Genomic DNA, 69,595 nt, shown 5'->3' with positions numbered 1-69,595 from the left:
GATCTTAGGGTTAAACATCTCAAATGGATCTTAGTACACTGAGAATTCCTGTTCTTGCCAGCCATAGTTGTGGTGAGCGCGTTGGGAACTTTGTTTTACCATATTTCTGTGGATTATTGACTCCAGGCACGTTATGCTCCTCTCCTTACTGCTGTAGCCATGTAATAGATACTTTTGGGACAACGTCCCATCAGAGGAATGTCTGTGGAAATTGTGGTCTCAGAGTGACAAAAGCAAAAATTGCTGTGTTTATTCTGTTCCTATTTTTATGTCTGCACAGGGGAAAAAAAAAAAAAAAGCTATAAAATTATTATCTGTTTACAAACATTTTACTTTATAAAAACAAGTTCATAATTTATACCCAGGATTCAACTGGGGTTGAAAATCACTGCAGCTGTCTTCACACAAGCTGTTCTGTCTCTGAGCTTCCAGTTTAATAAATGCAGTCTGCCACGTTAATTCTTGGAGTGGCTCTTGAGAGGGAAGCTGTAAAAGGGGTGATCTTGGACCAAGAGACTATTGAAAATAGGAGACACTCATCTGGTTCCTCGTGTCCAAATGGGCTCAAGGAAATAAGCCATTCTATGGAGCCTTCAGAACCGTGAAAGGTGTCCATAAAACCTCTGCAGCTTTTTGTGGCACAGGGAAAGCTGCTCATAAAGTGAATTCAGGTCTGGGGAAAAGGGCCTTGGGGAAGCCAGGGAGGGCAGTAATCCGTGACCATAGGGGTTTCATTAATAGGGGAACGAGTGAAGTGTTGGAAAGGCAAAGTGAATTCAAGAAACACCTGGGCTCCTTGTGCAGAGCTGCACTGGCAGAAAAAGGGCCTGAGTGTGAAGGGTGAAGGGTCTGGACCAGCTGAACGGGTTTTCAGTCTAAAGAAATCTGGAATTTCAGTCTAAACGCCTTGTGCTCAGGTGTTTGTGGCATCACTACATCCTGCTAAAGCCCCTTTTTCCAGCGGTGTGTGACTTTGGGAGCAAAGTATTGATCTTCCTTACTTTCCCAGGCAGTGAGAAGGGGGTTGTACTGTAAATCTGATTTTTGAAAAGGATGAATTTAACCCACGCCTGTTTCCCCAAACGGAGCACATCCCATCACTGCTCCCGTGGCCTCGGGGCTGATGTTTTGGGGAAGGGACTTTGCTGTGCAGCAGCGGCAGCTCCGTGTGTGCCCCTGCGTGTCCCCGCCCATCCCTGAGCTCACCTGGGCATCTCTGTGCATCCCTGTGCATCCCTGAGCTCACTGCACACCCCTGAGCTCACCTGTGCATCCCTGTGCATCCCTGAGCTCACCTGTGCATCCCTGTGCATCCCTGAGCTCACTGCACACCCCTGAGCTCACCTGTGCATCCCTGTGCATCCCTGAGCTCACCTGTGCATCCCTGTGCATCCCTGAGCTCACTGCACACCCCTGAGCTCACCTGTGCATCCCTGTGCATCCCTGAGCTCACTGCACACCCCTGAGCTCACCTGTGCATCCCTGTGCATCCCTGAGCTCACCTGTGCATCCCTGTGCATCCCTGAGCTCACCTGCCCATCCCCGCGCTCCGCCCGTCCCCGCCGGTCCCTCGCTGTCCGCTCCGCACGCCCGGGCTCGGGATGGTTTTCCTGGCTCAATTTCCCGACTGTTTTTTCCCGGCTCGTTTTCCCGGCTGGTTTTTCCTGGCTCATTTTCCCGGCTGTTTTTTTTTCCCGGCTGGTTTTCCCGACTGTTTTTTCCCGGCTGGTTTTTGCCGGTTGGTTTTCCTGGCTGGTTTTCCCGGCTCGTTTTCCCGGCTCATTTCCCCGGCTGGTTTCCCCGGCTGGTTTTCCCGGCTGGTTTCCCCGGCTGGTTTTCCCGGCTGTTTTTTTTTTTTTTTTTCCGGGCTGGTTTTCCCGGCTGGTTTTCCCGGCTGGTTTTCCTGGCTGGTATTTCCCGACTGTTTTATCCCGGCTGGTTTTATCCCGGCTGGTTTTCCCGGCTGGTTTTCCCGGCTGGTTTTCCCGGTGTCGCCACCGGCGGCAGCAGCCCGATTTACAGAGCTGAGCGCTCAGAGGGGTGTGCGGCTGTAAGGGAAATCCAAATAAACCCGGAGTTTCTGGCTCGGCGGGCTCGGGTGTCTGCTCTGGCTGTCCTGAGGAGTCTTCACCCGGCAGTCCCGTGTTTTCCTGCGGCACAAACGCAGCCGAGAGGGTGGCGAGTGTGAGCACACGGAGAGCGGCCGTGGCGCTGCCTCCCGCCTTCCACGAGCGCTCACAAGTTCATGGACTTGTTCCACTCCAAATAACCAGTGCTATGCGCTGGGTTCAGCGCTCAAGAGATCCTTCAGGATCCTTCAGGAAAGCGGGAGGTTTGCGGACACTCAGCTCGTGGGGTGTTTTATTCCTGCGGCTGATTTTAGCACGTTTGTCTTTAATATGAAATGGCAAAGAAAGGCAGAAGGAACAGCAGTAGATAACAACAGATAACAACACGCAGCCTTCACCTGAAGGCGCCCACAAAGAAAGATGGAAAAGGACTGTCTAAAAGGGCCCGGAGTGACAGGACAGGGGCAGCGGCCCGAGAGCAGCGTTGGATGGGATACTGGGAAGAAATTCGGTGGTGATGCCCTGGCAGATGCCCTGGCACAGGTGCCCAGAGAAGCTGTGGCTGCCTCATCCCTGGAAGTGTCCAAGGCCGGGCTGGACGGGGCTTGGAGCAGCCCGGGACAGTATTGCTGGGGTTTGTGTAAAACGTTCCTCACTTCAGCAGTTTGTTCAGACAGGACCGAAGGCCAGGGTCCTGTTGGGAAAGGGAAGGGAGCCACACTTGGCTCACCTCTGACCTGAAATGTGAAGTCACACCTGCTGGGAACGACCAAACCACGTCCTCTGGGTGTGCACAAGTGTGTCTTTAACACACTTAAATCAGCACACACTGATTTCCTGCACCCTTTCGGGAGGCTCCTCTCCAAGCAAAGCTCCATCCTGTGCCTGGGGACGGGGCTGTGAGCGCTCAGGGCCTGAGCACACAGCGGGCCCGGGGGAAGGTCGGGCTTCTCCAGCTCTGGGGCGGGTATGGGGCACTGAGAGAGGGCTTACACTGCGGTTACACTGGGGTTACACCATGGCTACAGCGGGGTTACACTAGGGTTACACCATGGCTACAGTGGAGTTACACTGGGGTTACACCATGGCTACAGCGGGGTTACACTAGGGTTACACCATGGCTACAGTGGAGTTACACTGGGGTTACACCATGGCTACGGCAGGGTTACCACTGGGGTTACACCATGGTTACAGCGGGGTTACACTGGGGTTACACCAGGGGTTACAGTGCGGTTACACAGTGCCCTTACACTATGCAGTTACACCGCGGTTAGGCCGTGGTTACCCCGCGGTTACACTGTACTTACGCCATGGTTATGCCACAGTTACCCTGCGGTTACACCATGGTTACTCCGTGGTTATGCCGCAGTTACACAGCGGTTACACCATGCAGTTACCCTGTGGTTACACCATGGTTACACCGCGGTCACCCCGTGGCTGTCCCCGCAGTTACACCGCAGTTACACCATGGTTACACCGTGATTACACCGCAGTTACTCCATGGTTACACCGCGGTCACCTCGTGGCTGTCCCTGCAGTTACACCGCAGTTACACCATGGTTACACCGCGGTCACCCCGTGGCTGTCCCCGCAGTTACACCGCAGTTACTCCATGGTTACACCGCGGTCACCTCGTGGCTGTCCCCGCAGTTACACCGCAGTTACTCCATGGTTACACCGCGGTCACCCCGTGGCTGTCCCCGCAGTTACACAGCAGTTACTCCATGGTTACACCGCGGTCACCCCGTGGCTGTCCCCGCAGTTACACCGTGGTTACTCCATGGTTACACCGCGGTCACCCCGTGGCTGTCCCCGCAGTTACACCGTGATTACACCGCAGTTACTCCATGGTTACACGGCGGTCACCCCGTGGCTGTCCCCGCAGTTACACCGCAGTTACTCCATGGTTACACCGCGGTCAGCCCGTGGCTGTCCCCGCAGTTACACAGCAGTTACTCCATGGTTACACCGCGGTCACCCCGTGGCTGTCCCCGCAGTTACACCGCAGTTACTCCATGGTTACACCGCGGTCAGCCCGTGGCTGTCCCCGCAGTTACACAGCAGTTACTCCATGGTTACACCGCGGTCACCCCGTGGCTGTCCCCGCAGTTACACCGCAGTTACTCCATGGTTACACCGCGGTCACCCCGTGGCTGTCCCCGCGGCGCTGTCGCGCTGGGAGCGGAGGCTCGGCGGCTCCGGGGCAGTGACATCACCGGCAGCCAATCGCAGCGCTCCGGGCACGGTGTAAGGCTCCTCCAGAACAGATTTATAGTGGGCGCAGGTATTCGGGGGCCCAGGAGCCTTCGCTGTGCCGCAGACCCCGTGTCACTGCGGGGATAAAGGACAGGTGCCGGGGTGGGATTGTCCCTGCGGGGACGGGCGGCTCCTACCGCTGTGCCCAGGGCGGTGCCCGGCTCCTGGCGCTGGGCTGAGCCCGCTGGGCACAGCTGTGGGGACCGCCAGGAGTCTGTCAGGACACACGTCAGGGACGTGGCTGTGCGTGTGTGTGTGTGTGTCCGTGTGTATGTGTGCGTGTGTGTGTGTGTGTGTGTGTGTGTGTGTGTGTGCCTGTGTATCCTTGTGTCCCTGTGTATGTGTGCGTGTGTGTGTCCGTGTGTGTGTGTCCATGTGTGTGTGTGTCTGTGTGTCCTTGTGTCCATGTGTATGTGTATGCGTGTGTGTGTGTGTCCGTGTGTGTGTGTGTGTGTGTGTGTGCATGTCCTTGTGTCCGTGTGTATGTGTGAGTGTGTGTGTGTGTGTCCATGTGTCTGTGTGTTTATGTGTGTGTCCGTGTATCCATGTGTGTGTGTGTGTCTATGTGTCTGAGTGTGTGTCCATGTGTGTGTCCATGTTTCCATATGTGTGTCCGTGTGTCTGTCCCTGTGTGTGTCTCTGTGTCTGTCCATGTGTGTCCCTATTTGTCCCTGTGTGTCCCTCTGTGTCCCTGGGTGTCCCTGGGCGTCCCTGTGTGTCCCTCTGTGTCCCTGGGTGTCCATGTGTGTCCCTGTCTGTCCCTGTGTGTCTGTGTGTCCCTCTGTGTCCCTGTGTGTCCCTGTGTGTCCCTCTGTGTCCCTGGGTGTCCCTGTCTGTCCCTGTCTGTCCCTGTGTGTCCCTGTGTGTCTGTGTGTCCCTGTGTGTCCATGTGTGTCTGTGTGTCCCTGTGTGTCCCTGTGTGTCCCTGTGTGTCCCTGTGTGTCCCTGGGTGTCCCTGGGTGTCCCTGGGTGTCCCTGTGTCCCTGTGTGTCCCTGTGTGTCTGTGTGTCCCTGTGTGTCCATGTGTGTCTGTGTGTCCCTGTGTGTCCCTGTGTGTCCCTGTGTGTCCCTGTGTGTCCCTGGGTGTCCATGTGTGACCCTGTCTGTCCCTGTGTGTCTGTGTGTCCCTGTGTGTCCCTCTGTGTCCCTGTGTGTCCCTGTGTGTCTGTGTGTCCCTGTGTGTCCATGTGTGTCTGTGTGTCCCTGTGTGTCTGTGTGTCCCTGTGTGTCCATGTGCAGCAGCCCAACCCCTCAGCCGAGCTCCGAATGAACTACGGGAGGAATTTTGACACGTGGTGTGTCCCTGAAGTTTGGAATTCACCGTGAAAGAAGATTTACAGACGTTAAAAATCATCAAAGTTGTTTAACAAAGTTATCTTTCTGCTTCTAGGAACTCTTACGCTGCCAATTCCTACAGCTCAGGGGAGTGTTTCAGACAGGAATGCTGCATTCCTCCCCTTTGTACACCCGGACCATCAGCTGGCGGTCTCAGCTGGAAACAAGTTCCTCCGCTTTATTGGACAGTGCAGTCACGCTGCTGCTGTGCATTTGTGGGCAAATTTCTGCTGTGCCACCACGGAACAGCGTCCCAGCTGCTCACTGGGGGCTGACACCCCAGCCAGCCCTCGCTGATCTTTAGTTCCTGCTCTATTACTCCTGGAAAATGAGTGAAACTTTCCATCTCCCGTGACTCGTGGGAGGGTCAGTCTCTGGCTGTCTGAATGCCTTCCCAATGAGCATTAGAATACTGAGTATTTTGCCAGGCTGAATCTGCCACTTGCAGTTTTGCCGCACTTGCAGGATCCGCTGGGGTGTCTGAGGTGCTTCCCATCCCCATCCCTTGTCTTCCTCAGGCTGAGGGAACAGCTCATGACAAGTGTGTCCAGCGCTGGTTGTGCCCCGGGCCCCCAGACCCAAAATCAAAGTAAGAAATTGATGGTAACACAGCTCCTGACTCAGTGGTCACCTGTCACCCGTCCCCTCTGTCACCTCTCCCTGCCAGAGGGACGTTCCCTGCCTGCTGGGCCTGGCAGCTGCTGCTCTCTGGGGACACCAGCCCTGCAGGGCTGTCCCCTGCAGCTGGGAACTGGGGTCACTGGCCCTGCTCAGCCCCACAGAGCTCTGCTGACTCCTTCTGATCCCCTCCTTTCCTCTGCAGTGCTGGAAACGGATTCTAAAACGTTTTGTCCATATTTTTGTTGGGACTGAGGTTAGGCTGAACATCCCTTAGTTCTTCCTCCTCAGCCTTCTGGAGGCTGAACGTGACATTTGGCTTTTTTCCAGTCATCAAGAGGCTGCTCTGATTGCCCTGACATTTAGGCTGATTGACAGCAGCCTCGCAGTGTTGTGAACCGGCAGCTTCAGCATCCCCAAACACGTTGTCTGCTCCCAAAGGTCTCGTCAGTGTTTGCTGTTCTTTATTTCTTTCTCTTTGTCCCTCTCTGGATCTGCCAGCCTTGGGCACTTGCTCAGATTGTCCCACTGGACAGGGAGCTGGCACCCGAGAGCAGAGCTGGCAGTAAAAGCCAGGGAGTTCCCTGATGGAAGTTCACTGATAAAATGAGAGTATTTGTGGCAGAGGGGTGCTGTGAAGGTCTCAGCCTGTGCTGCTCCTGGAGCTTGAAATGCTCAGGAGGTTGGTTTTTATTTACCTTGGTTAGTCTCATTCCTTGATTCCCTTCTGGCTTCCCTGAAGCTGAGCACGAGGCTGTTGGGAGCCTGGGCAAACCCCAAACCTGCGACTGTGCACCCCAAACTCATTTTTGGGGAGCACCTGAAAGCTGCCCCGGCTCTGCTGCATCCCACACTCCTGTGAGCATCCCAGTTTTCTGTCTCCTGGCCGAGCAGCCAATGAACTGAGCTCCCAAGGCTTCAGCAAGATTATTGATCTGTGCAGATCGTTACTGCGGCTGTTGAACAGCTCTGAAGAGAGTGAGGGTGGGAAAGTGGGACATGCTGGTCGTTTTTTCTTTCTCCCGTGTTTTTTCTAAATTCTCTTGACTTCGTGTAGCTCATTATTATTTATGAAAAACAAATCACTCCTTAGCAGATTTTTTTGTATTTTCATGGTATTGTACTTCACAAGGGAAGCTTGATTTACCCTTGCCTTGAGGAAATTATATGTTGCAAGTGAAAGGTTGTCATTAATGACCGGTTTCAGTCAACAGGATCCATGTGACGCTTTCTGGAGCTTGCATGGGATTGACTTTGCTCCAAAGTGCTTGCACAGAAATGTTTGGAACAACAGGAAGGAAAGGACTTCTGTGTTTCTCCAGGAAGAAAATTCTGCAGCTGGTGCTCCTCATTCAGCCACGGTGGGCTTACAGAGCTTTGATTCCTTTACCTGTGACAGTAAAGGTGCTCCCGATGGAGAATGAAGCCAGCTCCTGCACGGAATGCTGGATGAGACACGTAGTGTGGGAGGAAAGCAAAAACTGGGCTCCGGGGCTTGTGCTCTGCAGGTTGGAGCGGTTTGACACTGCTGCGTTTGCCTTAGGGCAGAAACTTCTCCTGTCCTGAAGAGAATTTCCACTGGCTGTGAAGTGTTCACCCTCAGACCCAGTTTGCAGCTCTGATGCTGGGCTGCAGTGGTCAGAGGGACCAGTCTGACCTTAAAGAGGTGGTTTTCTCCTGCCCCTTGTGTTCGCTGTGTCACCTGGGGCCTTTCCACTGCCTTTCTCCCGGTGCTTTCAGTGCCTCCCAGTGTCACACGATTTGTCTCCCTGCATAACCTGGCTGCCTGTTAAAATGCAGCCGACTGAAGCCTCTAAAGCTGCCACCAGAAGTTTGATTCTTCCAGGCATGATTCTACATGCCAGTGCTTTTATTTGCCTGCAAGTGCAGAGTTGTGTGTACTTGATTTTTCAAAAGCTCTCGCAAATGTTTTAATCCTTTCATTACTATTATTTGATCAGGCCTCACCTGAACATGCTATTGCTGCCTTCCAAACGCTGAATTCCTCTGTAATTCCTTTAATCTTTATTTTCTCAGTTTATTCCCTCATCGTTGGATCTTTAAGTTAATAAAATACAGGGACAGATCAAGAGAGATCTGCTTCCAGCAGCCGGCGAGATCTGGCCACACACAGGAATGGAATGATCTGGAAGCAAAAAGCTCTTTGCTTCTACTTAAACCTTTCCCTTTTGATCACTTCAACAGCCTTTGGAATTTCAAGACATTTTCTCCCTCTTCCCCACATCCCCCTCCTGCTGGGCAGGCAACCACCTCACTTCTCCTTTCAGTTTCCCGGCCTCCTGACCACAGAGGATTTATTTCCTTTAACTCGGGTTGGTAACTCCTCCATGAGTTTGGTGGATGCCACCACAGGAGGAGTGGTTTTGGAGGTGGTTGTGGCACAGCTCTGGGAAAACCTGTGCCATAAAAAATGCCCCATGGCGAGGGGGTACAGAGAGAGCACATGGTACCTGCAGCTCGGAGGGGAAGGTGGGAGTCAAACCAGCTGTAACACGATAGAAATAACAACGTGTTAGACATCAAAGCAGCAGATTCACTATCCCAGGGATCTCAAAAAAAAAAAAAATAAAAAAAAAAAATCCTCATTGTAACTGTGGCATCGTCTTTTTGGAGGAATTTTGGACAGTAGGTGCTCTCACTACCTCTCAAGTGGCTGGTGACAAACCAGAGTGGGACAGGGGTTTTGGAGCTCTGGGAAATCACCAACCAGAGAAGGTTTAAGGGAGAGGCTGTGCCCGCAGTGAGCCTGGGCTGCTCCGGCCACTGCTTCCCGCAAACACATCGGCACCCAGCTCGTTAAGCCTAATTACTGTCATTAACAGCCCTACTTCTGCCCCTTTGCTCCCGGTGTGACCACTGGCAGCGTCGCCCTAGAAATGAGGGACAGGTTATTGCAAAACTGGAGTGATCTGTAACTTCTCCCTCTCTCTACTTTTATTTTGGGGAAGACAATGACAGAGTTCATATCTCTCCATGAATTATTACAGCGGGATATTCTCACAGCCTCTTTGCTTCAGGCTTTTTGTCCTTTCTGTTCCACAGGGGCCAGGACAGGACCAGTGGCACTCCCATGGTCACTTCAGGGTCTCCAGCTCGTCTTTCTCACCCCGAGCTGGTGAAGGCTGAGTGGGAGAAGAAAAACTTGGGGGTGTTTTACACTAAAAGTTGTGCCCATGGGAAGGAGGTGATGAAACACGGGGAGGAGAATTGCACACGAATACACGGGAGGATTTAATCTAAATAGCAAACTGGCCTCTGGAAATAGGTGAAGTTTAGAGCCTGGAGAGCATCAGCCTCAGGGGAAAGACAAGCTCCTTTCCCACCGAGGCTGGGATTTTAGCTCGAGGTTTGGATTGCTGCTCTACAAAAAGAAATTATTTTATCTCCTCAATTCAGGATTAATCAATTATTTGAGTTCTTAAAAACCCCAGAAGCCAACCCAAATCCCTTTCTGTATTTCTTCTGTAGTCAGTATTTTCAAGTGGTACTAATTCATTTGCATTTCTCTGTGCTTTAAAACTAATTTCCCCCGTGTTCTACTCTATTTTTGTCTGTTCAGTATTAACCCAGCTAAGACGACTTCCAAGTCTGCAGAATCAGGTGTGAGAGTAAACAAATCCACACTTTCAGCACTGCTTACAGAGTCAGTTATTATTATTGGAGAGCAACCTCAGCTCTGAGATGACGATTCCACCCCTTGTCTCTTTTAGCAGACAATTCCCTCCAGTCTGATTTCCTGTTCTTGGGCAAGCAGCTCAATCCCTGTTCCTGTCTCAGAGACTCCCCCTGGCAGCACCTTGCCCCTGACCTCCCCAGCTGGAGGTTTTCTCCCTGGGAACTGTGAAGGTACCAAAAATCGAAGTAATTCATGAAAACCAAGAGGTTTCTAGGAAAGGTTCCTATTTATTCTTAATGCTTCATACTTCAGGACATCCTGGCTCTGTTACATCTCAGGCCTTTGGCAGCTCAAAGGGGAAGCCCAGATTTCTGACCCTGCTGTAGCTCCGCGGAGAGGGAAGATTTATTCCAAGATTTGACCCCAGGAGCTTCCAAAATCCGTGAAGACAATGTCCCAAAGCTCCCTTTGTTCACCTTCCTGTTCTCTATTTGAAACGACCAGGGGGTTTTGGGGTGCTCCCTGCAGCCTGGCAAACCCGCCACTCCTGTGCCAACACTGCCAGCTCCACACACACTCCCATTTTCCAACAGAATGTGAAGTCAACGGCAGGATTTTAAAATGCCATAAATTCCAGGTGGCTGAGGCTTCCAGCTCTGCACCAGCAGCAGGGTTTTTACAAGCTGCTGTTTGATACGACCTGAACGACAGAAATAAATCTCTGTGCAGCTGTTCTGGGCCTCTGGATGTGCCATTCTGCAGGGGAGGTGTGACTCAGCCGGGGTCACCACAGCACAGCCCATCCCTGCACTTGTGGCGTTTTTAAGGTTTTTTTACTTCCAAAGAGGCCCAGGAAAAGCAAAGCCCTTTAGTTCTCTGAAGAAGGAACAGAGGAGGGGATGCACCTTTCAGATGACTGGCTTTGCATCAAGTACAACATGGAGAAATGGGGGGAAAAAGCTTGTTTTAAAAATGCCTGTGGAAAAGCTCAAGATGGAGAACCCAGTGCAAAGTCTGTAAAGGGAAAAAAAAAAAAAAAAAAGGCAACAAGCTTATGGTGAAAGTAAAGCTGCATGGCTGTAACCATGGAGACCAAAGCTCTTCTGATGCAGAAATAAATGAACACAACCTTTTCATATTTATTAGTGGGACTGATGATGAAAGATAAAGTCAAATTAAAATAAAAAGCAATAGAGAGAAGAGCGAGTGGCTGCCTCTGCCCCTGCAATGCAGGTTCTTGTAATGGATCACCAGCAACGAGCTGGGGTTACAGAGAGGCACATCAGTTATAAAAGGAACAAAATACTCCTGCTTACACCAACCTGCTTAGGCAAATATCAGCTTCTTTATTAACAAAACTGGAGAGACAAAGCGCATGACATAGTCCTGAAATCTTTTGGTTCTGTCTAAAATGGAAATGAATTTGTTTTCCTACCATAGCCGAGTGTGAAATGTGTGTTCTGCACAACGGGAAACTTCCCTGTAACTGTACCAGTGAGTATTTGAAACCTGATTTGTTAGTGACAAGAACGACACGAACTTCCCTATAAAAATACTGGGTGAATATTCAGGTTTGCCACATAAATATGTGTCCAAGGGTGAAGTATTGACGGGTGAGCTGAGTGAGGGGACAGAGGGACAGCGGCAGCAGATGGCACCAGAGCTGATTTCAGCCACAGCAATGAACATCCGAAGTGTTTTCATGGAGCAGCAATGCCAGAGCAGGGGAAGGATTCATGGCAGGACGGTGCTGAGGGCAGCTTTGGGCTGACTCAGGGACACAGAGTTGGGAAATCCCTGCTCAGGGCTGTGCCTCGGGGAGGAGCACACTGACAGCAGGAGGAAAAGCCAGGGAAGTGCTGGAGCACAGCACCCCAGTGCAGCCTGGGCACAAACAGGGCTTCACCATGCCAGCCCTGCCCGGCCCTGCACAGGGCTGGGGCACAGGGAGCACAGCTGTCCCCAGCGGTGCCACTGCAGGGGACAGGGACAGGGACAGCTCTGAGTGCTCTGTGCTGCCACGTGCCCGAGCCTCCTGCTGCAGCCGGGGACACAAAGTGGAACAGCGCCTGAAACCAAGGCTTGGGGACAGTCCTGCTGCTCCTCGTGCTGCGCTGCTCCCGAAGCCCTGAGCTTCCCAAAGCCCCGAGAGATTCCCGAAACCCTGGGAAGGTCCCGAAGCCCCAGAAGGTTCCTGAAGCCCCAAGAAGTTCCTGAAACCTCGAGAGGTTCCCGAAACCCCGGGAAGGTCCCGAAGCCTTGGGAAGTTCCCAAAACTCCAGAAGGTTCCCGAAGCCCCGGGAAGGTCCTGAAGCCTTGGGAAGTTCCCAAAGCTCCCGAAGGTTCCCGAAGCCCCGGGAAGGTCCCCAAGCCCCTGGATTGTCCCCAGGCCCAGGCTCAGCTCCAGCTCTCCCCTGCGGGCACCGTGGGAGGCGCCGGGGTTGTGCTCCAGAACCGCCGAGGGGCTGAGAAATGCGGGTAATTTCCAGCCCCTAGTTCACGGTATGATATCCTGAATTACACACATTGGGTTAAGGTTCTTCCAGTTTTACTGAGCGATTTTCTTCCCCTTTCTGACTTCCCCAAAAGTGTGGTTAGCCTCAAATCTGGAGAGGAATCCGTAACCAGCCTCAAAGCCAGATTTGAGGAGTAACTGCTTTGAAATACTAGAAAGTTTATGCCAAGGCTTAAAATAACCACCCTCCTTCCTCCTTGATATCCTGGTAAGAGAATGGTTGTGTGTGTGCAAGACCTTTAATTTAATCACTGTATAAAATGGCATTTCCTGGAATTTTCTGGCAAATGAAACGCTCCTAAAGAAAGAGTTCGTATTTCAGTCTTGACCACACCAAGGAGTTCAGACACTGTTAACGACAGAGTTTGCTGATTTTAAGATTACCCTGCCAGGTAACGAGACAAATGTGGCACATTGATAAAAGGAAACCAAATTGTTTATGTCACTGCTGAACAGAAAAAGGCTGCTGCACTTCCCCACTGCACTGAGGAAGAGTTTTTGTGGCAGCACAGCAGAGTCCCCCCAGTGAATCCCCTCCTCAGGGGCCACACTGAGCCCAGCTTTGAACAAACTCAGTGTCAGTCTTTCTGCTGGTTAATCCCCCTCCAGGCTGGCCCAGCCTTGTGCTCCTCCCCGTGGGAAGGGTCAGAATTCCAGGGCACCCTCCTGCCCCAGGCCTCTGGACACACAGGGAAGGACTTTCCGGGTGAAAACAGATCTCTGTTCATTGAGGAATTCTCAGACCTCCTTTCCCCAGGAGACAGAACGAGCAAAGCAGTACAAGGCTATTTATAACTGTTCTACAGCACTGAACAGGAACAACACATTTCAGCCCAAGTTCTTCTGCAGATTCTCAATAACCTGGAAGGAGATAAGTATTCAGTAAGTACTAAACAGAGAGGCCCCAGCAGGGCTGGGGAGCACTTGGAAAAACGGAGGCAAGAAAGAAGGAATGAATAGAGTGAGGTGGGATTTACCAGCCGGGAATGGAGCACTTGCACGTAATAAAGCAAATATTTACATTAAGCACAATACAGCAATTTATTTAGATGCTTAAATGAAGAATACAAAGGGAAATAAAGATCACAAAATTATACATACTACAACAGTGTGTCATATATTAGATGGTATAAATGAATACAACACCTTGTTGGTGTTAACTAAAGAGAAAACTAAATATCCAAACCCAGCACTTTGTCTCCGTGTGCTGCTTCAACACAATACACTTTTATACAGATCTAAAAGGTGTCAAAATTAGTAGCTGCAAACTTGTTTCTTGCATGTGATTTTTCTTTTTTAGCTTAAAAGATTTCAGAAAATGGCTCTGAAATATGTTTGTCATCAGTTGTCATGTCAAGGATATTCAGAACAAGAAAATTCTATAATACAACAGAGCCCAGATATATTTTTATGTTGCTGGCCTCTGGTTGGAGATTGTACAAGGTTATGTGCAAAAACTAAGTCTGTCAAAATTGATACTAGAGCAGTCTCAAGCTTTGCTAGGGAAACTAGATACAGCATTTATTACACAGCAGGGCAACACTAAAAAAGAGAAACAGATCTATGATGGGTACACAAGAACAGTTCCATAAGCGTCACTTGAATAGGTCTAAAAGACTGTACAAATATACATTTCAACTATTCAGAATGATACATGAAAACTCCATTTCCCCAGAGTCTGCTATACAAGGCGCCGGGTCGCTGGCACGGCGCTGCCGGAGAGGGGCCTCTTGGAAAGACACAACTCAAACATGGACAAGGTGAAAAGGAGGGTTGAAAACGCAGATAAAACAATCCTCTGCTTTTTCTCCGTGTGCATTCTGGAGCCAGCAGCGAATCCGTTTTCACATTAAGTTACTGTGCTCATCCCCACAGGCGCTGCCAGCCCCCGGGCTGACAGAGGGGTAAGTGCCTCCGGGCCAGGGCAGGGCAGGGCAGGGCAGGGCAGGGCAGGGCAGGGCAGGGCAGGGCAGGGCAGGGCAGGGCAGCAGGCCCCTGGCAGTGCCCCCGTGGGGCAGAGCCTCTCACGCCTGCTGGCTGCTGAGCTCCACCCCGGGCAGGCTGCCGTGCATGGGCTCGGCCCCCACGGCCCCGAAGCCGTCGCCGTCCTCGCTGTCCATCGTGCTGCTCTGCCACTCCATCTGCTCGTTGGCCAGGCTCTCCTCCAGCTCGGAGGAGTTTTTCCATTGAGACTGGTCCTTGGACCAAAACCCTTCTACTTTTCCATAGGAACGATTCTTCCACTTGGACTGTTCTTCATCGCTTTCAGATCCACCCCCCTTGGCCTCCACGGTGGGTTTACTGCCCCTGGCATCTTCACTTTGGGAAGATTCATCTGTCCACACTTCTGGTTTTACCTCCAACGCGTTATCTTCAAAATCCGAAACCTGCTGGGAGCCGGGCCCGCTTTCGGACTGGGAAGCTCCATCCTTCCATTCCACTGCATCATCCTGGTCACCTTCGCTGTCTGAAACATCACCTACCAGTTTCGTTGGCTCTTCGTATTTAGAGCTTTCCTCTTGTTTTTGCTCAGCCTTCTCTGAAGACTGTAACGTGTTCTCCTCCGTGATTTCCTTGGCTATGCAGTCCTGGGGGTTCTGCACTGCGCTGTCAGACGAGGCTTGCCCACCCACGTCAGAGACATTCTGCCCAAAGGGACTGTGGCTCTCGTTGTATTCCTCCTCTAGGTTTTCGTAGCTGTCTGAGGAACTGTCATTGTCTTTTTCTAAGTTGATTTTTTTATCAACAGTCTTACTGACATTGACTCTGGAATTCTTCTCGTCGTGGTTTTCAAACAGCCATTCAGCATCAAAATCCATCTCGTGTTTGACTTTGTTCAGCTCTTTCATGTTGAAGCCCAGCAGCACCCCAGGTTTGTATTTTTCACAATCCCTAACGCATTTCTTCCTTTTGTTGCTGAAGTGAGATGCGATATCAGATTTCCAGAGCCACAAACTGGCCGCCAGCTTCTCGATCTCCCTCCGAGTGGGGTAGGGCTGCTTATTGAAATACTTGGTAAGAAATGTTTTCCTGGCTTCGTACGAATCATCTTCGTGACCCTTGGGGTCCAGTGCTAGAACTACAGGTTCTTCAGGCTTCTCCTCAAAGGCAGAGGGGGAGTCATCGTCGTCCATCTTCCTCTTCTTCATCATGGGGAAGTCCATGTGCTCGTAGGAGCGTTTCATGGGCGCGGCGGCGGGGGACTGGCCCAGGCGGGACGAGGTCCCTTTGTCCTGCCCGTTCTGGGTCTTGCCCACGCCCCTGCAGTGCACCAGGTGCAGCGTTATGGTGGAGGCCGTCATGTTGCTCGTGTACACGCCCAGGCAGTGGATGCACTTGTAGGTCAGCTTCTTCTCCACGGGGTGAACCGTCTGAATGACCTGGTGCCTCTCCCGGAGGTGATGTGCCAGCGCGTCAGAGATGGGGCCTTTTAGGATTGAAAAGCACAGAGGACACAGGGTTTTCCCCACGTCTTTTTTGTAGGGCACCGCCGCTTGCGGAGAGCTCTTGACGGGTATGTCAGACTTCTCCTGGATTTTGGGCTGCGGCTTCTGCGGGACCGGGGGCGTGTTCTGGGCGTGGTAAGCTACGGATTCGGCAGGAGCGTCGCGCAGGTTGTAGGTGGTGACGAGGAGGTGGATGTTCGTGTGGCTGCCCTGCTGCAAGGTCAGATCAAAGGTCAGCGTGGAGTCAGTCTTAGGTCCCATCTCCTCGTCCACGTGCACCATGCGCATGTGGGCGGCCATCTTCTCCACGTCGTTGAAGGTGGAGCGGCAGTAGGGGCAGGAGAGCCCGTGGATCAGCATGTGGTTGAGCAGCGTGTCCGTGGGCAGGTAGCGGTTACAGTAGAGACATTTGCTCGTGAAGTTGTGGATTTTCATGATGTAGTTGGCCACCGCAGGCACCTTCTCAGCCTTGTGCTCCTTCTCAAAGTGGACGCTGTACACGTTTTCGGGGAACAGCTCGTTGCAGATTGTACAGATTTTCCACTTCTGCGTGGACGAGGTGTTGACGGCGGAGGGACCTGTAGCAGCCACGGGGGATTTGGAGCCAGACTGGCCCAGGGCTCTGGACGCTGCCTGGGACTGCGACAGCGACGTCTGTTTGAGCTGCGCCGACGACAGCGAGGAGGAGTTGGCAGACTGCAGCGAGTACCTGCCCGAGGCCTGGGACCTCTGCTCCCCTCCCAGAGTGTAAGGCCTTCCATTGCCACTCGCTGAAAACTGTTTCATGCTCTGTGATTGTTGGGATAGAGAAACGGGTGCGTTGCCACTGAGGCTGAGCCTCCCCCCTGGCTGACCCACGTAACTGGGGGGTACCGATTTAACCCCGTAATTGTTCTGCTGTAGGTGAACGTTTGACATCATGTTGACTCCTGCAGAATTTAACGTGGGCTTTGGTATAGTGAGTCTGTTCATCATCTGCTGCGACGAGAGCGAGCGGACGCTGCCAGCAGAGAGGGCTCCCATCCTCTGAGGGAGTCCCATAGGCTTTTTATCCTGGGGTTTGGGAGCTATTAGCATCAGAGGTTTAGATCTGGGGACCACCACGTTGGTGTGCCCAATCATTGCCGTGACCTGGTATCCGATCCGCTCGTGGTCTTCGATCACGTGCTGGACTAAAGCTTCGTAGGATTTCGGCATGAAAAGGCATCGTTTGCAGTGGATACCCCCCTCCTCTCGGGCACTGGAGCTCAATGGAACTGCACCATTGAGGGACTTTTCACCTCCCTTGGCTATGTAAGGAGCAGCAACGTGCTGAAAATGTTCCCTGTAAATGTGCTTTCGAACGATTTCGTAGAGCGGGTCACGGTAAGTGCACTTCTTACAGTAATAAACAGCTTGTTCCACACTGTCAGCCTGCTTGGGTTTAAGGCTCTCGTGTTTGTTTTTATCTTTGAATGTGCTGATGCCTCCACTCGGTGTATTGGCATTGGGAGCGTGGAATATTTTAATGTGCGTTTCCAAAGTCTTTTTGTCGGCGTTGAAGGTACAGTAGGGGCAGTTGAGCAGGATCCTGTTCTCAAAGTCTTCGCTGTGAACATTCCGGAAGTGGCTTTTGTAGGCTGAAAAGAACTTCGAGGAGAAGGGACATGCACTGCAGCAAAAGGGCTTTGTCCGATAGTCCTTGAACAGAGAACAGAGCACAGACTAAATATCCAACAGCACTTCCCAGCAAAGTAACACCCACGATATTCTCCACACAACCTGCCTAAACAATACCCACGAGCCCCCCTGCAACTGTCTCAGACCTTCAATTCACTTCTCTCCCATTTGTGGCCTGCAGATCAGGCCCTAAAAAGCTGATCACATGAACATACACACGATGTGGTCAGTGCCAAGGGGTCCCTCCAGGGTTCAACCATGACCTTGGCAGGTGAGGCTGACTCAGAAGTGTCTTTCCCTATCAGTCACAAAAAGCCTCCTCCCTGCAGCTGCAAGAAAAGGTCCCTGTAAGCTCCTTTCTGGGGGATAGCCAAGCAGGGCTGTTTGAGGAAATGGGACTGTATCCAGATGAGATACTGGCCACCTGCATCTGCCAAACTTTATAGATACAATATGGATCTGTAACTGGAGCTATTTCAGTGTCTTTATCCATTACACACTTTAATAGCAAAGATGGAATTCCAAACCTTTTTTTTGTGAACAAAATGATTTAAGCTTACCACGATACAGGCTATACAGACCCTTAAATCCACCAAGCCCCTTCCTTGTGATCAAAGCCCCAACCTCATTTTTGAATCACTCTCAAATGAGGAACAAAAAGGAATTTGGGAATTTCACCCTTGCAGTTTGCCTGCAGCTTTTGTCCCATTTAACACGATGCCAATGCAGCTCTTGTCAACTGCTATAGCACAGTCTGAAGTGCCATTAGCCTCAGGGACAGCCACAAGCAGCCTGGCACTTCAGGTAGGTAACACAGGGAACTCAGGGTTACAGAGATTCCTCCTGAGTACTGAGCTACACACAGGTCACAGGTGAGGGAGCTGGAGAGCTGCACTTTCCTCTGCAGAACAAAGCTGGAATATCTGCTCTGGCCACCTGCTGAAGCCTCACACTCCTGGTGGACGGGCCCCAACAAACCAACCAACGAGGAGCTGGCTCCTTTTATATGTACAATTTTTATTCTGGGTTATCTAGGAAAAGGGACATCAGGGTATTTTATGCAAGACAGTACTAAATGGTCATTTTCAGACTAACAGCAGGAATCCTGCACAGGATGGGTCCCAGTTTCCTCTGGGAGAGCAGTACCTGAGCTCTGAGGGGCTCACACAGGGACTCCTTTGCAGAGAGGTCTCTGACCTGTCACTGCTGGGGTGACTCTGTCCTGCAGCCCCAGCAGAGGCTGCTGCAGGTCACACCACTGCTGGAACCAACAGCATCATTTCCTCCCTCCACTGCTGCCTCAACTCACAATTCCTTCATTACCAGCTCAGAAACATGACAACAGCAGGACTGCCAGTGTCCCTGAGCTGCTGTGCAGATGTGGGACACAGCCTGTGGCACCCAGGACTGCACTGACAGTGACCCTCCACTGAGCAGCAGAGTGTCCAGTCAAACAGCTTTGGAAGGGATGGAAACCAGGAATAAGCCATTGTGAACTGTGCTAGGCTTGGGAACAGGTGGGAATGGGCTCCCAATGTGCAGCTGTTTGACTTGAGCAAGGCCCCATCATCTGCAGTTCTGGCCACCCAGGCTCTGAGATACACACCAGGAACAGCTAAACAGAACTAAGGAAAAAGCACGTAGCTTTTTGCTGTCCCTTGGGCTGCCAACACCTGAAAATCCGTGAGGAAAACTGCAGGAAAAGCTCTTGGCATGTCTGAGAAATGCCCTTCAGCACAACCCATCTCCAGCCTCAGTGTGAACTGAAACTCTTACCAACCTGGTTTTTTGTAAGCGATGGGTCCCACAGTCCCACATCCTCCCACGTAGTGTTCTTCAAATAAAAGTCATTAGGTTCAAACTGCTTAAAATCCTGGAGAAGGGAAGATGGGAAGAGAGGACAGAGAGTCAGAACCAAGGCCCAAGGGCTCCCTTAAGCAATCCCTGAGCAGCCCTGCACCCTCCCAGCTGCTGCTGGCCACGGCAGAGACCATCACTGGGGGAGTTTGGGGGCACCTCCTGGGAGGGGGAGAGCTCTGAATACTCTCCACATCACAAAACACCTGCAGAATGTCTTCACCACTCATCCTCCTGACCAATCCAACACTGTAGTTATAAACTCATCTCATTCCAACAGCAATCCTGGAGAAAAGTGTTCCCAAATTGATGAGTGGCTTTGGGTTTTTTTGGCTGTTTCTTCTGGGAGTGGTGGTGTGGTATTTATTTCGTTTGATTGGTTGGCTTTTAATTAATTTCACACAGGAAGCTTTTCAAGCTGGACATGTGTGATGTCCAGACACCCAATTCTTATTAAAAAAAACTATCTTATGAAGCATTTCTTTAGCATTTCACCTTTGGCATGAAGTCAGCAGCACATAAAGACTCAAAAATAACACTTCCACTGAAATGAATACTGCAAGTAACCTTGTGCCAGTTCAGAATTCTCCTCTTAAACATGGGACTTGCTCCACAAATGCTGCAAGCATTTGTGGCATTTCTTTCTTACACATCTCACTTAAATGCTCTTTAAAGGGACACTGAAGGAACAGGCAAAGCCAAGTGATGGAGCTTGTCCAGAAGAGCAGCACAAACACCCTTCCCTTGCAGGAACTGACCCAGGCACAGAGGTGATTCTGAAACTTCAGCACAAACACTTCCTGAAAACCTTTTCTGCCCCAGCATCCCACATCATTCCTGGCTCTTCCACCATTCCTGGATTTCAGCAGCCACTAATATTTCTAAAAGTGTTTACATGTACATTATATCTCAAGTTCCTAATGAACTCCTACTTTGTGTGGAACCTAAACAGGTCTAAAAATAAATCATGGCACACACAAAATATCTCCCTGACCCCTTAACTCTGCAGCATTTTAGCTCTAACCCTTGGAGGTGCCATACTTACTTCTATATGCTCTTTACAGTATTCCAAACCAATGTCACTAAGTATTTTTTTCACAGTTTTCCGGGCCTTTCTTAAACTGCCAAGGTTGTTGACAGGAAGTTGGAACATAGTTTCTATTGGAAAAGAAGAGTAAGAGAAAAGGTTTAAGTCAAATGTGTTTTGTCTGATAGTGCTGCATTTTTAATTATCAGTAATTCTGCTTCATTCCTCCACAGAACTGGTCCCAGAGCTGCACCACTCCCTAACACACTCTTACATTCTCTGGTTTGCTCCTTGCTGAGGCTGCCCATGCAGAGGGCACCTCTAAAACAGCAACAAATTGATCAAAATACTGCTTGATATCAAACAGCTGATTTCAAAATGCCACCGAACTTCTTCACCAAAGAAACCAAATGCTTTCTCTTAATTCCTGGGTCTAATACAGCTGAACATGCCACAGGTACCATGATATACAGAAATTCAAAGCAAGCCAATTATGTACAACTGCCTGAAAACACCATCTCTGCTCTATCTGCAGCATCTTCCTGCCTCTGGCCTTTGCCTGCCTCAATCCAATTTTAAAGACATGAAATTTCCTGGATCTTCCTATCACCACCCATCCTAACAGGACAGACCTAGATCCTTACACCTGAAATGTGAACTTTTAAATGTCAGCTTTTAACATCAACCTTACTTTGCAAGTTCTGCTGGACAGCTGAATCCAACTCACCTAATATAACAAAACTCTTCATCCTTAGGCAAATACAGTTCATTTTATTTAGGAAATGTCTGACTATTTGATCATAGTGAGTGGAGAGCCAGATACAGTCTGATATTATTACAGGCTGTGACTACAACAAGAGCTTTTAGCATCTCCATCCATTTCTATTTACAGCAAGTAACTCCAATTGTAATGTAAACATCACTCTGCTGGCACCTCCTTGGATGAGGACATAAAAGCAGTTGGGATTAAGCAGCCCCTCAAATAATCATCTAGGCATTAATGCTGCTCTGGAAATGAGGCATCCTTTATCTGACCAAAAGCTGATGTTTAAGGGAAGACACCTGGAGCATGTCTGACCACATCAATCCACACTGAAGTGCTGGGTGGAATGAATAGATGACTGTTTAAAACCCCAACAGCACCCTGTTGGGAAAGGCTGGATCTCCAGGTGCCTCAGAAGGCAGATCCCAAAGCTCTCCCTCATGTCTTGTGTGTGTGTACACAAACTGACTGCACCAGCCACAAGGGAATGGCAAAGGAAGCACAGAGTGACTGTGAGCAGTGTCTGGAACCTTCCTTTGCTCTGTTTGTGCATTCTCAGCATAAAGGTCTTGTCCACAGCCAGGTACTGACTCCTAGAACTCAGACTCCTATAATTAAATAGCCAAATGGAAGCAGAAAAGACAAGCTATCAAAGAGCAGAAGATGACTAACTTTGAAGCACCGTACTCAAAGTTCTCATTTCACATTTGCAACAGCGAATGCTTTCTTCACTCCATTTGTGTGCCAGAGCACAGATCCCCTCTCTGACCTCAGCCCCAGCACTGCACTCTGACCCCACAGGAGCTGTGCCCTCAGAGGGAGGAACACCAAAGCCCCATAGCAGTCACATCACCAGAGGGGACAGAGGACAGAAAGACTGCACCTGTCTCTACACTGCAAAAGCTGTTTCAGTGTAGTGAAATCTTAATTCTTCAGCGGGTCTTTGGTACTTTGGCCCTGCTCAGGACCCTCTCTGATGCCCCAGGGAAGAGGTGTTGGGCAGGAAATGGGGGATGTGCCAGGGATCCAGGGGCAGCCACAGCTTCTCTGGGATACCTCTACCAGGACTTCAGAGGGAAGAACTTCTTCTTCATGTCTTCTCATTTCTTCTTTTTCTCCCTTGTGCTGAATGACTCTTAATAGCAATCCATGAAATTTACACTTCTGTTCAACTTCTGCTAAATAACTGACCTCAGAATAAAACTGTGGAAGTGATTACATCCCTCTTAGGAACATTATTTAAAAGAATGCAATAAAGCATCAGTTTTACCTTCTCTTACGAGCACATGAGGTTAACCCTTCCCTTCCTAATGCTCTCATTTATTCCTATCATGAAGATTGAGAAAACCTGAGCATTTTGGTGATCTGACAAGCAGAATTACCAACTACAGTGTTGAACAAAGCATTAGGTGTGAACAAGTGTGCAAAACAGACATTTCTATAAACAAGGTGCAAACCCAGCCTGTTCTGTCCCATCCTGACTGTGAGTTCAGACATACTCAGCTCAATCTTGCCTCATTAAAATAATCAGCAGTGCAAGAACTCTAGCTCATTAAAGCAGATTTTAAATCAATTTTAAACTAAAAGACACCATTAGCTGTTATTTCTGTGCACACTTATAAAACACAACTGCTGTTCCTCTCTGTTTTCCCCTCTCCCCCTCATCATCCTCTGCTGCCTCACAAGGTCCATCCTTTCCGTGCTCTTTCCCCCTCTCCTCCTTCCTTTGCTGGTCCTTGTCCTCCTTGGTCCTTACCTCGCTCATTTTCCCTCTTCTCCTCTTCCCTGTGCCAATTCATAGCGTCCACATTCTTCCGTCGTTCTCTCTCATCCTGTCTCCACCGCTTCTTGATATCTTTGTCCTTAACTTGCTCATTTTCTCTCCTCTTCTCATCATCCCTGTGCCACTTTATTGTTTCTGCGTTTTTCTGCGGCTCCACGCTCCTTTTGAGATAGTCTTGTCGCCTCCTCCTCTTTTTTAACATATCCCTTTCCCTGGCACGAGCCTGCTTTTCTTTCTGGGAAAGAAAAGCTTTACGGGGCATCATGAGCTGCTGCTGTACCTGCAATAATACCATGGAATAATGCACTCCACACATGCACAACACGTCGTTTGGAGCTCCACGCTTCACACACTCAGTCAAGGCAATGCCCTGCTCCTCCTCTTCCCTCCTGAGCCTGGGCTGGCCGGGAGCTGTCAGGCCAGGCAGGGCAGTGACCCCAGAGCCCCGGCTGAGCAGTGGCATTTGTGTCCCCTCCCTGCAGCTCCTCCTCCCCCAGAGCCTTTGGCAGCCCCTGGCCCTGCTGCTCCTGCTGAGGAACGGGCTGTGTGTGGACAGAGGTGTGAAGGGAACTCGGGGACCTTCAGTCCTGTCTCCTCTCTTCCTGAAGAGGCACATTTAATCCAACTTAAAGGTGCTCGTTTTTCTTTCCAGACCTCCACCTCCACTCAATTTGGGTGAAAATGCCTCTCTTGGTTGGGAGGAGGGAGGGGGGATTAGGAGACAAGCCACAATCTGAAAAATTGTGTAAGCTTTGTTTCCTGGGGAAACCTGGCCAAAACATTTAACTGCAGTTAATGAAATAAGTCCTGACTCATCTACCCAGACTTCCTCCAAGTGTGTTGTGTCTTGCTATGAACAAAGGGAAAAACAAAACAAAAATACACTATTTACTTGGAGTCTCTGCTGACAGCATTCCTGAGGGGTGGGGCTTCTTGGCGTTGGTGTTTTGAAGCTTGGGGCTTTTAGTTTCCAAAGGTGTCAGTGGAGACTACATTTAACAAATTGGTTTTACTTTTGGTCATTTCTCTGTAGTCACCCAGTGCATTCACATTTTCAAATGTAACAGTGTTAGCACCTGCAATTCTGAAATCATGGAAGAATTTATACCATTATTGATAACCTTTAAATATTTTTCTGCACACACTGAGCAATGTTTCAGAAATGGCAAAACTGCAGTTGTAGGCCAGGTTTGAGGGGTTTTGGCTGGGTTTTTGTTAAGTTTTGAAGAAAGATTTGCAGAGGTCTAATCAAAAAGAAAACTGCAGAAAGGACAGAGTTACTAGATTACAATACTTAAGCAAAGCCTAAAACAAAATGAAACAAATGTACTTTTAAAATTTAGCTACCTTATGAAAAGCACTTGTTCCCAGCATGCAATACTCCATCTTTTTCCTACAGAAAAAGCAGTGTTTCAAACCCTTATTCTAAAAGCTGTTCCTTTCCCCTACAATACACCCCACCCCACACACTTAAACCCTCTGCTGTGGTCCATTGCCTTTGTTAGGGCTGTATCATGATCCCATGGCTTTCCTCCCAATAATTCAACCCCAAATTTCTTAATATCCATAATAAAGCTAAAAGGGAAGGGCTGCAGCAGAGTCAAACACCATAATCAAAAAAATTCATGCAGCGTGGTAACACATTAGTACATAAAATTCAGATTATGCTAAAGATTACTTCATTAAAAGGGTAGCTGGGTTTGGGTATTAAATATTTCTCAATAACAGTTGGCATTAAAATCAAAAAGCAACAGGAACCCAGGATCAGCATCCTCAGTGCAACCCAGACACTGCAAATCTGTACCACAGTTTCAGTTCTCTGTGGGCTGGGTGCCAGCACATTACTGCTGTTTACTAGAGCAAACTTAACTCATTAACTCTGCAAATGTACATTATCATTATAGTTTTATCAGTAACCTGGTACAATTTCAATAACAATAACATGAAGTCAATTGCAGGTGAAACACATCATGCAAATGCTTCTCCCTCCCTCACCCAAGGCCGGTACCAACATTTCAATCTGTCCTTGCTGTATTTTCTTTCATTTGCTTTTGAATGGTTTGTTGTTGAGGGGGTTTCCCCCCTTGGTTTTATAGTTTCACAGGATTCTTCCCTCCCTTTAGACAGCCCACTTTGATCAGTTTATAGACAAATGATAGAAAATACCTTAAAAAATAACATTTCAGCTGAATTTCCAAAACTAAACATTTCACTTGAGATTCAAATAAGTCATGTCATATTCCAAGGAATAACTTAAAGGGACACCCAACTTAAACTGCAGATCTCTAACTTCCCTGTCCCAAGTCAGAGGGTTTCCCCCAGTTGGTTTAGCATTTCAGAGTCACTTCTCCTGCAACCTAAAGGAGCTTTCACTTTTACTTCTGATGGTTTTAAACTGTCAGAAGAGGGAAATTTTGAAACCAGGAAACAAATTAATCTGCAGTGAAACTGCCAGAGTGACTGAACCCAAAGCCCCCAACTTCTCTATTTCTCTAGAGCCCAAGTTGGTGTTCCTTTAAGTTCAAAATGTCCAAACCTTAGAATGAACCACCAAAACTATCCCTGCAACTACTTTTTGCCCATAGCTAGCCAAATGGAAATCTTTGCTGTCCCCGTGTCTGTGGTACTTCTGATGAGGCATTTACCTCCGAAATGAATGGTGCTTGGGCGTCTCAGACTCATTGGACAAGTTTCAAGCACAAGCCTCCACAGCCAAGTCTCCTTGCAGAAGGCCCCCAGGGCTCTGTCACACCAAAGCCCGGGCACAGAGCAAGGCTCATATCCTGCTGAGAAAAGAGCACACACAAGACAGAAGAGCTGTGATAAGGGCGGTCTCACATCGATAAATAGGTACAAACCGCAGCCCTGTGCCTCTGCTGGGGCTGCAGGTCAGAGCAGGTTTGTGCTCCAGCACCCCATTCTGCTGGGGGATGCTGCCCCAGGGGGGCTGCAGAGCTCAGATTTCTGCTCAGGTACCCAGTGCAGAGCCCGGGAATGCTCCTGCCCACACTCCATCCACCCTCTGCAGTGCCACCATGTGCACCTCAGCTGAGCCATCAGCACCACAGCACAGCTCACCTGGGGACCCCAGGGACACTGCCACCATCCTTGGATGCTCCCATACAAACAGGTCCCACCCTACATGACAACGGGACACCAAACAGGTGACAAGGCCCTCAGCCACAGCCCTGGGGACACACAGTGCCCTGGGAAGCACTCAGATGGAAACTGGCAGAGGATGGGAAGTTTGGGGGAATGGCACAGAAATGATCACACTTGGTTGGAAGGCTGACATCACCCATGGACAGAAAAGCCAGTCTTGTACAGACTGGAAACACGACACGTAACATTAGAACCATGAAATCTGTGAAACGACCAAATCTAAAGTTTATAAAAGCAAAACTTGTTGAGTCATTAATAATTACTCTGCCAGGGAATAAGGCAACATAAATTGTTAGATTTTAATCTCTTGATTACTCAGATAGAACATCCACAGCTGAAGTACAGAGTGCTTTTTCTTGGCAAATATGATTCCAGCACAAAACACTACAACATTTTAAGAAATTAAAAAGATAACATTCTTAAAACACTTCACATGGCAGCAAAACTGAATATTGGAATATTGCATGTGCTCTAGCAAGAGCATCACCCATACCTGCAGCCCTGCAAGGATGGATGATGGGATATTTTGTTTCACACAGGATCATGAGTGACTGGAAGGCAGACTGTGCCCCTGTGTGTCTACAAGTCCCAAATGAACTCTCTCTCTCCCAGGGAGTCCTCCCTGCAGCAAACACACTTCTGGGTGAGGAGCCATCAGCCTCGAGAGCAGATCAGTGGCAATTACTGCATCAGGCTGATGATACCGAGCTCAGGGAAGTACTTCATCCCATGCTGGGTCTCCCAAATACTGAGGATCATCTCCCTGTGCTGCTGACAAGGATCCCCAAGCATCTGGCATGCTTCTTACTTCATCATCTGAATCCTTTTGATTTTAGGCAGTATTTTGCCAGCATTTCAAGCTGAAGAAGTTACTGGTTTATATCTAACAGTCCAATACAGAATCACACATCAGAGCCTGCAGCAGCTCTTGGCTCAGGGGCGAGATGAAACAAGACTTGCTTTCTTGATACTTTTATTTCCCCAGTCCAGCTGCTTTTGAAACAAGGTAATTTTTAACAATTCACCCAGCAAACTGTCTTTGGTAGCTCGCTCCAAAAGCCCGCCATGAAACAAGATTTGCAGAGAAGGCTGCTAGGGCAACACTGAGTGAATCTCCTAAAATACAGGGAAAATATGCAAGGAAATGAACCTGCGGTTCCCACAGCAACAGAAAAGCTGCCTCTCTGTGTCTGCAGGTTAAATGATGCTCTGTGTGTGCTGGTGTAGAATATTCTATAGTCACATGAGGACAGTGATGGCCTGGCCCTGGGATCTGACAATCCCAGGACAGCTGAGCGAGGACCAGTGATAGCCAGGGAGCATAAGGCTTATCTCAGGGAGGGGTGAAACAAAAAAAGGTGTACAGGTATGAGAGAGAAGAGAGAATTTGGGAGAACAGAAACTACTGAGAGCTTCCTTGAAAGTAAGAGCTGCAATTAATTCTCTCTCCTCCCCGCACCGAGCGATTGAAGAGTCTGTTCCAACACACCTCTCACTGGCTGACATTGAACATTTTCACTTTCTTCCATTGGACTCTCCCCTTTCTTCCTTATTTAAGCATTTCTGGCCTAGTTTTTGGGAGGGCTGTGCACCCACACTCCAGTGAAGGTAATGAGATTTGCAGTTCAGCAGCACATCTGAAATGCCAGACAACCGAGGCTCCTTTGCAATGCGCTGTAATCCTGGAGGGAGCCTGTTTTGTAACAGTGACATTTCCAGCAGGGAGCACTCCCTGAGCCCGGCCCCTGGGCCACCTGCAGCAGGAACCTCCTGCCCAGAGCAGGGTGGGCTCTCAGCTGCTCACAGCTCAGCTCCAGAGGGGGTTTGGGGTGCAGAGCCTGCTCTGAGTGAGCCCCACCCTCCTGCTCGGGTCTGTACCCAAAACAGCACGGGGCACACGAAAGAGGAATCAACACAAACCCCCTGAAAAGCTCAGCTTTAAAACTGAGATTATTGAACTGATGGAAATCCCCAGCTGCAGGTTGCTACCTGGACAGAGCACTGTAAGACCTGAGCCACGCTGTGCACAGGACACACTCCAGCTCTCCCTCACAGGCAAACAGGCAATTTGTTAACAGCCCCTTTGTCAAAAAGCCAAAGATTTAAAAATATTAAAAACCACTTCAGAGATTAGATCAGCAACTTCCAAAACCAGTTTCAAGTAGTGTGTCAAAACAAAAAGACCATTTCACACCACTTCTCAGGGCACCCTACACAAACATGGCCTCAGGAGAGAAGTCCATCTAAAATGTGGTACTAGAGAAAACCACCTTATCCTTGGGAGGAAATTCTGAGCCTAAAAACTTCTAACATCCTGATTCAGTGGTTGCAGGCAATTTTCAGCAAAGGTTTATGAAACTCTGGTTTATACCTTTTTGTTTGGGCTTGCTGCCTGGCCTCAGCTTGACTCTTGCATTAAGAACTCCCAGCTTCCCATCCAAGGAAGAACTATGGAAGGCAGTTGTAGTGAAAGGAATCAGCAAGGCTGATACACCTCAGCCTCCATTCATTCTTTACTTAAAGGCTAGAAAAGCACCTTCTGCAGCCCAGCAGACAGGGATCTCCTAAGTCATTCACACACTTCTCATTCTTGCTCAATTTCTGGAATTTTCCACTGGAGCCCGAAGCTCCATCTGGTGGGTGTGGACACTCACTGCAAAACTGAGCGGGAATTAACTGTTTCCTCATCAACTTCACCTCAGCAGGAGGAGTCCTGGGCACTGAGGCACCTCTGTGCCCCAGTGTGAAACACAAAATGGGCACGTTTTGATTGCTCTGGGAAGCACAACTGCTCATTTCTGTTCTGATGAACAACTTGCCTTCCCTAGGCTCTGCTGGGAACTCCTGTGGGGCTTCTGATTTTGAGCGTGTAGGCTGAGGTATGTTAAAGAATGCTGGTAGCTGAATGTTTTCTGGGGGATCTTTTCAACACACATGATAAAGGCCACATCGACTCTGGTAACCTCTAGTGCATTCTGAAAAGCACTTTGAAACCATGTCCATTCTCTAGGGCATAGGAAATCGAGAATTAGAGGTACCCACAGCTCCACAATTAGGCTTGCACACCTCCTGACATCTTAGGGAATATCTTTTGTGACTGTTCAAGACCTCCACAGATAAATGTTTATATGCACACAACACGGGCAGTTAAATCAATATTCAACACACATCCTCAGTGTGAGAGCCAGGCTTGTTCAGGGCTATTTCTAAGAGATTTTGGTGTGAAATGCAATAAAGCCTGCACATCTTGCAGAAATTTGAAATCGAGACTGGAGATCATTGAAGCACAAAGGATATTATTTGCTTACACCATGATATCCACACTTCAGTGATCAGGAAAAAAGGCTGCATGAATATGCTCTACAATTCCAAAATAGTCCTCATCTAGACTGTAGCTAAGCATGAACAATCCCAGAGTAAAAATAATTTTGGAAATAGAAGCATGATTAACGAATGAGCAGTTACCATTTAAATTAAATCAAGAATCATCTTAAAATTTTCAACCCAAAGCTGACAAAAACCACTTGTGTAATTAAACAAAGCAGCACAGTAGTCACTGTAAAACGTGCAAGAACAAAGCAAATAATCAATATACACGTAATTTATGACTGGATTGCACCGACTGGGAAACTGCAAGTGAGAACAGTCCCTGCCCTGTGCGTGGTGCTCCCTGACCAGCCCTGCCCACAGCCAGAGCAGAGCCTGGGGCAGGCACAGCAGTGCCCTGGGGACAGCAGCTCCTTCCCGCACCCAAACAGCCGCTGGGCCCCGGCCAAGCCCCGGGGCAGCAGGAAACTGCCCTGCCCTGCCCTGCCAGCTCCTGCACACACAGACAGCGCACACACGGGCACAGGGACACACACAACAGACACACGGGCACAGGGACACAGACAGCACACACACGGGCACAGGGGCAGGCACAGAGACACAGCACACACACAACACAGACAGGCACAGAGACACAACATACACACAACACACAGACAAGCACAGAGACACACAACACACAGCACACACAGAGGCACATGGATGGGCACAGAGACACAGACAGGCACACACAACACACACGGACACAGAGACACAACACACATGCACAGAGACACACAGAAATCACAGCACACGCACAGACAGGCACACAGACACACAACACACACACAGACAGATACACACACAACAGCACAGATACACACACACTGGCACAGATACACACACACTGGCACAGATACACACACAACATACACACACAAGACACACAGACAGGCACAGATGCACACACAAGACACACAGACAGGCACAGATGCACACACAACACACACAGACAGGCACAGATGCACACACAACACACACAGACAGGCACAGATACACACACAACATACACACAGACAGGCACAGATACACACACAACACACACTGGCACAGATACACACACAACACACACTGGCACAGATACACACACAACACACACACTGGCACAGATGCACACACAACATGCACAGGCACAGATACAACACAGACACACACAGGCACAGACACACATACGCACACACTCAGACAGGCACAGACACACTCACACATACACACACACACACTCAGCTATTCACACCCAGAGCAGCCACAGGCAGGGCTGTGTGTGAGGGACAGCACAAACCAGCACACAAAAGAGCACACCAACACTTTCCCCAGCTCATCCAAAGCCCCGCCAATCCAACTGTCTCAGACAGCAGATCCATCACATACTGGAGGGATCTCGCCAACTGGCTGCATCTGAGTTTTCTGAGGGTAAAAATAGGCACTGAAGGAGGCTGGGGCTGCTTGTTTTCCCTTGCCTTACACTCCACACACGCGAGGCACCAACACTGCCATTACAACACGGGGGGAAGGCTGTAAACAAGAGCTCCAGATCAGTCTTACACTGCACATTTCTTACCTCTCTCCCTTCCTGTCTAAGCACAGCTCCCAAGGGCTCCAACCCCTGCCTACATTCCAGCGTTAGTCCACCTCAGCTACTGCTGTCTTCATCTGCCTCAGGAACCTTCCACAGGCAAAGGGCTTCACAGCAGCACCAATGGGGAGACAAAACAGAAGAGAAGATCACAAACTTCAGCTTGACTATTTAGGTGAAAAAAAAAAAAGCATTTTAAGACCACTGATCTTGCCCATTTAGATTTCCAGAGCCATTTTGTCCCCTGACTGTTGCTGCTGTGAAGCTGCATCACCACCAGCTTCCTTGGCCCAGCTGCAGCACAAACTGAGATCCAGAGTGCCATGAGAAATCTCTGCACACCAGAGGGACAACAGGGGCAGAGAAAGTGTTGGCTGAGACCTGAGAGGAGCTGGGGCAGGGAGGAAACAGCCCACACTGAAGGCAGGCTCGAGAGCAGGCCCTTTCCTCCACCTGCAGGACTGCAGAGTTGCAGTGCTCCCTCAAGGAACAGCTGCTCACACAGTTGCTTTATTTTTGTTTCTTATAAACTGTTTTAGATACTACTTGAGAAGTAGGTGTCAAACGAAAGATTTTTGCCATGTGATCTGCATATATCTGCAGGTGTGATGTGTCCACAGGGTCAACTGCACAGGCCTTGGACTCAGCAGCCACTCTCAGTTTTCATCTAAATAATCTTTAATGCCACCTTAAAAAAAAAATCAAAACAACTCAAAAGAGTAAGGATATAAATGGTGTAACTGAAAGTGACTCACTGCAGAAAAAATGGTATTTACTCCATTCTTACTCCAAACCATCAACCCTCATTCACATTCAAGAGCACTACAGAGAAATCAGAGACACTAAATACAAGTTCCTGTTTGCCTTATGACACCAGAGCTGCAGTGAAGCTCTGAACAATGAAGTTCTTGCCTTGAGGCACACGGCCCCCAGGTAGATAAACAGGAGTTACACCCTCTCAAGAAGCCTTTATTGAAATCTGGAACACCCATCTGATTCTTAAACCACACCTAAGTTCTTCCTGAAAGCTCCAAAGGCACAGGCCAACTTGGCCATGGTGCCCAGGAGAGCAGGGGCATTCCTCCCAAATGTGTCAGGTGAGGCAAAATAAACCTCCCACACATACCCAAGGTACAGGATTCCTTTTTAATAAAACTGAATTAACATCAACAGGGGTTCTTTTTCTTCCCGTGCAAAGAGACTCAGAGCAGCACCTTTCTTTGTCATTTCCATCTCCTACATTACCAAGAAACACCTCTAGCAACAGATTCATTTATATGAGCAGAACTATCCCCACATTAAAATTATCCTGTTACAATTATGTTCACAGGAACCATACCCTATATATATATATAAATCTGGGCACAGAGCAGCTCTTGACTCAATATAACAAAAAAAAAAAGGTGTGATGCTGTTTAGATACAGGCCAGCACAGTCAGCTGTTGCCTTTTTAAACAAGCATGTTGCATGCATCTTAAAGAAAACCAGCTCACTAAATGTAGCATTTTTAATATACAAACTCAGCTGAACTAATGACTTCTAAGAACTCCTGGATTTTGCCCATGCAGGTAGAGCAGCACCAGTGGCACCTGGGAAGGAGCACACTGAGCAGCTGCAGCCCCAGAGCTGTTCCCTGCCTCTCCTGGCACCTCTCCTCCAGTCTTTAAACTGCTCCTCCTCAGATCTCACACTGCTTTGTTCATTCCCAACGGAATTTGGTCTCCCTTTAACATCTCAGGTAGTGGAGCAAGGATAACTTTCCCTTTCTGAACCAAAACCCCACAAAAACCACCCCAATACATTTCCTATTAAGCTGCTAAATCTTCTTTGCAGCCACCCCAAAAGAAACACATTAACCCAGGAGCGCTGTCTTTGCTTCCACAAAATCACTTGTTTCAATTTCTTCCTTTGCACCAATCAAACCAGCTGCCATCTTAATAACAAGCTATAAAATACACATTTGAACTCTATGACTTCTGACTACTGATAAGATTCTGATACGTTTCCGTATTCCAGGAATCCTACTGTAAACTTCAGTGTTGACTTTCAGTATTTCTGTTATTACAGAGTGCTAAAGCTGAGCTGGCAATGATCCCCCAGTACTCAGGCTGCAGCGTGTGAGCAGCACACACAGAACTCACCTGGCCCACAACACTTTTGTGTCCTGCATTTCCCTACAGCTCCCAACAGCACAGGGACACAACCAATGAGTTTACACTTCACCCACACGCTGTGGCAACAACAGGGACCTCTGTGTCAGTGACAGGGAGCACTTCTGACCACTGCCAACTTCTGCCCTAAACACAGAGAAAACACATCAATTCCTCCTCTCAGCCTGAGCAGCACACACACCTCCCTGGGTGCTTAACACCGCAGGGCGTGAGCTTTCCAAAGCAGTCAGGAAGTTCCTCTCCTGTGAAGACTTTTCATCCCCGACCCTGACACCTGTCTGTCTCACCCTCCAGGCAAAGGAGTCACCTTTCCCCTTCCTCATCATCCAACAGCAGCCACCTCCCAAACCCAGCACAGCGAACCTCAGGCTCTTCATGACAACACACCCCGAAGCACAAACAGTGGTAACATAAAGAGATGCCTTCTACAAACCTGTCTGATGGACCAGCACTACAGCTGTAAACAGAAATTTTCTTTTTAGCAATGGGGCACTACAACTATATCAGCTTTCAGTGATCTCAGAGATGTCCCCTGGGAGCACCTCGTGTCTATTGGATGCCAAAAAGTCACTCTTGAATGCTAACTTAGAAATAATACTAAGTTGAGCAAAGGGCAGCCAACCACCAAAAAAAGTGCAAAAACATCTAGCTTAGTATCACTTTTGGAGAACAAGTTATTTGTTGTGTGTCAAAAACGACATCTGTATTCAAGTGAAGTTGGAAGTCTTTGCTGTAATAATCTTCAGAAAAGGTAACCATTATGTTACAATCCATCAGCATCTGGTGCAATTCTCTTAACAGGGTGTTTCTCTTCTGTTGTCTCCTTAAAGATTTCAGCACATATCATGGTAGATGTCCATCTACTGATATCAGATTACTGCCCAACATCTGCAACCACACATCTGCAGAGGAACCAAGCTTTGGTTTGGTTTGTTACTAAAAGCAAGGAAAAAAAAGCTTTTCTGTTTCTTTAGCAGACTGATCCATCTCTCTCACCTACAAGGATGACAGCTCGTGATTATGAGTTTGCAGAGTCCTGAAGTGAAAGTTTTCCCGAGTAGGAGACCCTGCAGGAGGGAGCACTGCTGGGGCACACGGGGCTGAGCTGCACAGCAGCCAGCTAAGGTCGGTCCACGCTACCCTGACCGCCGGGAATCCTCTGCCTCCGTTACCTCACACCTCCAAACAGAAACACAAAACAGCAGCAAAAATAAACAGAAACACAGCTAAGGAAAAAACCCCACAACTTGAGAAAAAGGGGGATTGCTCTACAAGGAACGCAAACCTCTTTGCCACCTACCAAACGCCTTAAACACACCCACCGAACACGGACCACCAACAGCCGGGAGGGCTCTGCCCTGCGCTCCCAGACAAAGCCCCTCCGGGCTGGCCGCACACCGGGGGTGTTTTGGGGGCTAGAGGTGGGACAGCCGCGGTCCCGAGCGGTGGCAGCCCCCGGGGCCCGGCCGTGCCCCGCTCCGAGCCGCCCGGTCCCCGCCGGCGGCCGCGGTCCGTGCCCCCCCGCCGCCGCAGCGCTGCCCGCCGCGCAGGGCGCCCCCTGCCGGCTGCCGCCGCGCAGCGCCCCGGCCCGGCTCAGCGGGTTCGGGGGGGCCCGGGGGTGTCACGCCCGCGGCCGCTGCCGGGCCACCGGGGCCGCACCGACACCCCGGCCCCGGGCACGGCCCGCCGCTTGCTTTGGAACCCCCGCCCGGGGCTGCGGCCGCCGGGGGAAAGGGGTGCGTGGCACGGGTGTATCTGTCCGGTGAGGCCGCGAAAGGCTCCGGGTTCGGTGTCACCCCGCCTTTGTCCGAGGAACCGGTGTCGGTAACCGTAGCCCGGGGCAGCGACGGGCGAGGCGGCGGCGCTCCATCCCCGCGGATGCGGCTCGGGATGGCAGCGCCGGATCCCGCCTTTTCCCGCGGGCAGGGACCCCTCCTCGGCTGCTCCCATTCATCGCATCCCCGGCGCCGCTCCGAGCACCGACTCCGCCGGCACCGGGATGCCGGCCCCGGCCGGCGGTCCCGCCGCCTCGGGCTGCCGGGACACGTCCGCGCGGGAAAGGGAGGCGGCCGGGGCCGGCGGCGGGCAGCCAGCAGCGCCGCGGTCCCCGCGGCCGCCGGGGCTCCTCAACGTGTGCACGGGCGGGGAGGGGCCGCCGCCAGCTCCGCACGCCCGGTGCGGCGGGCAGGGCGGCGGGCACGGCGCGGGATGCCCGGGGGAGGGCGGGGGCGGTCGGGCGCTGTCCCCGCCCGGGTCGCACCGCGGAGCCGCGCTCGCACCTACCTGACCGCGCTCTCCTCGCGGCGAGGGCGGGCTGGGGCGGGGGGGGGAGGGCGCCGGACCCTCTGCGGCGCCGCCCGGTCCCGGGGCGGGCGGAGCGGAGCGGAGCCGCCGGCGGCGCGGGGGAGACAAAGGGGGAAATGACGGGGGGGGCGCAGTGTGCGGGGCGAGCGGTGCGGAGCGGCCCCGGGGGCGGGGGCGGCCGTCACTGGGCCGGCTGCCCGGGGCGGGGGGGCGCGGGCGGGGGCAGCGCCCGGGCCCCTCAGACAATACAGCCGGGTCCCGCTGCCCAGAGCCTGCCCGGGCCAAGATGGCGGCCGAGAAAGAGCGGAAGTGACGCCAGACCCTCATTAGCATACGGGACTCATTGTCCGGCGGGAGGGGAGGGGGCCGCGCCCCGGGGGGGCGGGGGAGCCCCGGGGGTCCCGGCGGGACCGGCCCCTCCGCGCCCGCGGCACCGGGCGGTGACGCGGCCCCGCCGCGGGGGGGCCCCCGCGGGGCGCAGCGGGCCGGCCGCGGCCATGGCGGCGGCGGCGGCGGCGGCGGGATCTACCCCGGCCCCGCTAGGAGGCGCCGCGCCCTGCGGCTGGGTCCGGCGCGGGGATCCCTCCGCCGCGCCCCCGGCCGGGACTACATCCCGTCCTGAGGGGCCGCCGCCGCCGGGGCGGGAGCGCGAGCGGGCCGGGCACGTGACCGCGGGGGGCGCGCACGTGACCGCGGGGCGGCCCCGGGAGCGCGCGCGGGCGTCGTGCGGCGGCGGCGGTGCCTCGGGGCCGCGCCCGCTCCGGCCCCGGGGCCGCTCTGCCCGGCCCGGCCCTCCGGCCTGCCTCGCCACCCCGGCCCCTCGGGCCTGGCACCCCGCCTCCAGGCGGCCCGCGCCTGCCCAGCCCGTCCGTCGGAGGTTGCGAGGATGCTGACGGCCTTGGAGCATCGCGGTGCCCGGTTTGGGGCCGCTCAGCCCGGAGAGGACCCTCAGCCCTGGGGGTCCCGGTGTCAGGGAGGGGCAGGCTCTGCTCCAGGCACCAGAGCCACGGGCAGGGGCTGAGCCCAGCAATTCCCTGCGCAGGAGGCACAGCTTCTGCCCTGGGCAGAGCCCAGCCCTAACAGAGCCCAGAGGGGCTGGGGAGTCTCATTGCAGAACAAAGCTGTGCCTTGTGCTCTGGGGTGGAGCAGGGTGGTGGCACCAGCTGGGACACTGCTGCCAGACTCTCCACGGGCTGGGACACCGCTGCCAGACCCGCCACGGGCTGGGACAGCACTGCCAGACCCGCCACGGGCTGGGACAGCACTGCCAGACCCGCCACGGGCTGGGACACCACTGCTGGGACACCGCTGCCAGACCCGCCACGGGCTGGGACAGCACTGCCAGACCCGCCACGGGCTGGGACAGCACTGCCAGACCCGCCACGGGCTGGGACAGCACTGCTGGGACACCGCTGCCAGACCTGCCACGGGCTGGGACAGTGGCACAGATCAGGGGATTCTGTCGGGTGACACAGGAGCTGTGTGATTTAAGCACTGCCACGCTCTGAAATCCCAGTCTGTCACAGAATCACAGAATGTGCTGAGCTGGAAGGCACCAGGACCATCGAGTCCAACTCCTGGCCCTGCACAGGATAGCCCCAAGAATCCCTGCATGTGCCTTCACGTTTTGGGTTCACACCCTGAAACAATCCAGCACCCAAAGGCAGGGCTGTGATCTTTTGGGTTCACACCCTGAAACAATCCAGCACCCAAAGGCAGGGCTGTGATCTTTTGGGTTCACACCCTGAAACAATCCAGCACCCAAAGGCAGGGCTGTGATCTTTCTGGTGAGCCCTGTGCACTTGTGTTCACACACACGTGTGCAGTAACACTGACTGTCCCATTTCCCAGCAGGAACATTGGATCAGGAGACAGGACCCCACATGTGATTCTTCCTGGTGGATCATGGCAAGCACTTGGAGGATGAAGTGAAGTGTAACTCTGTCCATCCTCGGCATTCACACCCTTTCTGGCTCAGTGGCACGCTGGAGTTCAGCCTCTCAATGCTGGCAAGGAAAGTCCATTTCATTCCTTGCCTGAAGTGTAGAAGCACAGAAGAGTTGTCACCAGTTCTTTAGACTTCAGGATCTCCTGCATTTTCAGGTGACTGGTGTCCTGACAATCTGTACATGCTGTTTGTCACAATTCACTGAAATAGGGTTTATGAAGATTTTAGTGACATTTCACTGTCCCTCTGTGAATGCTTTGAGACTTTCTGGCTCAGTGGGACATGGAAATCTGCTTGTCTCTGCAAGTCACACCTTGGGTTCCACTGGGTGCTTCCATGGCATCTTCACATCTGTGCTCACAAGTCAGGAAGTCACAGAGTCTTCTTTTTTACATGAAAATGTAAATTTAAAACCAGGAAATACACAAAACTTCAAAACCAAAGCTGGTGCTTTGGCATTAAAGAGCCCCTAGAACTGAGGTACTTTGAGAGCTCTCTGAGGCACGCGTGGAATCTGTCTCGAGGAAGAAAAGCAAAGAGCTGGTTGGGTTTTCCTATCACAACATAAGTTTGCCTTCCAAGAGTAGATATTTTGTCTCTGATGGTGCAATTATTGAAGTTTGTTGAGAAACATTTCCAAACATCACTAAGTCAGGACCATATTCAGAAATTACTCTCAATTAACTTCATGGCTGCTTGAGCCAATCTGCTCCTGCCTGAAATAGAGCCCCAAACCTGAGACCTTCCTATTTCAACACTATTTTATTTGTGCTGTACCACTGACCACATTTTAACCATCACTTGGTACAGAAAATACAACAGCTCCAGAAAAACCACCCAGAGAGCTGCTCTAAGGGCTGGATTTGGGTAAGCACAAGGGTCTGAAGGCTGGAGGAGGAAAACTGAGCGTAGTGGGACATTTTAATGCAGCTGGAGATAGAAATGATAGCTGATGGACACTTGAGGGGATGAACACAACACGAAGATCTGTGCAAAGGGCACAGCAGCTCAAACACCTGGAGTCCAGGCAGGAGAACTGAACAGGCTGTTGGGCATCACTCCCTGTCCTGGATTCTGTGAAGGCATCTGGGTAAATTTGTATCTTGCTGCGTCTGCTTGTCAGAAGACAAGGTAAGGGAAGAGATAGAGGTGGATAGAGAGTTCCCCAAGAGCAGCAATATCAAGGAGTTCCCAGCTGGGAACATTCCCAGCCACGGTGTTGGTATTCAGCCCATGGTTACAGGATGGAAAACCATTTGTGAAGAGTTCAGAAACTGGAGTTTGGCATGGCAGGGGATGGAATTAGACCCAGCTAGAGAGAAGAGTGCCAGGGAGGAGTGGTGCAGGCAGAGGTTTGTGGGTAGGGGAGAGAACAGGAGGGAAAGGTGATGTGGCAGCAGAAGCTGGAGCAGAAGGAGACTCTTCTGCCTGGGGCTAAAATCTGCAGTGACAGGGCTGAGAAAACGGGGGGAAGGATGGCAGGGGGTGTGAAAGCTGTCCTGGATGATGGACAAGAGCTGCCTCTCATCCAGCTCAGGAGGGTTCTCGTGGTGGTTTGCACAGTGTGACAGCTGTCAACAGAGAGCTGGGGAAGAAAGACGGGAATTTACTAAGTTTGTGCGATAGAATTGATGGTGAAGCTAAAATTCAAGCAGTGGGGAAGAAGGAGAAAAGGAGTCTTGACATGATTTTTCTCCTGTGTGTACAGAGTGAACAAAATGGAACAGAAGTTGATGCTAATTGTCTTAATCTACTTTTTCTATTCCAGAAGCGGGTGTTGTTTCTCACAATACAGCCGCTGGGAAAATCAGTAAAATCGCTGCATTGTAAGAGACTAAACACTTCAGAGCAGAGGGGAGACAATTAGCACTCCCAGGCTGAAGAGGTTTAATTGCACGTGCTTTGTGCTGCTGCCTCGGGTCAAAGCTGTGCCCAGATTCATCCTGGTACTAACTCAGGAGCAGTGTCATGCTTGGGTTTTATTCAAATACAGAATAATTAAGACAACTACTGATGGTTTTACACACACCATAATGAATTATATAATAAATAGAAGTTAATGAGCATTAAGACCACTGGTCTCACAATGATCTTTAAGACCCTCTAAGCCACCCAGCTCCTGTGCTGATCAGCCACTTCACCTGCCAGCACTGGTGCCAGTTGCTGTTGAACAGGCAGGGCCACCACCTTGCAGGGATAACTTGCCATTTTATGCTCTCTGCTTTGTTGAAACCCCTCTCAGTGGCTGAGCTTTCACATCTAGTTTTGGATTAAGAGGTGCAGTTTGGTTTTCTCTCTCCAATTCCAAAATATTTCCCCCTGCACAGTAACAACCAGTCTATAAGGAAGTTTTTGATTGCCACAATGCCTGGAGAGAGAGAGAGAGGGTAAAACGTGGCAGGAACAGAGCAGGGAATGATGCTCAAAGTTTCTGTGCTTGGCACTGGTCCCTTCCTTTGCCCACATCCCCTGCAGCATGGCACAGGGGGGTAATAACTGTGTCCTAAAGCAAGGAAGAGTTTGATGAGCAGCCCTGCCCTGCACAGCCCCTGCTCCTGCTGATCCTGGGATTAGCATTTGCCTCAGCTCTGGAATGCCAGCCACTGAAATCTGTCGCTGAAGTCATCCCTGCACTGAACTCAGCAGGCAATCTGTCCCTGAATTCATTCCTGCCAAGATTTCAATCCAGCCTTCTACTTGGGATCCTGATAGACCCTCAGATAAATATTATTGATTAGTCATCATTATTTTTTACTGTTGATATGCAGAAGGTTGTGGAGCCCTGCAGTCGGATTTCTACACAGTCCACTGGGAAATCTGTTTGATTGTAGTGTTTATACTGGCAGCGAGGTTCATCTTTATTGCAGGCTGAGGCTGAAGGCTCAGATTTTGTCAAAAACCCAAAGCAAGAGTGAAGCTGACTCTCCTGAACCTCAGAGACAGCAGACAAATCCTCAGCAAAGGGAGCAGCTGGGGATCTGGGGTGACTCTGGATTTACATGCCAGAACCTAAATAAGCCAGGCTTTGGGGTCAGACCTTGGGCTCTGAGTGGTTTCCCCAGCTTCAGCATCCTCCTGCCTCAGAGGGACTGAACTGCTGGGCCTTGTGCATGACACCCCAAATCTGTCAGGGACAGGGGGAACTCTGGTGCCAAACGTGAGCTCCCTTCTCCCCCCTGCACTAAACGTGCCCAAGCAGCTCCAGCCCTGCTCTGAAGTGATGGGAGCCAGGAAGCAATTAAAGCTCCTGCTCCTGCCAGATGATTGAGTGCTTGCAGACACAGATTCCTGAGAAAGTATAATAGAGAAAGTGCATTAGCAGAGTATTTGTGCCTTCATAGGAAATGAATATGGATGTAATTAAGAAAAGCTGATTTATGGGGAACTGTAAAGCCAAGGACATAAAATGAAAAATCCTCAGTAAATGTCAAGTCAGTGTTTTGTGGTGGCCACAACAAGGCAAGGAGAGTATTGCAATGGTATTAAGGAACTGAGAATTCAAATGCCACTATATAAATCCCTAGTACATGAATATTGAAGACATTATATGGAGTTCCAAGCACCTGATCTCCAAAGATTATACAAGTGCTGTTCCACTGTAGTTTGGTACTAACATCTTGAGAACAGCAGGATCACAAGACTTTGTTTTGCTAGGAAAAGCCAAATGGTTTCCATGGTGTGTGTGCTGAAATGTGTGTGTTTGTGTATCCCACTAAGGCAGGAGGGCCTGGATGTTCCTGTCCATGGGATCCAGGGATTAATTCCTTTCTGAGGGGCTCCTCCAAGCAGATGGGTGCAGATTGAGATAATTTTCCTTCTTTCAGGCACTTCTGTGGTGTCTGCTCCTGTCCTGATGCCATGGAGCTCTTGGGTTTGTTCTTTTAGAGCACTTTTTTTTCCTGATGAATCCATCACCTTTAAGCAGAGTGAGGAATTTCACCTATTTACCTAAAACCTGACTGTTGCCCTGTCACATTTCAAACTTCCACACACTGCAGCACACAAAATACTCCTGGTTTATGACCCTAATTGATATGTGAAGGCTCCTTCCTCCAAACATGATCTCATCAGTAAATGAAGGAATTTTACCAGGTAATTTTCATAATTAAAAAGAGAAGCCATGGACCTTCTAAAAGCTGCACCCTAATTCACAGCAGTCAGGTGATGAATAATTCATACACTGGACTTCAGTTATATATCCCTACATAAAAACGAGGAAAAGATGAACTTCATCTGGCTTAATTTGCATTCCAGCAAATGATCAGCATTATGTAGATTTAAATAAACATCTAAACCCAAATTATTTGGTCATTAAAAACTAACTATTTTTAACTTAAAATAATGCTTTTTGCTATGAAACCTCCAAAGGAGACATAAATAGATAAAACCTATTTACTGCAGATTTCCCTGGCCCTTAAATCCAGAGATGTATCTCTGTGTGTATTACTGCTCTGATGAGTCTGCAGCAAATGAAATTATATGTAATTTTCTGAAAAAGTACAGGCAAATGTCACCAAGTGTACAGTTCAGTCACTGTGATCCAGTTACGTGTGGATTCAAAACCTGCAGCTACATCTTTTATTATTTTAAAGCAAATGATATCTGGAGCATTTGCTTTGGACAGTCAGCAAAGGAGAAACTCTCAGACTCTGTCCAAACCCACTAGAGAACAGAGGACGAGCTCTAAAGCAGTCCACTAGAAAATAACCTTTATTGCAAGTGTTGCTGAATTATTTTTATCAATGTGATGATGGCTCTGAAGTATAAATTCATCATTTACCTACAGATTAAATTTTTTTCTGACATTAACAGCTGCATCCAGCATGCTAAAGGAATGCAGACAGACATGAGCCAAACAGGCAGCATTTTTAAGACACTTGTTGCTTCTCCTGTCACACCATTAATTTTCTGATCCAGGTGTCTGCAAACTCCACAGGTACCCACAAAGAAAAAAAAATGAAAAAGGACATATTTTTAATACAGATCTATACAGCCATCATCAGAATAATCTCATCCTCCTCCCAAATGCACATTTGATTGCAAGAGCTTCATAATTTCTGAGCTCTGGCTCTATCAGGCCATGGAACAAAAACCTGAATTGTTCTGTTTGTACTTCCTTCCTCAGGAGCTGGAGCAAACACAGACTTTGCAAACTGGTGCTTGACCTAAGGAAAAAAATCTGCAACATCTTCCCTGAGGTGAACAGGGGTCTTCTGTTCCCCTGAACCTGGGGAGGTCCCATTTCACTGACTTTAAATATGCTTAATTTCTGGAGAGGGGAAGGAAAGGGACTCATCTGCTTCTGGACAAACACACAGAATCCAAAATTATTCCACACATATGGTTCCTTTTCCTATCCAAATAATATTCCTCCTTTCCAGTCCAGGCACAAACCCCTGAACTCTGATTTCCTCTTGAACTGCCCCAGCCATGAGCAGCTCTTTGGAGCTCTTCATGACAATGTGTACATGTGCTGAGGGAAAGAAAGGACACTAATTAGTATCTATTGAAATTAATATCTACACACCACAGGACAAAGACAAGACACATTCCAGGTTTTTTTTTTTTTTCTTTTTTTTTTTTTTTTTTTTTTTTTGTCCTTGCTCATCTTTATTTCAAAATTATCCTTAGCTTCATGATTCATTTCCAAATGCAAAAGATCATTTAGCTTTGTGTTCTTTATTACGACTTAATTATTTTTACAAAAATAGAACAGCATTAGGCTTTATTAATTTTTAGTTTAACATACAGTCCGTTTCTGTAGGAAGGAGCATTCTGGGCTGTGGAATGTTTGATTTATTGTTCATGGTTGTTTAATTGCTGGGTCACAGCAGGTCTTCTGGCCAGCACACAAATCATCAAGCTGTTGCTATTAGATGTTTAAATCTACACAGATGTCAGAAAACGTTTGTCTAGAAAAATGACTCCAGGAGGAACTCTCAGGTTGTAGCAAACAAGGTCAGGAGCCCCTTCAGGAAGGAGACAATTTCATTGCCTCCCAGTTTGGATTCTCCATAGACACGGTCCACAAACGAGATGGGAACCTGTTGAAACAAGAATTGGTTTTGAGGTTCAAAACGGAAAGCAGCAGAGATTCTGTGAACAAAGGAAGGGCCTTTGGAGCTTGCTGAGGCACGGGGAGGAGCAAGCACCAGGCTGGATCCTTGTGCCAGCTCTCCCCAGAGCCTCTGGTGCTGCCCCAGAGCCGGGAGCACGGAAAGACTCGGTTTATCCCCTTTGTGCTGATCCAAAGTCATTACTCACGGCTGGATGATCCACCCAGGCAGAGCAAACAGCTCCCAAAGCCTCCAGCATTTCCTTGTCAGCCAGACTCAGTGCCTTTGGGTCAGTCAGTGCCTCAGGGAGCACCAATCTGCCCCCAGCATGACCAGCTCAGCCTCAGCCTGGCCGGGAGATGACCTTGGAGCATGACAGTGCCTATTGTACAAAACCTCTTTTTACCAGCCTTTGGCCATTTCATCGATTATTGGCAGGATTCATGGACATTCAACACATTAATTTTGGTGTCCTTCACAAAGTGACACTGTCCAGGTGAGCTCACTACTCCTGAGATGTTGGGAATGTTCTGCTTTCACTCCTCTGAGCACACACAGGGCTCATGTGCCAGGACATTCTGCCAACCCTGTGTTACAATATTCAACCATTTCCAGAATGTCTGCAAAACTGAAATACCTCAGGAATTAAATAAAGAATTGCAACTGCAAAAGGCACGAAACAATTGGCTTGGTGTTTTGCTGGCAGTGTCAACCAGAAATGATCTGGCGAGAGGAACCCACAAATCCCCAGCCCCCTGCACGTGTGCCACAGGGTCTCCCAATTCCTCCAGCTCAGGCCAGGACAGAAGAGAGCCCGGGACAAGAAGATGGGAAGAAGATGCCCAGAAAGGCAGGAACAGAGATTCAGCAGTGACTCTGCTGCCTTAGCAGTGTCACCTTGATGATCCCAGTGACAACTCTGGCAGCTCCACAGAGCTGGTCTACAGGAAACGGGCAGAAATCAGAGTAAGGAGCCAGGGCAGGATGGCACAGGAGGCATTTCCTGACCAGGATGAAGAATAATTAATATCTCATCTAATGAGGGGCCTCCAGTGTTACCCTTCAGCACAGGAATTAAGTATTAAGGAATTTCTGGACTTGTGCCTTCCCTGCACAGGAGGTTCTATCTTTGCTCTCCCAGGCAGCATTTTCCCAGGCTCTATTCCGTGTGCTGGAGGACACTGCACACCAGGTGAGGCACAGCAAACAGGAGAGATGTGCATGCAACTCTCCAGGTACAGCCTGTGTCAGCTCTCATCAGCCCTTTATCCCTCTGAAAGTGGCAGAGCTCCATCTCAATTCTCAACTTTGCTGAAGAAATATTTTTTCCCTGGGATGCTGCTCCACAAGCAAAAGAGGTGGAAGAGCAGAGCTGCTTTGTTGTGGGGAAATGCTCTGCCCTGTGTCGATGCAGAAATGCCACACATGAAGTTTAGAGAGAGAAGCACAAGCACCAGAATTCTCTGACAATTCATAGTCCTGGAAATGAGGATGAAGATTCTCCTGCAGAGAGATTCCCAGTGAATTATCTTTAAAGAGACCAGCCAGAGCAATTCAATGAAATGAAAAAGGCAGCAGACTGCTGGAGATAGAGAATCTAACAATTGCATGGAGGTTTTTCATTGACTGCAGACAGCACGTTCAAAGAGTTTAGGAGCAGAAAGTTGTGAGAGCTGAAAACTTGGAAAATAACAAGGCAATAATTGTCAGAGAACGAATCTGAAATAGCATCAAGCTGCTGGAGAAAATGATCTGTGAAGGCTGGAGCAGAGATGGCTGTACAATGGGAAGCAGGGAAGAAAAGGCCTGAGCAGCTTTGTGGTGTATTTTCATTTCTTTCCCTCCTCTGAAGAACGTGATGAAATGTGCTGCTGAAGGAATGGCCACGGGAAGAGGGGAAGGATCTGAGAAGCCAGGAGAGTAAAAACCTGCAGCTTGAGCTCTGGCATTCACCTGACAAAGCTGGAAAACCAGAACTCTACACATGTAACTTCTCTGGATTGATTTGAAAATCTTGGCTGCTTCTTCTACCCAGAAGTCAGCGATGTGTGTGTCCTGGGAAGGGAAGGACACCTCTCCAGCCTGGCCCATACCTCTCCAATGGTGAATCCCATCTGCCTGGCCCGGACAATCATCTCCATCTGGAAGACGTATCCTTTAGAAACACACTTCTCCATCAGCTTCTGCAAGACTTCTTTTCTGTACAGCCTGCAAACAGGTCCAAAGGAAATCAAACCTGAAGCCCCATTTCTGGAATTTACAAATCCAGACAGTGTGTAGGAATCTGAACTGCAGTCACTCAGCTCATTACTATTTATAAAACTCTCTAATGAGGTCATGGGAGCAGCACTTCTTGCAATCCAATCCACTGCTTCCTCCACCCTTTCCAAACAGATTTCACAGTCCACAGTAAAGAAACTCTGCTCTGACTCCAGTTCCTTGTCCAGCAGTTTTCTTTCCCGATGTATTTTAGGAATTACAAACCAGACTCCTACCTGAAACTCCCAGTTAGATCTGATGCCCCTGGTCTCAGCAAGACCTGAGTCAGAAAATTGGCTCCACGACTGCGAAAGAAAACATCAGAGTTGTTTAGTACAAAAAGGTGGGCACTTTCTCCAGCCACTAAACCCCAGCAACAATCCAGAGCCAGTCCCTGTGCTACCCCCTCCAGACCAGGCTGTAACACAGCTTCTGCTCCAGATTCTCTGCAGGACAAATCAATCCATATTAACTCTGCCCACTTTCTGGGAGGGACAGGAGCATTCCAGCTGTGACCCTGAGGGAGTCCCTCGCAGCTGCCAGGTCTCAGTGTCACCTTTGTCCCTGGGTGATGAAGTGGATGTCTGTCCCAACCTGAGGCCACTGTTCCAACACATTTTCCAAGGCCAGCCATGTCATTCCAGCCCTTCTTGGTGGATTTGGACCAAAGAATTGGCCAGTGGTGGGTGCTTCTGGTATTTTGTGTGACTCTGCAGTGCCCAGCAGACACTAGAGTTCAGCTTACAGGGATGGAGTCACTGCAATTATTATTTACAAATAACAAGTTTCTGGGTAAAGAGCTGCAAAGTACCAACCTGATTAACTTTCTTTTCAAATCCCAGCCATACACTCCTCCATTTCCTTTATATCTTGTTCCAGATACAATATCAAAGTTGCCTTCCTTCTGCTTTCTATAAACAATTGGTTTTATCAGAAAAAACAGAAGAATGTTTCAAAATACAAATTTCAAAGTAAGAACAATTACTCTTTCAGCCCCAAATCTGTATTTTACAGACTTCTGAATAAATGAGGAGAGGAAAGCAATAGTTAGGGTGGCTATGAGCATTATTCAAACACAGGAAATCTTATAATTAATTCTCTTTTACCCACTATGGCACAGAATTTCACAGACTGCCTCCTAAGTAATTAATAAAGATGAACTTTCATACTGTAAGGCACCTACCTGATAAACTCAGGAATAAATTTTGGCTGAAATGAAAGGAAGACAGGTCAGAAAAAAAGGGGTGGGGGTAAAATAAAACAAATATCAACAGCAACCACTGAAAAGTGAATTCCAAGAGGCTGTAGCCACAGCCCCCAAAACGCAGCCTTACGTGGTGGGAGAGGTCAGCATCCATAATCACAATGAAATTCCCAGTGGCAAACTTCATTCCGTGGATGTAAGCAGTGCCTGGTGGACACAGAAATAACTGCCCTCAGCCTTTTAACCCAAAATGCACAGAGCAACTTCCCTTGAGAAAGCCCCAGGTGCCCTCAGGAGCCGCAGGAACCAGGATTTGGGCTCCAGAGCAGCTCCATGGTTCAGAGCCCGTTCTGTGGCTCAGTGTGTGCAGGGCACGAGGCACCATCAGGAGGGTTCAGGAGAATGTTTGAGAAAACCCACTGGGATTTTTATGTGCATTTTTAAAGCTTGTTTGTTTAGAAACAACTCCATAAAAATGTGTTTCTGCTTTTGGGCTTTACTGTGATTTTTTTTTCCTTCTGTGAACCTTTATACACTGGATTGATCAAAGGATCCAGCAGATTTTTTAAATTGTTTTTATTAATCAGAGTTAATAAGGACTTACCCAGGCCCAGCTTCTTTGCTCTGGGTCTCAGAAGCTACAGGAGATATAGAAAAAACATATAAATTACTTGACATACAGTTTTTAAAAAGACTCTAAAACTTCCCATATATATATTTCTTGAAACAACCTTTATAAATGCAACTTAATCCAGAAATACTTTAAAAACTTGGCATTTATGCAGTAACAGATGGGAAAAGTATCTGACTGCTTTTACTGAGTAAATGACAGCATCTTGTATATAACTGAGGATAATGCAGTAATATATTACATAGATAAAAATAGTAAATAAAAAATGCCTGTTCTTGAGGAATGCAATGAGACAGATTGAAAATAAATCATAAGCCCAGCCCAGCTTTCATCTTCCTAATTTCTTACTCCTGCAGTCAATTAAAATGAAATTAAATCTTATCCAAACCCCATCCTTCCCTCACCAGTCATTGCTCAGGGGCACACAGCAGCGCATCAAGGACTGACAACCAACAATTCAGGACTTTTGCATATTTGGTCAGAATGCAGCATTACCAACTTTGATGGACTTACACTTGTCTAAAGGAGTGAAAACAACTTGTTTAAGGCTGTAAAGAATCCAGGGAGCCCATCCCAGTTCTCAAGGCATTATAGTGCTTTCCAATAAAAAAAAAAACCAATTACTGAGTACACAACTCACTATTTTATCTGATCCGTATATTTTCTCCAGCTGCTGAGCAACTTCCTGCGTCCCGTCCGGGCTTCCATCATCTATGATGATAATTTCAAAATCGATTCCGCTGAAACGAGAATGATTTCCCAGTGAACAGGCGGGGGCTGCCCCGGGAGGTTTGGATCCCTGTTCCCGGAGAAAAGGCTGCAGGTGGCACTCGGCGCTCTGGGCAGGGGACAAGCTGGGGATGGGCACAGACCGGACGGGACGGGCACAGACCGGACGGGACGGGCACAGACCGGACGGGACGGGCACAGACCGGACGGGACGGGCACAGACTGGACGGGACGGGCACAGACCGGACGGGACGGGCACAGACCGGACGGGACGGGCACAGACCGGACGGGACGGGCACAGACCGGACGGGATGGGCACAGACTGGACGGGACGGGCACAGACTGGATGGGATGGGCACAGACTGGACGGGATGGGCACAGACTGGACGGGACGGGCTGGGAGGGATTTTACAACCCAAATATTGGCGCTCCGAGCCCGGCCACGCACGGCGCTGTGCGGGAGCTGCTCCGGGCGCACCCCGCGCTGTCCCCGCGGGGCTTTCACTGTCCCCGCCGTGCTGTCACTGTCCCCGTGGTGCTGTCATTGTCCCCGCGGGGCCGGCCGTGTCCCCTCCGGGCTGTCCCTGTCCCCGTGGTGTCGGCCGTGTCCCCGCCGCTCTGTCCCTGTCCCCGCCGTGCTGTCATTGTCCCCGTGGTGCTGTCATTGTCCCCGCGGGGCCGGCTGTGTCCCCTCCGGGCTGTCCCTGTCCCCGCCGCGCTGACCCTGTCCCTGCGGTGCCGGCCGTGTCCCCGCGGTCCTGGCCGTGTCCCCGCCGTGCTGTCCCTGTCCCTAAGGGGCTGTCCCTGTCCCCGCGATGCCGGCCGTGTCCCCGCGGTCCTGGCCGTGTCCCCGCCGTGCTGTCCCTGTCCCTAAGGGGCTGTCCCTGTCCCCGCGATGCCGGCCGTGTCCCCGCAGTGCTGTCCCTGTCCCCGCAGTGCTGTCCCTGTCCCCGCAGCACCGGCCCGTGTTCCCCGGTACCTGTCGCTGAAGGTGCGCGCCAGCAGCCACACGACGAGGGGCAGGTTGTCGCGCTCGTTGTAGGTGGGCAGCAGCACGGAGACGCGCTCGGGGCCCGGCGCCGCCATGGCGGCAGTGACGCGGCTGCTCGGGGCCGGAAGCGGCGGGGCCGGCGGCACCGGGAGCGGCTCCAGAGGCTCCGGGAGTAGCACCGGGAGCGGCCCCGGCCATGGCGGGCGCGGCGGCGGCGCGGCTGCGGGCGGAGATCCGGCGGCGGGAGCGGGAGCTGCGCGGGCTGCGGGAGCGGCTGGCGGCCGAGCTGGCGCGGGGGGACACGGCCGAGCAGGAGGAGGAGGAGGAGGAGGAGGAGGAGGAGGCCGGAGAGCCGCAGCAGGAGGAAGGAGGCTGCGGCGTGCGGCAGCCCGCCGAGGCCGGGCCGGCGCGGGGGAACGCGGGGGACGCCGAGGATGAGGACGGAGCCCGCGGGCTGCGGGAGCGGCCGGAGGCCGAGCTGGCGCGGGGGGACTCGGGGGATGCCGACGAGGAGGACGAGGACGACGAAGACGAGGAGGAGGAGGAGGAGGAAGGAAGCCTCGGCTTCCCCGCGGAGCTGCCGCCGCTGCCGGCGCGGTCCGCGCTGAGCGCGGCCGAGATCCTGCGCTACAGCCGGCAGCTGCTGCTGCCCGAGCTGGGCGTGCGGGGCCAGCTGCTGCTGGCGCGGAGCTCCGTGCTGGTGGTGGGCTGCGGCGGCCTGGGCTGCCCGCTGGCGCAGTACCTGGCCGCGGCCGGCGTGGGCCGCCTGGGGCTGGTGGATCGCGACGTGGTGGAGACGAGCAACCTGCAGCGGCAGGTGCTGCACGGCGAGGCGCGGCGCGGGCGGCCCAAGGCGCGCTCGGCGGCCGCGGCGCTGCGGCGCCTCAACTCGGCCGTGCACTACGTGCCGTACCGGGCCGCGCTGCGGCCGCGCTCCGCCATGCGCCTCGTCCGCCAGTACGACATCGTGGCCGACTGCTCCGACAACGCGCCCACCCGCTACCTGGTGAGCGACGCCTGCGTGCTGGCCGGCAAGCCGCTGGTGTCCGGCAGCGCCCTGCGCCTCGAGGGCCAGCTGGCCGTGTACAACCACCGCGGAGGGCCCTGCTACCGCTGCCTGTTCCCCGAGCCGCCGCCGCCGGACGCCGTCACCAACTGCGCGGACGGCGGCGTGCTGGGCGTCGTCACCGGCGTCATCGGCTGCCTGCAGGCGCTGGAGGTGCTCAAGATCGCCTCGGGCATGGGCTCCTCCTTCCACGGCCACATGCTGATGTTCGACGCCCTGGAGGGCAGGTTCCGACACATCAAGCTGCGGCCCAGGAGAGCGGACTGCGCCGTGTGCGGCGAGCGGCCCAGCATCACCTGCCTGCAGGATTACGAGGCGTTCTGCGGCTCCTCGGCCACGGACGAGTGCAGGAGGCTGCGGCTGCTGCCCGGCGAGGACAGGCTGTCCGTGCGGCGGTACAAGGAGCTGCTGGACGCCGGGGTCCCCCACGTGCTGCTGGACGTGCGGCCGCAGGTGGAGGTGGACATCTGCCGCCTGCAGCACGCGCTGCACATCCCGCTGGGCAAGCTGCGGGACAGGGAGGAGGCATCCCTGCGGCGTCTGCGGGACAGGATCGCCGAGGAAAAGCGCAGGGCCGGGGACCAAGCCGCTGTCCCCGTGTATGTCGTGTGCAAGTTAGGAAACGACTCGCAGAGGGCCGTAAAGGTTCTGCGGGAGTTACCCGCCGAGGAGTTTGGTTCTGTGTTAGCCAAGGATATTAAAGGGGGGCTCATGGCTTGGGCCGCCAAAATTGACCCAACGTTTCCTCAGTACTAGAAATTTAAGTGGTGAAAAAAAACCCCCACAGATTTTCAGAGTGAGTTCTGTAGGGTTCCATCTCCTCTATGTAATGGCTGTATCACATGGAAAAACCAGACAGAAATACCATACTTCCTCTTTTATTCTTTTTTTTTTCCCCCAGAAAAATGTGTATTTTTGTAGCTGTCTGATTATTTTTATAGAAATGTAAATCTGTCCATGAAAGTGGAAAGAAATGTGTTCCTTGGTTATGATTTAATAGTAAAAACTTGGCATAACGACTGACTTGTGCACGTGATGATTGAGAATATCCCAATTAGCAATTGTAACGTGGAAAACGACACGAGACAGGAATCACCTTTCTCCTCAGTCTCCAAACTGCTTAAGAAATTGAAACGGTGCATGAAATGAATAAAACCCAATTTCTGTTAATCTCTAGCTGGTGTGTAGCACTGTCAGTGTGTCCCAGGGAATTGTCAGCGCTCAGGAGCCCGTGGGGGTCAGCACCTTTCAGTTCTCTGCAGAAGCCGTGGGGATTTATGGACTGGAACAGCACCAGGGTGTTGAGAACTTCATCCATCCTCGTTTATTGGATGGCAGGGTGGTGGATTCTCCAGCTGGAACAGAGAAACTGAGGTTAACCATTGGTAAGACATAAATTTCACCCTGGAAAGTTTGTAAAACAGACAGGAGATGCTTTTATCAGTGCTTAGAAGATTTCAGAGATTGAGAGAGGAAAAAAAAAAACTATTTATCCTTCCTCCTGCAAGGCCAAAGACCTTTTTCCTGGGTTTTCTCCCTGTTGCTGTGGCAGTTGCACCTCCTCAGTGGAATTTTGCTCTCTGGCATGAAGAGCTCTGCACATCTGGGGAGTGTCTGCACTTAACTGAACCAAAAGAAAGAGAAATAAATAGCTTCTCAACAGAGCTGCTTGAGGCCTCCTCACCTCAGCATAGTAATTATCTCCTTCTATTAATTAAGGTATGGATTTCTTTACTTCCTGGGGAGGAAAAAACACCTGTCATGACTAATCTTCACATTATACCAGAGGGGAAAAAAAAAGAATAGTGCCATTATAATTAGTAGTTGAAAAGGTGTATTTTGGTACAGTAAATTTGAGAACAGCCACGCTCCAGCTGTATTATAACATGGCTCTGGCAATGGCAGTCTCATTGGAACACTAGAGCATTTGTAAACAGAGAGTCAGAGCTTGCAGTTTAGAGGACAATGAAAACATGAAAGGGCAGGACTTAAATAAACCTCAGTGTTAGTGGTGTGTGCCCAGGAGTCGTTGGGCTGTGGAGGCACAGCTCAGTCACAGTGTCTGCCTTCTGGGGGTTTCCTCTCCTGGGAAAAGAGACCAGGGGCTTGTTGGAAATGCCTGACCTGGGTTTAGATTTTTCTGTCTTCACTGTGATTTCTCTTCTTCGCTGGGAGGGGGAGAAGAGACTGAAATGGCAAAGGCAGCAGCAGCAGTGAGTCTGTAATAGCCACAGTGGGTGCTGTGTCACACATCCCTCTGACCTGACAAAGGGGATTCCTTTCAGTCATCCCAAACAAGGTCAACCCAAGGATTTGGGGAAAAGGGAAAAACCCTTTGATTCTGAATCTGAGTGTGTAGAAACTGTGTGAAGTTTTTCCTTTGTTCCAAGGCTGTTTTGCCTGTGTGTTCTCCTGTAAATGAACACATTTGTCCATGTGTTCTCCTGTAAATGAACACATTGGCCTATGTGTTCTCCTGTAAATGCAGCCCTTGGCAGTGCTGGACTCTCTGAATCTAGGCTGAACAATCAAGGGTCATAAAATCACAACTAAGCCCAAACCATTGTTATTATTGCAGGCTTATCTTTTGTTTTGACTTGCTTTAATTCTTGAATTCCAAACGTGTGCTGGTTTCTTTGTTCACCGGGAGAAGCTCTGCTTCGAAATTCTAAGAGAAGCACTCCAAGTTTATGATTTGTGTTGAAATCCTGGGTGTGTTGACACTGTGGATGCAGAGGAGCTGCTTTGGCCAGGAGCTGTGGGCATGGCTGGGCTGTGATACCAGGAGGGATGAGGTCAGGACAAGATCTTGGCCCTCGCCCTCCATGTCACGGGGTTGCATTTCCTAATAAAAACTTCAATGTTCCAAACAAAACTTTGCATTAGATCCTTAAAGTACTCCAAGAAGTTTGTCCTTTTATTTCTATTTTTTTTTTGTAATGCCAAAGCTTTGAGCTGTCCTTTGTGAAAGGACAGAAAGAATAATGTGAGGGCTGTGTGCTAGGTGGCACTGCAAGTTAATAAACCACAGAATTCCTGAGCTTAGCAAGAGCTGAGGTCCCTTTTACAATTCCATCATTGTGCAGCTCTTTTGAAAAAACAAACAGAGAAATAAAATAAAATGGAGATGAATATTAACGTGGATTAGGGTAGCACAATTTGGAGCAATGTAAACACCAGGAACACGCACACAGAAATTGGTTTGTGGCATTAACCTTTTGTGGTTTGTGGGGCTTGGTTAAATGTACCAGCCCTGCTGCTTTGTCCCACTCTGCACCTTCAACATCCTGGTGGGGAAATATGTTCAGGGCAGGAAAAGACACAGAGAACAGCAGAATAAGGCAAAAGACAGAGACAAAATGCAGAGTTTAGGAAGTTTTACCCTGCCCTCCTCTGGTGCACATCACTTTCCCCGCGGTCTCTGCTCTCTGTGTGTCATGTTCCAAGGAGCCAGTTTAGTGAGGATGTTCTAGAACAGCTGTAGTAGCTGAAATTCCCGGGCTGTGGGACTTGGACAAGGCATTGCACCTCTCTGATGGGAGCACTGACAAAGCTGCAGCCTCTGTGCTCCCTGGCAGCAGCAAAGCACCTGGATGCTCTGCTCTCAGCACAGGGAAACAAAATCACCTCTGTCTGCCCATTCTGCAGGTTTTATCATTGACTGTGCCCGTCTGATCTTGTCTTTACAATGTGTTTCATGTGACTGATTCAGAGCCAGCTGCAGTGTGTCTGTGGGCTGGTGCTGCCTTGCCCTCTTGTCCTTTTCTTTATGGAGTATCTGCAATTCTGGGATTTCACACTCCTGCTGGGAACTAAACCCAGCTGCCCTCCAAAACGCTGGCTGACCTGTGAACCTGACCAGAGCAGCAAGCTGTTACAAATTCAGTCCACTCCTGCTGTGGTACACGTTTTCCAGGCAGAGAAGAAACTATTCCTAGTCTGCATTAGGGATAATTAAAGTGCTGGTGTCCCCTGAGCTGCAGAGTCAGGCCGGACCTGCAGCATGTGCCCAGAGCTGGGCAGGGGACAGGCTGTGACAACACTGTGCACAGCTCCAGCCTCCCCTGGGGGCTGCCTGTCACCCCTGCTGCCCTGGGGGCTGCCTGTCACCCCTGCTGCCCTGGGGGCTGCCTGTCACCTCTGCTGCCCTGGGGGCTGCCTGTCACCTCTGCTGCCCTGGGGGCTGCCTGTCACCTCTGCTGCCCTGGCCCTTGGCTGGGAGAGGCAGATGTACTTTGGGTCACAAGGTGTTCCTGCTGCTGCTGGAAGACCAAACCCTGCTGGTGAGGAAAGGTTATCTCCAAATTTAAACGGCTCCTTGGCAATTTGACTGGGAAGTGAAGTGTCTTAGCAAATGGGCGTTTGCCTGCTCAGGAGCAGTCATGGAATCACAGGATGCTTCGGGTGGGAAAGGACCTTAAAGCTCATCTCATCCCAACCCACCTCCCACCATCCCAGGTCACTCCAAGCCCCAGTGTCCAGCCTGGCCTTGGGCACTGCAGGGATCCAGGGGCAGGCACAGCTCCTCTGGGCACCCTGTGCCAGCCCTGCCCACCCTCACATCAATAAAAATCTTCCTTATCGTTAGTCTGGATCAACCCTTTTTAGTTTAAATCAATCCCCCTTTCCCTATTGCTAAAGGCCCTGCTGAAAAAAAAAAAAAAAAAGTTTCCTTTTGTGAAACACACTTCTAATTTCACTATGTAAGGGTTTGAAATTAGAAACCAGTAAAATGTTTAAACTTGCCCTTTTGTATATGTATTATTTGTATGTAAATACATAAATCATATATGTATTTATTTGGACACGTGTATGTGCATGGATACACAGAGGTGTGCTCAGGGTTTTAAGCAGAATTTACAGAAGCCATTTCCAGGACTTGCATGTTGGCATTTCAAATGTGCTCCTGAAACTCTGCTCTCAGTTTCACGTTACTGCTGGAGCAGTGGAGGTGGCAGGTGTGACAGTGATTGAACTCATTGAGACACTCTGTAGCTGCCTTCTCATCCTCATTAGATCACTGTGCCTTTTTTTAATCATTTGAAGTAGATTCTGTCTTTTCTTTTATAAATCAAACTGTAACTTTACTTACCAGGCTGCGCTTGTAGGAGTGATGGAGGTATTCACATTGCCCATGTGACCTGGAAAAAACCCTTCATTTTAGTCAGAGAAAGTTGCATTATCCTTTTGAGAAGTGTCACTTATCAATATTGCAACCAAATAAATGCTGCAGAGATATTTTTAGGAGTTTCACCCTTCCCGGAAGTGATGGTGATGGTGGTGGTGGTGGTGATGGTGGTGATGGTGATGGGGGTGATGGTGATGGGGTGGTGATGGTGATGATGGTGGTGATGATGATGATGGTGATGGTGGTGGTGGTGATGGTGATGGTGATGGTGGTGGTGATGGTGGTGATGGTGATGGTGGTGGTGCTGGTGGTGATGGTGGTGGTGAAGATGATGATGATGGTGATGATGGTGGTGGTGGTGATGGTGATGGTGATGGTGGTGGTGATGGTGATGATGATGATGGTGATGGTGGTTGTGGTGGTGGTGGTGGTGATGGTGATGGTCTCTCCATCCTCGTGTCCTTGCCCGCTCTGGAAACGCAGGGCCAGGGCTGCAGTGCAAAGGATTGACCATTTCTCTCTGGGTTTGAAGCAGAACTCCCCAAACGCGTTGTCCGCCCTTTGACGCGGCCGCTGCCGCGGGCGCCGCGGGCCGGGGATGGGCCGGGAGCGGCCCGTAGGTGGCAATGTAAGATCTCGGATCGGCATTTTCCTGCTCCGCGCGGGTGGAGAGCCCGCTCCCTTCCCCAAACAGCGACTCCCATCCCGGATTTGTGGTGTTCCTCAGCGGTTTTTGACTCTCCCAGCAGCACGGGGCCGCCTCTGGGGCTGGCTGGGAATTTGGGGCTCCGTCCCTCTCCTAGTGATGAATATAATTAGACACAATCCAGCAAATAAACCGAGCTGCATTTACAGGGAACTAACTCCTGTCCTTTGGCTTTGCCTGTCAGGAATGTGCAAAAATGTAACTGTACCTCATCACAGCATCCCAGAATCCCAGAATCCCAGAATCTCAGAATCCCAGAATCCCAGAATCTCAGAATCCCAGAATCCCAGAATCCCAGAATCCCAGAATCTCAGAATCCCAGAATCCCAGAATCTCAGAATCCCAGAATCCCAGAATCCCAGAATCTCAGAATCCCAGAATCTCAGAATCCCAGAATCCCAGAATCCCAGAATCTCAGAATCCCAGAATCTCAGAATCTCAGAATCTCAGAATCCCAGAATCCCAGAATCCCAGAATCCCAGAATCTCAGAATCCCAGAATCCCAGAATCCCAGAATCCCAGAATCTCAGAATCCCAGAATCCCAGAATCTCAGAATCCCAGAATCCCAGAATCCCAGAATCTCAGAATCCCAGAATCTCAGAATCCCAGAATCCCAGAATCCCAGAATCTCAGAATCCCAGAATCTCAGAATCTCAGAATCCCAGAATCCCAGAATCCCAGAATTCCAGAATCCCAGCATCCTACAATCTCAGAATTTCAGAATCCCAGAATCTCAGAATCTCAGTGTCCCAGAATCACAGAGTTGGAAAAGACTTCCAAGGAACATCCATCCCACCTTGTCCCCAGCCCAGAGCCCTGAGTGCCACCTGCAGCCTCTCCAGGGACACCTCCAGGGATGGGCACTCCACACCTCCCTGGGCAGCCCCTTCCAAAGCCTGGCCTCCCTTTCCACGGGGAAATTCCTCAGCAATTCTGGGGCTGTCAGGAGCTTGCAGCACTTCAGCTGTTGCTGCAGCTCCTGCTGTCAGAGGAGGCAGCGGGGACAAAATGCTCCCGCAGCTTTCTCCAGGTCCCTCTCAAAGGAGGGACCAATTCTCGGTGTTCTCAAACCAATCTCAGGGCTTGTGCAATCCTCCCCTCTCTCCGCCTTGTGACGCTTTGCAGCCTTAACTTTGCCCACGTGTGTTGTCCCCAGAAATATTCCTCTCCAACATTGAAGTCACCTGCAATTGCCCAGTTTGGTTTGGTTTGCATGAGGAGAATAATATTTAATATTAATAATATCCATTTCCCAAAAAGTGCTTCTCCTTAGGAGTGAAAGAAACGGAGTCATCCTTTCCTGGGCTGAGCCGGGAGCTGCCGGCGCTGTGAACGTCGGGGACGAGTTCTCTCAGCTGCTCTGGGACATGAGGCGCATCTCTAATGAGAGTGAGAGCAGCACTTCAATTTATCATTCAGCAGTTCCGTGTCAAAACTTCATTTCTCTACAGAATTAACGATAGGAATTTATGCTGATGCCTACTTTGTTCCTGAGGCAGGTGCCATTTAAATTATATTGTTATCTTTAAGGGAAAGAGAAACATTATTGTCTTGCTGACCACTTTACTTCCATGACTGAGAACTGTCAAACGAGCTGTAAAGTTTTTTTTAAAATCCCAGTCTCCAGATGATGGCTGGGAATTTCTTACATTCCCTGTCAGTCCCTGGAGCAGACTAATTATTGTGGTTTACAGCCCGGTTTTGCTGGACTCACACTGCGTCTAGGGTGCTCAATTATGACCATAATTAAGGACGGCGACAGAGCTGCTGTCATTAATGAGGGGACCTGACAAAGAGGAGCTGAGACCTCAGCCTGACAGAGCCACACAGGTTTCTGTGCCCTGCCTGCCTCCGGTGCTGCACAAGGCTCCAGCTCCTGTCACAAGGGCTACAGGGATAATGAATGAATATTTATAAAGTGTAGCAAATATGCTCTAATTACCCTAATTGGCCTGCTGTGGTTCCAGTTATGGCAGAACTTTATTTCTCTTCAAGTGACATTTGCTTCTGGAGTCGCTGCTGCAGGCAAAGGAGAAGCAGCAGCCCCGCTGCAGAGGGCAGAAGATCCCCTGATATCCTGATCCTGCCGTGTCCTCCCCGGGCTCCTGGTGGCTAATAACATTCCTCATCTCGTTAGGGATTTCTGGGGAGTGTTTCAGAGGATGTGAGACACTGGGGAATGACAAACAACGAGCAAAAAGGGAGGGAGGACTAGCTTTATTTTTAATAATTAATAGGCCAAACTCTGCAAGTTTCCAGGCTGGCAGCACACAAAATTCTCCTTGACTTCATTTGTGGGGTAGAAATGTATCTTTATTTGCAGAGTGACTGACAGCCAGACAAGGAGCCCTGTCCTGGGGACTCCCAGAGAGCTGGTCCATTCAGGGAGCACATTTGGGATCCGACCTGGCCTCAGCTGCCCGGGCTCTGATCATTCAGCCAGGAGTGCTGAGATCACGAGGGGAGCTGCAAAGGGACGGCTGAGGCGCCACAGAGGACCAGGCAAAGCAGGGAGTGGCTAAATCTGGTGGTTTGCACTTTCTGCTGTAGCAATAGGATTTCTGAGGTGCCTTTTTGTTGTCAGGGGTGACACTCATCTGCTGTCAGATGTGGGACTCCAGTTCCATGCCTTCAGATCCTTTGGGGTTCTGTGGCTGCACTCTCTGTGCCTGGGATATTCCAGATCCCACCAGCTCATCAGACTTGGCATCTTCTCCTCCTGTGTTTCGGTGCCGCTGTCTCCTTTTGGATAAACAGATACTAAATCCACTGTCAAATCTTGCATGAGGTGGCCAACAGAATGATCAACAGAGAAAAGATGCAGTATTGCAGCAACTCCTGGTAGTTAATGGTGAGTAGTGACTGTGCAAATGGTGAATTCTGTGACACCCCAGCCAGAGTCATCTGCTCAGGGCTGGATGGCACCTGACGTGAGCAGAGATTGCTGTCATGGTCCTCAAAGTCACATTTGACACTTCTTTTATTTATTAAACAATCAATTCCCTCTGTGTAGGTTTAGAATTATCTACTCCAGTCCTTCAGCCTGTTGCAAACCCACAGGAGGGATGTGAAATTTTGCAGCAAACAGTGTTGCTTTTGCATGGGGCTGAACCCGCAGCGAAACTCTTCCCACACGAGTCAGCAATGTGTGGAGCACACCAGGTTTCCTTCCCAGACGTGCATCTGACGACGTGGGAATCTGTGATTCAGCCCTGCGTGAGCTTTTTGTTTAATTAGACACTGCTAAAGCCTCTGACTGTTCACTGACACTCCTGGAGCCTCTGACTGTGGAGATCTGAGGTCCTGGATTAAATGAGAACATTGTAAAGGGTCAAATGGAGACAAGCTTTAAATGTTCCCTACAGAGAATGTCTGAGGACCTTGACCTGTAGTGAATGTTGGCATAATGTGAAAGGTTTCGGTTCACCTTCTCTCGTGTGCTGTTGAAGAAGCCACGGGGCTCTGCCTTCATCTCTGTGGATTTCAGAGAAATAATTTAATCTACCACTTTACCCGGAAATTCTGCTTTTAACAGAGACTTTTCCTTCTCAGGTTTCACAGATCTTTCCTGTTCTCTTCTGAATCTGACACGTTCTTTGTTTAAATAGTTTAAAGCTCTGTCTCCAAGAGCCGTGATTGTGATTTTTGGGACAACATGCGAGGAAGAGGTGTCCCTATACAATCCTGAAGCTGGATTTCCCTGCAGGGGGATGATTTCCTTTGCTGGTGCTCTCTGCCACAGCCTGGCCCTGCTCAGAGCCGCAGTCCCTGGGCCACCCTGCACCCCTCTGTCCCTGCAGCAGCACAGGGACCTGCAAGGAGAGCCCAGCACTTCATTAACCCCGGGATTCCAGCTCCTCTGCGGGATTCCAGCCGGCCAGAGCAGGAATCAGAGCAGTGGCAGCCCCTGCTGCTGCAGACAGGCTCCCACTGCCCTCATCCCAGCACCAGCGCCTGCCTTGGACCTGCACGGGCTGCACAAAGGCCACACAGGGGTGACAGCCCTCCGCTGTGTCCCAGCAAACAGCCAGCTCGGGAGCCAAGGCAGGAATTCCAGGGGTTTGACTGAACCCCAGAGAACTGGCTGCAGAGAGGCAGGGTCACCGGAGAGCCCCAGGAGGGCTGAGCACCGCAGGGCTCACGCTGAAGTTGTGCTCTGAGCACAAATCCTCTGAACTGGGTTTATTCAGCACGAGGACTACAGCAAATACTCCCCCTGTAAAACCCAGCAGGAACAGCCACTCAGAGGCACACACACCGAGCTGGCAGCAGCATCTGGAGCACAGACAGCCTCCCTGAACCCGCCCTGGCAGAACTGCCAACAGGCAAGATGCTTTCACAGCTTTGCTCAACCAACACCCGACTCCAGGGGGATATTTTTATTTTATTTTTTATTGGACAAGGGCTTTAGAATCAAGCTCTAGTTGTGGGATAAAAAAAAAAAATAAAAAAAAAAAAAAGTGATACATGAAATAAATGAGCATTAACGTAGAGACAGTGAGAAAATGGACGGCCCTACAGCATTTCTTAGCTAGCAGAACATGGAAATGAGCTTAGGTTTGATTTGGTAACTCTTGATTTCTCCTTACATTCACATACAGCTCCTTATTTATGGCTCAGCCTGTCAAACACATCCTTAGATAAGCAACTGTTGCTCACAGGACTAATCTAATTACCAGTTCTTTTTATAACGACTGCTGACACAAAGGTAGAAGATGCATAGCACTTGTGTTGGAGCCAATGCTCCAGATGATCAAACAGTTTTGAAATTTTTTTTAAAAAAATGGGCAGAATTTTTTTTTTTTTGTCACGATGTTCCTGTTTTTTGTCCAACTCCAATTAAAGATGAAGAAGAAGAGTGAAAAGCTGGTTCATTTGCAGCTTTGGCACAGAATTAATTGCCAAGAGTTTAGACTGGATATTTTAGCACTCTGCAGTAATGTTCCATAGGCACATTTCTCTACCACAGGCTGGAGAATGCTAGAGCCCTAATTATTTGTAAAGTGCATTTTTAAAAGTTTTGGAATTTTCCTTCAGATCAGAACAGCTTCAAATTGTATTTTCAAGACATTTAGACTGAAAATCACGGTGCTGTGGGTTTGCCTGAACAGCACAGACTCAGAAACTGATTTTACTTTTTTTTGACAGGACAATGTTATGTCCTTGGCCTTCATTTAAACCATAAAACCATTCTGCATTCTGACATTTCTCACAACCTGCTCCAGAAATGCCAATAAGAAATAGTATTTCTGAAAATTAAGACAAAGAAGCATTGGTCAGTGTGATGGGGACTTGTAAATTCTCCAAGCTCTTAACTGCTAGTGAGTAATTTTACTAAAAAAGAGTGGAAAACAGGTGAAACTCTTTAAATCAGCTTTTTTTTTTTTTTTTTTTTTTTTTTTTTTTTTTTTTTTTTTTTTTTTTACCTCTAAGCACACACGAAATCAAACAAGTGGATTTAATTTTTTTTTTTTTTTTTAAAGTTCTGGGCTTTTTTCTCCTGAGCTGTTCTTTAAGCCAGGGTCGTTCCCTCTGAAACAAAAGGGGTTTGTCATGAACCTGCACAGAAATCTGAGCCCAAGCTGAGTGTCCCCTGTGCCACCCCTGGCCTCAGCACAGAGCCTGGGCCAGGAGGGACAGCACCTGCTTGTGCTTTAGGGTGTTCATGGCTTTCTCCTGTCCCCTTTCCAACCTTCCCCATCGCCACCAGGAGTGAGGATGGCAGAGGTGAAGTGAATCCTGGCTCTCTCCAGATGGAGGACAGCACAAAGCTGTCACTGTGCCCCTGCGGGACTCCGATCACATTGGCTTTTTTTCCCTCCCTGGCAGCTTCCCACGGGCACAGAATTCCTGCTCCTGCCACAGGAGCAGAGCTCCGTGGGAAGGAAGGTGGCCCCAGTTTGCCCAGCAGTGCTGGGGCTCCCTGGAAACTGCCCTCTCCCAGTTCCCTGTGAGAGCTGAGGCAGAGCGAAGCTGGGAACAGATGGTGGGGAAGGCTGGCGTCTCCTCATGCATATTTCATTGGATTTGCAGCTAGTCACCTCTCGGTAATAACATTAAGTGCTACAAAACTCCAAGGTTTTGTTCCTTGGAATGTTGCATTTGATGGCGTCGGATCAATGCTGTAACATCAATTAAATTCTGAAGCTGGTGAGCTCCGAGTATTTACATCTTTAGCAAGGTTCTGCGATAAACAGCTCGATTCTTCTGTTCTGCTGTGGTTAGGGCTGACTGGCAAAGGAAGGAGCTGGTTCTGTGGTGAGTGACCAATCTTACTGGACGTGTTTTAAAAGCACAATGGGACAAACGGCTGTGGTTATTTCCATTACGCCCTAAGGCTGGGAGAGAATTTAGCCATTAATTCTGATGTATTTACATTATTTATATACAAGAAGAACAAGAAAAATGGTAGCCGGTTTAATGATTATGTACATTGGGATTTGGTTGGAAAAATGTGTATTACAAATGGCAAAACAGCCTGTCAAGTGCATAATTATATGTTGCTCTCCTTTTTTGTCGTTGTTGTTGCCAGAGAAGTTTTAATTCCTTAAATCCCACTGCATGATGTCAGGGAAAGTTCTGCCCTATACGTTATATGGGGGGAGAGGAAGGAACAGCATAATAACAGACTCCTTCAATCACACCAGGTCCTGGTCAGAGCTCCTTCTCTTGGTTTCAGTGTGAGGATTACCTTCCTAAGGTGCTTCCGGAGCGAATTAAAAGATGGAATGGGAGCCAGTGACAGGGAAAGAAACAGTAACGCACATTTCACTCGTTGTCCCTGGCCTCGGAAGAGAGAGTGGTGAACAAAACTTCGCTGCCTTGTGACTCGTTGCTCATCTGAGACTTGGCCTTCAGCAAGAACTGCGCCCTCCTGTACATGATCCTCTCCTGCTCCTGCTTCAGCTCCAGGTAGGAGCGCGAGAAGGTGTGGAAGATGGAGGTGACGGGGAAGGCCATCAGGAGGATGCCGCTCAGGATGCTGCTCAGGGCCACCACCTGCCCGGGGATGCTCCTGGGCACCATGTCCCCGTAACCCACGGTGGTCATGGTGATGACGGCCCACCAGTAGCAGGCGGGGATGCTGGTGAACTCCTGCGAGTCGGCCATCTCGTTCTCGATGACGTAGAGCAGCGGGGCGAAGAGCGCGATGGCCACGCAGAGGAAGAGCAGCAGCAGCCCGAACTCGCGGGTGCAGCGCCGCGCCGTCAGCCCCAGCGTCTGCAGCCCCAGCGAGTGCCGCGCCAGCCGCATCACGTACAGGATGCGCAGCGCCCGCAGGATCCGCAGCACCAGCCCCACCTTGTCCAGGTAGATGTTGCCCGAGCTGGGCTTCTTGGAGCCCTCGGAGCCCGTGTCCACCAGCAGGGTGATGTAGTAGGGCAGGATGGCGATGATGTCGATCAGCGTCAGAGGTCGCCGCAGGAAGGAGAACTTGCTCTTGGCCTGGATGAACCTGAGCAGGAACTCCAGGGAGAACCACGCCACGCACACGGACTCCACGATGAAAATATTGTAGCACATCTGGGAGCACTCACCCTGCAGGGAAGAGGAGGGGTTGGTAATGGGCTCTGGATAATAACTGTTCTAGTGGGTGCGGTGACAGGAGGAGAGGCTTCTGTGTCGGTTTTTTTAAACTCAAAATATTAAAGGAGTTGGAGCTGTTGCTATAGGGAGGCACGTTGGCAGTTTGGAACATGCTAAATGCAAAACTTAGAAGGGCACTGCTTATTCCACAGAAGATATTGCTGGGGAATTTCAGGCTTTCTAAATACCAAGTCTAACAAGGTAAAATACAGAGGAGCGCACGCTAAGAGAATGTTCTTTGGACATCAAACTGGATATGATTAATTCTCTTACAAATAATCGAAGAGTCATGGAACATCTCGAATATTCTTCACAGTATTTCCCCCCCTCTAAAGCCAGCTGCGAAATCCCCATTGAAGTCAATAACCTCAGACCTTGTACTTGCTCTGCTCTTCCCAGCACATACCATTTGCCATCCTAAAAGCTAACTTACCTTTTCCTCCTCCTCCCTCAGGTCAGGCATGGTGCTGATGGATAAGTTCACTGCTGTAATAGTTACAAACAAAACAGACAAACACGCAAACACCTTTCCGGGAAGGCCAGACTGGGGCCTTTCCACCATGTCTTGCAACTTTTTCATGCACAAACCGATTTTTGTCTCCTCTACCGTTTCACCTGTTGTTTCATTTTCTAGGAGGTCATCCTCCCGTTCATTAATCTCTGTCAGCTCCTCCATTTTTTGCAGGTACCTCCTTTTACAACACCAGTCCAAGTTGTCTTCCTCAATGCCCCAGTAGAGCAGCTCCTCCTGGAAGGACAGGGCACACATCTCCCGCAGGAGCCGGAGTTTGCCCACCCTCAGGAAGGTCAGGATTGTCCTGAACGCCCCCGGGTTGCGGTCGAAGAAGAACTCGTTGCACGTCACGTCGTAATCGTCGCAGATGTTCAGAATGTCGTCGAAATTGGTGCAGAACTTGAGCTGTCCCAAACGTGTCAGGGGGAACTCGTCCAGCGTGGTCCAGGGCAGCAGGTACTTGATGCCCCCCACGTTGATGATGATGTGACGCTTGCGGTCGTCGGGGTGGAAGGCTTTGAGGAGATCCTCCTGAGGGTGGAGCAGCCTGGCTCTTTGGTAGAACACTCCCTTGAGGGTTTCAGACTCCGGAAAGAACGGGTGGTTGAAGGAAGCATCTGAAGTACAGCTCAGGGCACTGTAGTCGTAGTCGGAATTTTCTCCGGGCATCAGAGTCATCTTGGAAGACAACTTTGCATCCCTTCGCTGCTTCTGCAAGTGTCTCCTGGAACAGAAAGCAGACACGGGGGTGAGGGGATGGCAGGCTGCTTGCAGGTTGGGAACAAACGGAGTGGCTGGAGCTCAAAAGCATTTATGGATGACAAGAGCAAGGGGAAAGAAAAGAGCAGTGGCTGAGCGTGGCCAGAAGACCTCTGTGGGCAGGCTGGGTCTGTCCAGCTGGGCAGCACTGCCCCAGGGCCGGGCCCAGTTCAGGAGCTCTCCTGGCATTTTTATCACACTGCAGGCTGCTCCTGGCTCACGTACAGAGGTCTCAGTTCCCAGCAGATAAAGAGGGAAACCAGGAATAATCCCTCCATGTGGCAGGAGGTTTCTGTTTCAGAGTGGAGGTATAAAAAACGAGGTCAGTATCACAATAGGACACAGGATTCAAGTGTGTTTTGTAGAAAATGAAACAGGATAATTTTTTTAAGTATTACTCATGAAACTTCTGAGTATTTTAGTGCCCATGAAAAATGTAGAAAGACTCAGAAGTCAATTATGTTGTAATTCACACACTTCTAAAATAAAATACACACTTCTAAAAAGCAGTTAGTGCAAGACTAATTTCTAAAAGGCCATCTGGAACCAATTTGGGGGAAAAAAGCTCACTTGTATCGGTGATCACATAAACATTTGTGTAGAGTTCATATACAATTAATGACATGGCAACTCCATTTTTATGACCTCATTTACCAAGGATTGCAAAGAAATACCAAGGTTTGGATTTCCCTGCAAACCTTGGAACGTTGTTTCAGTTATCACTGGCACCCTCCGTGCAGTAACGGGGCTTTGTCCCTGCAGCACACTGAGCCAAGCTGCCTTTACCTCTGATTATAAGAACCCAAACATTTCTAATGACAACTTGGAAAATCCTGTTCAAATCCGGCTCACGGAACACTGACGTGAAGTCCAGGGAGTGAAGTGAGCAGAGTTCAACTGGGTATCAAACACAGGAGCTGGAAAAGTTCAAACTTCTGCCCTCCCTAATTCACTGCACTTCAAGAGTCAGCCTGGAATCTGCTCCTCGGCAGGAGGTTGTGCAGCACTGCTCCAAGACCTTCTGTCTATTAGTGCATGGAGTCCCTGAATTTCACTTGATAAGAATATTTATTTATTAGGGAGATTTTACAATAGAGAGACATTAAATATGCACCAGTACTTTGGCTTTCTAGCCTCGGGTTCACAGGGAAGGAATAAATATTCCAGTTGTTTGGCTTCAGGAGCAGTTGAGTTTTGTTCTGCTGGCTGCACTTACCTCCCCTCGGATGTGCAGCCCAGGGACACACCCCTGCCAGGGCCACTTGCTGAGCCACGGAACCCTCCTTGTCAGGAGCTGGGTTTAGAAACCACACCAGGAGTGGTGCATACCTGTTAGAGAAGAAAAACCCACGATTACACAACAGCAGAGGAGTCAAAGGACACGGCTGCACATCGGTTTAGGAGCTCTCCGTGCTGCAAGGGCACTTACAATGCTTCAATTCAGAACCCTCTCAGTCCTGATCCTCAGCTTCCCGGAGGGTTTGGGCTGCACAGAGCGGCTCTGTGCACACCCACCAGGATGTGTGTGATAGGATGGGGTGTGATTTCCTGACTCCTCGCTCGTACAGAACCCCAGAATGGTTTGGGTTGGGACCTTAAGGCTCATCTGGTGCCACCCCTGCCACGGATGGGCAGAGGAAATGCCAGGGGAATGGAAGCTATAGGTCTGCTCTGGAAACCAGGGCTGCCTGATGGCTGTTTGTGTGGGGCTGCATCTCTCACACCAACTGCTGTTTTATTTAAAAATGCCTTTTCCCTTCTGCCTCAGCCACGTCTAAGGCAGGCTGGTCCAAACAGAATGAAGATTATGACTGATATAAGATATGGATAAGTGGGAGCTGTTAACCATTTTCCCTTCTGTAATACCAGATGATGTTGGTTAGCAACAACTTATCCTCTGAATCTCAGCCAGGAAAAATGAGGAGGCAGCTCATCTCTGTCACTGGTTTGATCTCCCAGCGCATCCACTGTTGACACAATGGGAAGAAATGGAGAGAGGGAAATGTAAATGTTCTCTGTGTGTCAGACACACGCTGTAACCCTGAGGCAGCAACTGTGAAAGAGCAGAGCAAAGGGAAAGGGATTTCTTTCCTCTCTCCAGCTCCTCGACCCGTGTGAGGCAATAAATTGGACAAATGGATCCCCTGTGTGCCACGCTGAGTGCCTGCACTTAGAAAAGGTTGCTCCTTGCCTTGCCATCCCCAGAGCTGGCAAGGCTACAAATCCCACGTAGGATCTGATGCTCCACATGGGCTATTTTCATGTTCTTTGCCTCAGATACACGCAGCATCATATCTACAGGGGAAGAGTAGGAGGAGATAAAGGACAATAATAAACGTGGCCTGACTCGGAGGAAGGGAGAAAGGAGAAAAAATAAACCGGTGCATTTCTCTGTGTGTTCCTTCTTTTCCTTCTGAGGGTGCCTCGATGGAGTGATGGCCAGTGTTGCTCTGGGATGGCAGAGGTCTCATTAATAGAAAGACTCCTTGCTATTGAGCTCGAAGCCCCAGCAAGCTGCTGGATTCCTCCCTTGCAGCCTGATGGCACTGGGGACAGCTGGTAAGAAATGCCTTCAGGAGCAAAGGCACACGCTGCAGCCTAGGGTCAGGCAAACACAGCAGCCTAGAGCCCCAATCCTCCCAGCAATCAGACAAGATGAACTCCAGGGATGTGCTGTAACAGTAAAATCCTCTGCCCTGCTGTGGCTGAGCCAGGCCCAATGGTCACAGCCCTGCTGGCCTGAGGAGTGAGCAGCATACTGCCCTGGGGCTGGCTGCAGCCCAGCTCACCCGCCCCTGCTGCCAAGGGGCTGTCCTCCTGGGCAAAGCCCTTCTCTCTGAGCGCCCTTGCTCTCATGGTCTGTAAACTCACTGGGGCAAGAGCTCTCTCTCGCTACACTATCCACCCTGGGAATTGTTCTGCTTTCAGAACCTGCAGTGACACGGAGTAACCGGCCCAGGGCAAAGCTCTGGGCGGCTCCGAGGGTGGATTGTGCATGGCAAGTCAGGGATTTTCAAAAATCTGTCCTGCACAAGACGACATCCATCATGCCTGGTGAAGAAATCAAATTAGAAATCCGTACTGCCCTTACTTGCAGCCAAAATTCAGGAAGGATGCCAGACGCCACGGCAATGGGGAAAGAATTATTAAAGATGCCCTTCTGAGGGAAAGAAATAGAACTCATGAGAAACATGATAAAATTCCACTGCTAGTGTTGTTCCCCCCCCACCCCCCCAGTGTCCTCTGCAGTATTTTGAATTTCTGCAGTGCATCTCTGATGTAATCAGAGCTCCTGCAAGGAGTCCTGCTCCTGCTCCATGGTGCAGACAATTCAAAGTTGTGCCTGGATGATAACAAACCTGCAAAGAAGATGCAGAACTCCCCCCGAGCCTCTACTGTCAATTCCAGAGCCTGCCACTCGTCTCTGTTGCTTGTTCCCATTTGTAAATTAAGTTTTAAAAAACCATTAAAAAAGTTTCAGATTTCAGTGCAGGTTGATTAAGAGCATAGTGATTTTTTGGAAAGAATTCTGTAAGAAACAATTTAATGATCCCTCCTCCTTTAGTCTCTCCTTGGTTAAGCAGGAGCATGCCCGAGCAGTGGCACACTCAGCTCTCTGCTGGCACAGGATTTCTGGGCTGTGTCTCACTGCCGGCGACCTCCTGCCACACTCCAGCCCCACTCCTGCGGCTCCTTACAGCCCAAGAGCAGATCTCAAACTTCCACTCTGCTTGCGAAAGTGCACTTCCAGCCAAATCAAAGCAAAACTTAAAAAGGTCAATGTATAACGTGAAATAAAACTCTCCTGAAAAGCAGATAAGCCAAAAAAAAAAAAAAAAATCTTTATCTCTATCCTGCTCTCCCTGAGCCGGGCAGTCGTGGCATCTTATGACAATCTACAAACAGAATCACGTCAAATATGTTACCCACTGTTTGGTTTTCTAAAGCTGAGCCTTATTCTGCTGATAATAATCAGAAGTGAAATAACTTCGCAGATAACTTACATCCCTGGAGAACGTTCTGAAAGGCATCAGGATTAACAACTGCAGTTACCCTCCTGCCGTGAAACATATTTCTGTCAACAAATCTTAGCAAGTCACACTCATTCATAGCAATCTCTCAAACATAGTTTTAAAAGGTAAAGGATCTGACATTGACTCGTAATGATAAATATTTTGCTAGCGAAATGAAGGTATGTAGCCATGGAAGAGTTCTCTCCTGCTCGTCCTGTCCTCACCCCCTCCCCAGGTCTTTTCCAATGAAAAAAACTCTACCGGAAAGACATCGCCTATCAAGAGCGGCTCCTTGATGTGTCTGGCAGTCAGCGACGAGCAGAAGTCAGAAAACGCACCGACACAAAAGACATCCCTTAAGCATTTAAAGAATAAAAGCTGGAAAGGACCTTCAGATGAGGCAAGAAGGGGACAGGCGAGCCTCCATCCCGCGCCGTGCAGCGCCGGCCCGCGGCCAGG

General features: G+C 50.1%; 4 protein-coding genes across 5 annotated transcripts; 1 reads left to right on the top strand and 3 right to left on the bottom strand.

Moving 5' to 3' along the window:
- Positions 1-13,446: 13,446 nt before the first annotated feature.
- Positions 13,447-31,174, bottom strand: ADNP (activity dependent neuroprotector homeobox). Of its 2 annotated transcripts, XM_066330988.1 has the most exons (7): positions 31,055-31,174; positions 25,611-25,748; positions 24,313-24,358; positions 22,939-23,245; positions 20,438-20,550; positions 19,316-19,408; positions 13,447-17,556 (listed from the first exon to the last, which is right to left on the bottom strand). In XM_066330988.1, the coding sequence occupies exons 3-7, from the start codon at positions 24,349-24,351 to the stop codon at positions 14,455-14,457; spliced, it is 3,654 nt and encodes a 1,217-aa protein (XP_066187085.1). In that variant the 5' UTR covers positions 24,352-24,358; positions 25,611-25,748; positions 31,055-31,174; the 3' UTR covers positions 13,447-14,454. The 2 variants fall into 2 exon arrangements, with proteins under 2 accessions (XP_066187085.1, XP_066187086.1); XM_066330989.1 differs by lacking the exon at positions 24,313-24,358 and having other exon boundaries at positions 31,055-31,173.
- Positions 31,175-43,152: 11,978 nt separating this feature from the next.
- On the bottom strand, positions 43,153-49,491 carry DPM1 (dolichyl-phosphate mannosyltransferase subunit 1, catalytic). The gene is made up of 9 exons (XM_066330981.1): positions 49,351-49,491; positions 48,283-48,382; positions 47,616-47,649; positions 47,142-47,218; positions 46,991-47,016; positions 46,623-46,718; positions 46,044-46,112; positions 45,642-45,756; positions 43,153-43,536 (listed from the first exon to the last, which is right to left on the bottom strand). Exons 1-9 carry the CDS (start codon positions 49,455-49,457, stop codon positions 43,432-43,434), a joined length of 729 nt encoding a protein of 242 aa, XP_066187078.1. The 5' UTR covers positions 49,458-49,491; the 3' UTR covers positions 43,153-43,431.
- A 7-nt stretch (positions 49,492-49,498) lies between these two features.
- On the top strand, positions 49,499-51,604 carry MOCS3 (molybdenum cofactor synthesis 3). Its single transcript, XM_066330963.1, has one exon. The coding sequence runs from the start codon at positions 49,559-49,561 to the stop codon at positions 51,182-51,184; it is 1,626 nt and encodes a 541-aa protein (XP_066187060.1). The 5' UTR covers positions 49,499-49,558; the 3' UTR covers positions 51,185-51,604.
- A 10,476-nt stretch (positions 51,605-62,080) lies between these two features.
- On the bottom strand, positions 62,081-65,085 carry KCNG1 (potassium voltage-gated channel modifier subfamily G member 1). Its single transcript, XM_066330954.1, has 2 exons — positions 64,284-65,085; positions 62,081-63,802 (listed from the first exon to the last, which is right to left on the bottom strand). Exons 1-2 carry the CDS (start codon positions 65,040-65,042, stop codon positions 63,032-63,034), a joined length of 1,530 nt encoding a protein of 509 aa, XP_066187051.1. The 5' UTR covers positions 65,043-65,085; the 3' UTR covers positions 62,081-63,031.
- Between the last annotated feature and the right edge of the window lie 4,510 nt (positions 65,086-69,595).

The sequence above is a fragment of the Sylvia atricapilla genome, chromosome 16 (assembly GCF_009819655.1).
Source record: "Sylvia atricapilla isolate bSylAtr1 chromosome 16, bSylAtr1.pri, whole genome shotgun sequence".
NCBI lineage: Eukaryota > Metazoa > Chordata > Aves > Passeriformes > Sylviidae > Sylvia > Sylvia atricapilla.
The sequence above is the reverse complement of the archived record's forward strand: the minus strand, read 5'-3'. Positions and strand labels throughout refer to the sequence as shown.

Excerpts from the sequence above, each read along its gene's own strand:
- MOCS3 (XM_066330963.1), top strand. The coding sequence starts at position 49,559 with ATGGCGGGCGCGGCGGCGGCGCGGCTGCGGGCGGAGATCCGGCGGCGG.
- DPM1 (XM_066330981.1), bottom strand. The coding sequence starts at position 49,457 with ATGGCGGCGCCGGGCCCCGAGCGCGTCTCCGTGCTGCTGCCCACCTAC. Across the intron at positions 48,383-49,350 it reads GCGCGCACCTTCAGCGACAG|CGGAATCGATTTTGAAATTA; the intron begins GTACCGGGGAAC and ends TTCTCGTTTCAG. Across the intron at positions 47,017-47,141 it reads ATGCTGACCTCTCCCACCAC|CCAAAATTTATTCCTGAGTT; the intron begins GTAAGGCTGCGT and ends CTTTCATTTCAG.
- KCNG1 (XM_066330954.1), bottom strand. The coding sequence starts at position 65,042 with ATGACTCTGATGCCCGGAGAAAATTCCGACTACGACTACAGTGCCCTG. Across the intron at positions 63,803-64,283 it reads TGAGGGAGGAGGAGGAAAAG|GGTGAGTGCTCCCAGATGTG; the intron begins GTAAGTTAGCTT and ends TCTTCCCTGCAG.
- ADNP (XM_066330988.1), bottom strand. The coding sequence starts at position 24,351 with ATGGAGTATTGCATGCTGGGAACAAGTGCTTTTCATAAG. Across the intron at positions 19,409-20,437 it reads ACTGTAAAGAGCATATAGAA|GATTTTAAGCAGTTTGAACC; the intron begins GTAAGTATGGCA and ends TCCCTTCTCCAG. Across the intron at positions 17,557-19,315 it reads CATCGCTTACAAAAAACCAG|GACTATCGGACAAAGCCCTT; the intron begins GTTGGTAAGAGT and ends TCTCTGTTCAAG.